This window comes from Anolis sagrei, chromosome 6 (genome assembly GCF_037176765.1).
Source record: "Anolis sagrei isolate rAnoSag1 chromosome 6, rAnoSag1.mat, whole genome shotgun sequence".
Lineage (NCBI taxonomy): Eukaryota > Metazoa > Chordata > Lepidosauria > Squamata > Dactyloidae > Anolis > Anolis sagrei.
Genome location: NC_090026.1, coordinates 8,137,854 through 8,197,466, shown reverse-complemented (window position 1 = coordinate 8,197,466; position 59,613 = coordinate 8,137,854). Strand labels below are relative to the sequence as shown.

General features: G+C 43.8%; 2 protein-coding genes across 2 annotated transcripts; one reads left to right on the top strand and one right to left on the bottom strand.

Annotated features, from left to right (window-relative positions):
- Positions 1–3,114: 3,114 nt before the first annotated feature.
- On the bottom strand, positions 3,115–13,101 carry PSME2 (proteasome activator subunit 2). The gene is made up of 11 exons (XM_067469740.1): positions 12,919–13,101; positions 12,454–12,486; positions 11,145–11,207; positions 10,748–10,834; positions 10,378–10,405; positions 9,840–9,937; positions 9,650–9,718; positions 7,850–7,917; positions 7,408–7,462; positions 5,925–6,011; positions 3,115–4,258 (listed from the first exon to the last, which is right to left on the bottom strand). The coding sequence occupies exons 1-11, from the start codon at positions 12,967–12,969 to the stop codon at positions 4,178–4,180; spliced, it is 720 nt and encodes a 239-aa protein (XP_067325841.1). The 5' UTR covers positions 12,970–13,101; the 3' UTR covers positions 3,115–4,177.
- A 3,147-nt stretch (positions 13,102–16,248) lies between these two features.
- On the top strand, positions 16,249–53,153 carry RNF31 (ring finger protein 31). Its single transcript, XM_060779979.2, has 22 exons — positions 16,249–16,351; positions 20,129–20,313; positions 20,996–21,142; positions 23,019–23,174; positions 23,317–23,376; positions 25,072–25,153; positions 26,646–26,835; positions 27,943–28,336; positions 30,646–30,912; positions 34,627–34,890; positions 35,628–35,810; positions 37,581–37,793; positions 39,416–39,589; positions 40,826–40,924; positions 41,082–41,171; positions 43,070–43,184; positions 43,706–43,824; positions 49,110–49,223; positions 49,377–49,434; positions 50,211–50,307; positions 52,576–52,750; positions 52,879–53,153. Exons 2-22 carry the CDS (start codon positions 20,131–20,133, stop codon positions 52,930–52,932), a joined length of 3,234 nt encoding a protein of 1,077 aa, XP_060635962.2. The 5' UTR covers positions 16,249–16,351; positions 20,129–20,130; the 3' UTR covers positions 52,933–53,153.
- The last annotated feature ends 6,460 nt before the right edge of the window (positions 53,154–59,613 follow it).

Genomic DNA, 59,613 nt, shown 5'->3' with positions numbered 1-59,613 from the left:
CGGACTCCAAGGGAAAGCTCATCTCCCCCAAAAGGCCAAGCTAGGAAGTGACACTAAGGCTGCATTTCATCTACACTGAAGCATTAATGTAGTTTGACATTACTTTAACTATTTATTACTAATATTGTTTTTGATTAGCACATAGAAGATGGCTTTGAAAGGCAGCAGATCACAGGAGCTGTCTTCATAGACTTGTCAGCAGCCTATGACACTGTGAGCCACCGCCTCCTCCGGAGAAAAATGTATAGTATCACAAAGGACTACCACCTCACCCGCCTCGTAGGAAACCTGCTACAAAACAGGAGCTTTTTTGTTGAGTTCCAGGGCCAGAGAAGCAGATGGCGGAAACAGAAGAACGGCCTGCCTCAGGGGAGCGTGCTTGCTCCATCCATGTTCAACATCTACACAAATGACCAGCCACTGCCAGAAGGGACGGAGAGCTTCATCTATGCTGATGATCGTGCCATCACCGCTCAAGCAGGGAGCTTTGAGATGGTTGAACAGAAGCTCTCCGAAGCTCTAGGTGCCCTTACTGCCTATCACAGGGAAAACCAACTGATCCCTAATCCATCTAAAACACAGACATGTGCTTTCACCTTAAGAACAGACAAGCATCCCGAGATCTGAGGATTACCTGCGAAGGGGTCCCACTGGAGCATTGCAGCGCACCCAAATAACTGGGAGTCACTCTGGACCATTCTCTGACCTACAAGAAGCACTGCCTGAACATCAAACAAAAAGTGGGTGCTAGAAACAATATCATACGAAAGCTGACTGGCACAACCTGGGGATCACAACCAGATACAGTGAAGACATTTACCCTTGCGTTATGCTACTCTGCTGCTGAGTATGCATGCCCAGTGTGGAACACATCTCACTCAGTAGATGTGGCTCTTAATGAGACATGCTGCATTATCACAGGGTGTCTGTGCCCTACACCACTGGAGAAATTACACTGTCTAGCTGGTATTGCACCATCTGACATCCGCCGGGAAGTAGCAGCCAATAGTGAAAGGACCAAGGCAGTGACATCTCCAGCCCATCCCTTGTTTGGGTATCAGCCAGCACATCAACGACATAGTTTTCTTAGATCTACAGACACTACTGGAACACCTCAGCAAGCGAGAGTCCAAAAGTGGCAGGCCCAAACCCAGCACCTCAATCAATGGCTGATACCAAATGAGAGACTCCCTCCTGTGCACACAGAAAACTAGACAACTTGGAAGGCGCGGAACAGACTGCGCTCTGGCACCACGAGATGCAGAGCCAACTTTAAGAAATGGGGCTACAAAGTGGAATCCACGACATGCGAGTGCGGAGAAGAACAAACCACTGACCACCTGCTGCAATGCAACCTGAGCCCTGCCACATGCACAATGGAGGACTTCCTTGCGGCAACACCCGAGGCACTCCAAGTGGCCAGATACTGGTCAAAGGACATTTAATCAATTACCAGGCTTGCAAACTTTGTGTTTTCTCTGTTAGAAATGTAATACAATTTTCTGGTTGCCCCTGACACGATAAATAAATAAATTTGTCTTTTTGGCAGTGATGGTGACACCATTCATTTAATAGGGTTTTTCTTAAGAATTCAGTTCATTTGAAATGTAGCCTTCAGCACAGCAGCATTCACTGGTGGTCTCCCATCCAAGAAATGACCAGCCACTGCCAAAAGGGACAGAGTTTCATCTATGCTGACGATTGTGCCATCACCGCTCAAGTAGGGATTTTTGAAATGGTTGAACAGATGCTCTCTGAAACTCTAGGTGTTCTTACTGAATAATACAGGGAAAACCAGTTGATTTCTAATCCATCTAAAATGCAGGTGCGTGCTTTTCAACTTAAGAACTCGCAGGAATACCTCAGTAAGCAAGAGTCCAAAAGTGACAGGCTAAAACCCAGAACCTCAAGCCATGGCTCATATTGAATGAGAAACTCTCTCCTGGACACACAGAAGACTGGGTCACTTGCTGAACAGGCTGTTCTCTGGCACCACGAGATACAGAGCAATCTTAAGAAATGGGGTCACAAAATTCGACATGCGAGTGTGGAGAACAGCAAACCGCAGACCACCTACTACAATGCAGTCTGAGCCCTGCCACATGCACAATGGAGGACCTTCTTATAGCAACACCAGAGGCACTCAAAGAGCATTCTGAACCCCACCAACAATGGAATTGAACCGGTCCTGAAACACAGAACTCCCATGACCAACAGAAAATACTACAAGGGTTTGGTGGGCAATGATCTTGAATTTTGGAGTTGTAGTTCACCTACTTCCAGAGAGCACTGTAGACTCAAACAATGACGTATCTGGACCAAAGTTGGCACAAATACTCAATATGCTGAAATGTGAACCCTGGTGGAGTTTGGGGAAAATAGACCTTGACATTTGGGAGTTGTAGTTGCTGGGATTTATAGTTCACCTACAATCAAAGAGCATTCTGAACCCCACCAATGATAGAATTGGGCCGAACTTCCCACACAGAACCCCTATGATCAATGGAAAATACTGTGTTTTCTGATGGCCTTTGGTGACCCCTCTGACACCCCATTGGGACCCCCTCCAGAGGTCCCGACCCCCAGGTTGAGAAATGCTGATCTACAGAAATACTCGCAGGAACACTTCAGCAAGCAAGAGTCCAATAGTGGCAGGCTAAAATTCAAAGCCACAATCAGTGGTTGATGCCGGATGAGAAACTCTCCTCTAGGCACACAGAAGACTGGGAGACTTGGAAGGCGTTGAACAGGCTGCGCTCTGGCACCACGAGATGCAGAAATGGGGCCACAAAGTGGAGTCCACAACATGCAAGTGCGGAGAAAAGCAAACCACAAGCCACTGACTTCAATGCGGCCTGAGCCCTGCCACGTGCACAATGGAGGACCTTCTTACAGTGGCACTAGAGGCACTCCAAGTGGCCAGCTTCTGCTCAAAGGACATTGAGTATAATGCCAAGTTTTTAACTTTGTGTTTTTTTTTCATACATTATAACTGTATTCTCAATTTACTTCTGACACGATAAATAATCCAAGTACTGACCACAGCCAGCCCTGCTTAGCTTTCATGATCAGTATGAAATGAAATCCCAGGATGCAGAAAACGAGCAACACAAAGCATTTTAAAAATATATTATTATTGAATCGGCTGACTAATTCAAACAGCAGTGAGTCTACCATCAAGTGCAGAAATTCAGGACATGCACTGAATGTTAATCTGGTTCCAGATCTTTGCTACTGAGATCTTGGTCAGACTGACCTTTACATCAAACAGTGGCTTGGAACGCGATTACAATGAAAGAAATCTTCAAGGGCAGGTTTCACATTATGTAGAGATACCATCAAAGAGAAATTTCCAAAAAAAGCATAGCGAGTGAAAACTTTCCCATAGGAAAAGAAGACATAGTATTGCTCCCAGCTCTAAGTACAGTTGCATAGAATACTTGCCAGAAGGGATGCATCTATACTACAGAATTGATAGCGTGGTACCATTTTAAGTGCTATGGCTCAATGCAGGTGTAATTTACTTTGGTAGAGAATACTAGACCTTGTAAAACTATAAATCCTTTAATTCCATAGCACTGGACTTGGCAGGTGCATTGGTGTCATGTTGTGTTAATTTTACAGCATAGATGCACGCAAGGAGAACGGAAAAGCATAAGCAAAACGAAGGATGTGCATACACACTCCAGAATTAATGCAATATGGGACTGCTTTAAGTGCCGTGGAATGGAATGGAATGCTGGAAGTTGTAGTTTTCCAAGGCCTTGGGCGTTCTCTGCCCAAGACTGATAGTGCCTCACTATACTACAACTCCCAGGATTCCATAACATTAAGCTACAGCAATTAGGGCAATGTCAAGCTACAGCACAGATCAGGCATGGGCCAACTTGGGCCCTCCAGGTGTTTTGGACTTCAACTCCCACAATTCCTAACAGCCGGTAGGCTGTTAGGAATTGTGGGAGTTGAAGTCCAAAACACCTGGAGGGCCCAAGTTGGCCCATGCCTGGTATAGATGCATCAAAACCCAAAGCATGATTCATTTAGGAATCCCCCCCCCCTCAATCCAGGTATAAATACCATGTATTTAATTTAATTCATCACTGATCCTTTCCTTTCTACATCAATATTTAATTTGTTTTTAATTTGATAGTCGTTTCTCTGTCAAAGAAGCCTATCCTCAATACATGGATGGCTTTTCTTCGCCCTTAGGGTTGGTCAGCTTCTCCAGGTTTTTGGTCAAGATGTGGTACAGCTCGGCCTGTGTGCAGAAAAATTAGAATTAATAATAATAATAATAACAAAGCATGGGTTGTCGATGTTGCAATCCCAGGCAATAGCAGGATTGAAGAGAAACAACTGGAAAAGCTGACACGATATGAGGATTTAAAGATCGAACTTCAAAGACTCTGGCAGAAACTAGTAAAGGTGGTCCCAGTGGTGATTGGCACACTGGGTGCAGTGCCTAAAGACCTTGGGGTGCAGTGCCTAAAGACTAAAGACCATCTGCCAGCTTCAAAAGGCCACCTTACTGGGATCTGCATGCATTATTCGCCGATACATCACACAGTCCTAGACACTTGGAAAGTGTCCGACATGTGATCCAATACAACAGTCAGCAGAGTGTCTGCTGTGGACTCATCTTGTTGTGTTTCGAATAATAATAATAATAATAATAATAATAATAATAATAATAGACACTTGGGAAGTGTCCGACGTGTGATCCAATACAACAGCCAGAAGACTGTCTGCCGTGGACTCATCTTGTTGTGTTTCAAATAATAATAATAATAATAATAATAATAATAATAATGATAGACACTTGGGAAATGTCCGATGTGTGATCCAATACAACAGCCAGCAGAGTGTCTGCTGTGGACTCATCTTGTTGTGTTTCGAATAATAATAATAATAATAATAATAATAATAATCTTTTTTTATACCCTGCCACCATCTCCCCAAAGGGGACTTGGAGCGGCTTACATGAGGCCAAGCCCAGTGATACATTACAGCAACATAAAATATAAACAACAAAATAACATCACAATCAAATAAATAAACTAATCAAGTAAAATAAACACTACAAAATAACATAATGGAAAGTAAAACACAGTGGGCAGGCTAAATGCACGACATAAAATTATAAAACACTAGATGAGATAGCAATGAAAATAATAATTTATTTTTTTTTTTGTCGTGTCAGGTGCGACTTGAGAAACTGCAAGTCACTTCTGGTGTGAGAGAATTAGCCGGCTGCAAGGATGTTGCCCAGGGGACGCCCAGATGATTTGATGTTTTCATCATCCTTGTGGGAGGTTTCTCTCATGTCCCTGCATGAGGAGCTGGAGCTGCTAGAGGGAGCTCATCCGCCTCTCCCTGGATTAGAACCTGCGACCTGTCAGTCTTCAGTCCTGCCGGCACAGGGGTTTAACCCACTGCGCCACCGGGAGCTCCATAATAATAATAATAATAATAATAATAATAATAATAATAATAACAATAATGCATGACAGGCTGTTGGGCTGGATAGCCTTTGTGAATGCAAGCACACAGTAGAAATAATGCAGTTTGATACCACTTCAACTGATATGGTCAATGCTATACAACCATGGGAGTTGTAGTTTGGGGAGGCACTAGCTCTCTTTGGCAAAGAAGGCTAAAGACCTTGTAAAACTACAACTCCCAGGACTCCATAGCATTGAGCCATGATAAATAAAATGATTTCAAACTGCATTATTTTGACTGTGTAGATCAGGCATGGGCATACTCCGGCTTTCCAGATGTTTTGGACTACATCTCCCACAATTCCTAACAGCCTATCGGCTGTTAGGAATTGTGGGAGTTGTAGTCCAAAACACCTGGAAAGCCAGAGTATGCCCATGCCTGGTGTAGATGAACCCTACAACTCCAAACCACTGCTTACTCACATAAAATCCACGGATATCGAGCACCACTGTCTGGATTTCCCGGTAGATCGCTTCATCCCGTTCGTGAACAAGACAGCGATAATCCATCTGGGGGAAAAATAAAGCAGGTAAGTCAGTTAAGAGTGCACCTACACTGTAGAATAAACACAGTTTTACTTTAGTTCCCATGACTCAGTGCTATGTGTTAGAGCATGTAAAAATCAGTTGACGAGTGTGTTAACTGCAAAGCACGAAGCTGATTGGTTGGGCTACGCCTGGGATGCTAGCCGAACCAGGGAGTTTTGGCAACAGTCACATTTTTAGGTTTTCTGTGCAGGAGCGTGCCAAGACAAGTTAGTATATTTTCTGCTTATGAGCTGCTGGAAGAAGACCTTTCACATGGACCATTTGAAACTTTCTCAAAGGACATATTTGTTTATTTATTTACGACATTTATATGCTGCCTTTCTCACCCCGAAGAGGACTCAGAGTGGCTTACAAGATATATATACATACAATATATTATATTATTAGCATAGTACAATATCAGTATTATATATTACTATATAGCACTATACATTATATTGTAATATTATTAGTAATATTACATGTAATATATAATAATAATATATTAGTAGTAGTATTATATTATAAAATTATATGTATATAATATATATATTTCATTATATTATTAGCATAGCACAATATCAGTATTATATATTATTATATAGCACTATGCCATTATATTGTAATATTATTAGCAATATTACATGTATTCTATTATAAAATTATAATATAATATATATATTTCATTATATTATTAGCATAGCACAGGAGACAAGACAGAACTGTCCCATTAGTATGTTATATGTTAGTAAATGCAACTGTCCACATGATTGTATATATGTTCAGTTCTTGTGGGTTTTTTCGGGCTATATGGCCATGCTCTAGAGGCATTTCTCCTGACGTTTCGCCTGCATCTATGGCAAGCATCCTCAGAGGTGAGGTCTGAGGATAGATGCAGATGACGTTTTGCCATAGATGCAGGCGAAACGTCAGGAGAAATGCCTCTAGAACATGGCCATATAGCCCGAAAAAACCCACAAGAACTGAGTGATTCCAGCCATGAAAGCCTTCGACAATACATTGTATATATGTTGCTTTGTATGACAAAGAGTAAATAACTTATTATTTACTAATCATCTGTGTGGCATATCTTTTCTCTAGCAAGACAGTGTGTAAAAAAATGAACTACGCATGATTTTGATTCCACCACACTATGGACTTGTGGGAATTGTAGTTTCTTGAGGTTTTTCTGCCCAAGAATGATGGAGCATTCCAAACAACACACGGAGCCACAGTTGTCAATGCGATGACACACTGCGTTAATTCTAATTCTCAAAGCACTCCTGGCAAAGGTTCAGGTCTTGGGACTTTTCAAAGCCCATAAATCCCATTTCCAAAAGTCAGGACCAAGTAGAATCTCCATTTCTCCCTTACTGACCACATGAGTGTCCTTGGAGGCCTTGGCCACTGCGTCTCCACGTTCCAGATAATACCTAGAAGAAGAAAAAGTGTACCAATGGTTATGTGGTTGCTTCATATAATATCCTTACTTACTCATGTACAACGGTCTACATTGGGCATGGGAAAACTTCGGCCCTCCAGGGGTTTTGGACTTCAACTCCCACAATTCCTAACAGCCTTGGGCCCTTTCCTCAAGGCAGTGATTTCACCCTGGAAAAATGTGCTATGAAGGCAGACCATAGGATGCTCTGTAGGGATTATGCTTTGCAGCATCAAGGGTACATAGAATCATAGCATCAGAGAACATATGAGCTTTCTAGTCCAACCCCCTTCCATGCAGGAAAAGCACAACCAAAGCACCTTTGAAAGATGGCCACCCAGCCTCTGTTGACATGAGGTTTCTATAACCCTGTACTTACTTGGAAATGGCAGTCTGGAAGGCTTCTGCTTTGGTCTTCAGGGCTGTGATCCGTTCAAGCACCTTCTCCTGTTGGGAAACAGACAAATAAACAATGTTGCATGTAAATCTGTATGTATGTGTGTGTGTATGCATAGATGTGTATATGTCTCCAAGTATAAATGTGTGTATGTGGGTGTGCATATAGTAGACTTTCGGTTAAGTGGAACTCTAGCAACTAGAACTCTCAAACAACCAGCCAAATATGTTGAAGAAATAATACTATATAGAAAAGTTAACATACAATTTCTATAATATAGTAAATCAGTTTTTATAATGCAGTAAAACTTTGTGAAGTTAGGTTTGTCTTTATTGGCTTTAATGTACGTACTTTGAGTGACTGTATTTCAATATTAATATAGAGTAAATACAGAGTTAATGGTATGGTATCTTATAGGTTACTAGCCATCCCCTGTTGGCCATGAGGGTTCTGTATGGGAAGTTTGGCCGAATTGTATCATTGGTGGGCTTCAAAATGCTCTTTGATTGAAAGTGAACTATAAATCCCAGAAACTACAATTCCCAAATGTCAAGGTCTATTTTCCCCAAACTTCACCAGTGTTCACATTTGGGCCTATTGAGTATTCGTGCCAAGTTTGGTCCAGATACATCATTGATGGAGTTCACAGTGCTCTCTGGATGTAGGTGAACTACAGCTCTAAAACTCAAGGTCAATGCCCAACAAACCCTTCCAGTATTTTATGTTGGTCATAAGAGTTATGTGTGCCAAGTCCGGTTCAGTTGCATTGCTGGTGAAGTTCAGAATGCTCTTTGAATTGAAATGAACCATAAACTGCCGTAACTACAACTCCCAAATGACAAAATCAATCTCCCCCACAGCCCCACCAGTATTCAAATTTGGGCGTATTGGGTATTTGTGCCAAATTTGGTCAAGTGAATGAAAATACACCCTACATATCAGATATTTACATTACAATTCATAATAGTAGCAAAATTACAATTGCAACAAAAATAATGTTGTGGTTGGGGGTCACCACAACATGAGGAACTGCATTAAGGGGTCACAGTCTTAGGAAGGTTGAGAACCACTGTTCTATGGCATGCATATGTGTCTATGTGTTGTGTGTATGTGTATATACATATATACAAGTGTGCATAAATCTGTGTATCCATATAGGTGCGCATGTGTGTATAAATTTGTATGTGCATGAGTATATGCTTGTGTGTATATATGTGTGTGTATGCATATCTTTGTTTGTATAGGGGTGAGTATACACACACTCACACACATCAGTATATGTTATGTTATGTTTTATATTATATTATATTATTATATATTATATAATATTATATTATTATTATATATTATATTATATTATATTATATTATATTATATTATATTATATTATATTATATTATATTATATTATATTGTTGTATAGTATGTGGAGCCCCCGGTGGCGCAGTGGGTTAAACCCCTATGCCGGCAGGACTGAAGACCGACAGGTCGCAGGTTCGAATCCGGAGAGAGGCGGATGAGCTCCCTCTATCAGCTCCAGCTCCTGATGCGGGGACATGAGAGAAGCCTCCCACAAGGATGATAAAAACATCAAAATCATCCGGGCGTCCCCTGGGCAACATCCTTGCAGACAGCCAATTCTCTCACACCAGAAGCGACTTGCAGTTTCTCAAGTCACTCCTGACACGACAAAAAAAAATTATAGTATAGTATAGTATATTATGGATGCAAGGGGTCCATGCTCAATTGGGTCCAGGGACATACAGATCTCCATGGATCTTACCTGAACCGCCACCCCAAAATCATTGCCGTCTTCAATTTTGGGAATCATGAACTGAATCCAGGTGGTGACCTGATGGAACGAGAAGGGGAAACCGAGGCACAAATTTAGGACAGCAGCACATCTAGCACCATACAAATGTTTAGTACGTATTCCATCTTGTAAACAGAGCATTTGCTTGGTTCCAACTCACCAAGGCGCATTTCTCCTTGAACTCCCGCACTTCGGGTTTGACGCGATCCAAAAGCGACAGGATGGCTTCGTTGCCTTTCAGGTAGCCGCATTTGGGAGCTGAGAAGGAAACCAAATAATCAAGGGCAAGCCATAAAAGACTATCATTATTATCCCACCTAAAGGTAAAGGTAAAGGTAGTCCCCTGACATTAAGTCCAGTCATGTCTGACTCTGGGGTGTGGTGCTCATCTCCATTTCTAAGCCAAAGAGCCAGCGTTGTCCATAGACACCTCCAAGGTCATGTGGCCGGCATGACTGCATGGAGCGCCGTTACCTTCCCGCCGGAGCGGTACCTATTGATCTACTCACATTTGCATGTTTTCGAACTGCTAGGTTGGCAGAAGCTAGGGCTGACAGTGGAAGCTCACGCCGCTCCCCGGAATCGAACCTGCGACCTTTCGATCAACAAGCTCAGCAGCTCAGTGCTTTAATCCTATACCTACAGATCCCACCTACAGACCCCAATTCCCTGACTTTCCAATAGTGTTGTTTGCTCACCTTCTTTCTCTTCCTTCTCTGTTTCCATCTGGAGGGGGAACAAAAACAGACTCGACAACATCAAGCGTTGAACTTATAGGAAACACTAGAATTTCTTAATTGGTAGGGAAAAAATATTAAAAATAATAGAATCTTGGAAGGGATACCCTCAAAGGTCATCTAGTCCAACCCCATTTTAATAAATTCTGCGTTGGGGATGTATCAAACTTTGGCCCTCCAGGTGTTTTGGACTCCAACTCCCACAATTCCTAATAGCCTACCGGCTGTTAGGAATTGTGGGAGTTGAAGTCCAAAACACCTGGAGGGCTACAGTTGGCCCATACCTGGGATAGACCCAAAATTGGGCACTGGCTTTACTTGAATACCTCACCTCGTCATCTTTGGGAGGAGGATCTGGAATGGGAATATCCAGCGGAGCATGGAGAGAGGTCAGATCTTTGACATTCAGCGCATCTTCCTGGGGAAAAAAAGAGACAAAAATAAATATATTACAAGGAAAAAAGCAGAGATCATAAACTCAAGGTGCAACTACACTGCAGAGTTAATGCAGTTGGATACCACTTTAACTGCTATGGATCCTGGGAGTTGTAGTTTGGTGAGGCACCAGAACTCTGGCAGAGAGGGCTGAAGGCCTTGTGAAAACTACAACTCCCACAACCCCATAGCATTAAGCCATGGAAGTTAAAATGTGTCAAGCATCATTAATTCTATTATTTAGATGCACCAGGAATACTCAAAAAGGTGGGATGTGGGGGTCCGTCGCTTACCTTCAAGAACTGGTCCAACTGTGATATTTTCGCAGGTAAAAAACGGCAAAGGAATTCTTCACCCTAATCAGGAAATGCAAGAATAAAATTATCTTGAGAATATGAAAGATTGGGAAATTTTGAAACAAGGGGTGCATCTGCGCTGTCAAATTAGTACAGTGAATTTTGGACTTCCAGAAGCATTCTCTCCTGACGTTTCACCCACATCTATGGCAGGCATCCTCAGAGGTTGGGAGGTCTGTTGGAAACTAAGCAAGTGAGGTTTGTATATCTGTGGAATAATGTCCAGGGTGGGAGAAAGAACTCTTGTCTGTTGGAGACAAGTGAATGTTGCAATTGACCACCTTGATTACCACTGAATATCCTTGCAGCCTCAAAGCCTGGCTGCTTCCTGCCCAGGAGGAAAATGCGAGAATAAAGTTAGCTTGAGAATATGAAAGATTGAGAAATTTGAAAACAAGGGGTGCATCTACACTGTCAAATTAATGCAGTGAATTTTGGACTTCCAGAAGCATTCTCTCCTGACGTTTCACCCACATCTATGGCAGGCATCCTCAGAGATTGGGAGGTCTGTTGGAAACTAGGCAAGTGGGGTTCATTTACCTGTGGAATAGTGCCCAGGGTAGGAGAAAGAACTCTTGTCTGTTGGAGACAAGTGAATGTTGCAATTGACCACCTGTTCCTGGGGTTATTTGGGGCACTGATTCGGAAAATTATATTGAATTATTTTTTATGAGGCGAAGACTGCTATATTACTCTAAAATCATAACAGTAAATAAGGAACAACATTCAAAAATAGAGGAACTCCAGACAAGAAAGAGTCAGGGACAACTAACCATCTCCCAACAAAGGATTCCCCCAGGCAGTAAGAAATTATACTTCGAAAACTGGTAAGACCATTAAATGCTAAACAAGGTGGCCAATTGAAACATTCACACCTAGCTCCAGCAGACAAGAGTTCTTTCTCCCACCCTGGACACTATACCACAGATATATCAACCCCACTTTCCAACAGACCTCACAACCTCTGAGGATGCTCACGCTGGATTTGGAGCAGTACCTATTGATCTACTCGCATTTGCATGTTTTCAAACTGCTAGCTTGGCAGAAGCTGGGGCTAACAGCGAGAGCTCAAAATGGATTCAGAGTGGTACCTATTGATCTACTCACATTTGCATGTTTTCAAACTGCTAAGTTGGCAGAAGCTAGGGCTAACAGCAGGAGCTCACCCCGGATTCGAACCGCCGACTTTTCGGTCAGCAGCTCAGCGGTTTAACCCGCTGCGCCACCAGGAGTAATAGTCACTTACCTCTTTTAAAAGCGATTTCCGGAAAAGGTCCATCTGGAAAGAGATCAAAACAAAAAAATATGAATTGTTTCAGAATACAGATTGAATTGAATTATATGGATCTATAAGCATGGGCAAACTTGGGCCCTCTGGGTGTTTTGGACTCCAACTCCCACAATTCCTAACAGCCTACCGGCTGTTAGGAATTGTGGGAGTTGGAGTCCAAAACACCCAGAGGGCCCAAGTTTGCCCATGCTTATAGATCCATATAAACCAATTCAATCTGTATTCTGAAACTAAATGATGGAGATGATGGGACTTGTAGTCCACCTGAATGCTAACTTCCCTTATCTTTGTTTACCATGGAAATCCCCCTCCCTTCCAAAGTAAAAGTAAAAGTCATTGACCTTCTTTCTCTGCTTTCTCTCCCCAAATCCCTTTCTGGGCTTTGCTCTTGCCCCCCATGGATTCCCCTGGGATGCCCACCTTTCCTTGGGTCTCCTTGCTGATCTGGAGGGAGGTGCAGGACCTGGGCATGATGGCTTGGTTTGGAGGCTTCCAGGGAGAGGTTCAAGGCAAAGACCAAGCAGGCTCCTTCCCCAAACGCTGAGCCACCTTTTGACGCGTCTTTCGCTTTCGCATTCACACGTTTCCGCCCACCACGCGAGGGCTGCCCCGCCCTCCAGGCAGGGGTGCCTCTGACCATGCGCAGAGTGCCTTTTGGACTGCAGGCAGAGCTCCTTTTCCATTCTTCTCCATTTAAGTTTGCATTGCAATGCCTCTGAGCATGCACAGAGTGCCTTTTGGACTACAGGCAGATCTCCTTTTCCATTCTTCCCCATTGTAATAACTCTGACCATGTGCAGAGTGCCTTTTCGACTACAAGCAGAGCTCCTTTTCCATTCTTCCCCATTTAAGTTTTAATTGCCGTGTCTCTGAGCATGCACAGAGTTCCTTTCCAGTCTTCTCCATTTAAGTTTTCATTGCAATGTCTCTGATCATGCACAGAGTTCCTTTTCCATTCTTCCCCATCTAAGTTTGCATTGCAACGCCTCTGAGCATGCACAGAGTTCCTTTTGGACTACAGGCAGGTCTCCTTTTCCATTTTCCTTTCAGGTCTTCTCCATTTAAGTTTGCATTGCCATGCCTCTGAGCACGCACAGAGTTCCTTTTGGAGTACAGGCAGAGCTCCTTTTCCATTCTTTCCAATCTAAGTTTGCATTGCAATGGCTCTGAGCATGCACAGAGTTCCTTTTGGACTAAAGGCAGATTTCCCTTTCCAGGCTTCTCCATTTAAGTTTGCATTACAATGCCTCTGAGCATGCACAGAGTTCCTTTTGGACTACAAGCAGATCTTTTCCACTCTTCCCCATTGTAATAACTCTGAGCATGTAGAGAGTGCCTTCTGGACTACAGGCAGTTTTCCCTTTCTAGTCTTCTCCATTTAAGTTTGCATTACAATGCCTCTGAGCATGCACAGAGTTCCTTTTGGACTAAAGGCAGTTTTCCCTTTCCAGTCTTCTCCATTTAAGTTTGCATTACAATGCCTCTGAGCATGCACAGAGTTCCTTTTGGACTAAAGGCAGATCTCCTTTTCCATTCTTCTCCATTTAAGTTTGCATTGCAATGCCTCTGAGCATGCACAGAGTTCCTTTTGGACTGCAGGCAGATCCTTCTTTTTTGATCTTATCCATTTAGATTTGCATTGCCATGCCTCTGAGCATGCACAGAATTCCTTTTCCATTCTTCCCCATCTATGTTTGCATTGCAATGCCTCTGAGCATGCACAGAGTTCCTTTTCCATTCTTCCCCATTTAAATTTGTATTGCAATGCCTCTGCGCATGCATAGAGTTCCTTTTGGACTACAGGCAGATCTCCTTTTCAATTCTTCTCCATTTAAGTTTCCATTGCAATGCCTCTGAGCATGCACAGAGTTCCTTTTCCATTCTTCCCAATTTAAATTTGCATTGCAATGCCTCTGAGCATGCACAGAGTGCCTTTTAGAGTACAGGCAGAGCTCCTTTTCAGTTCTTCTCCATTTAAGTTTGCATTGCAATGCCTCTGAGCATGCACAGAGTGCCTTTTGGGGTACAGGCAGAGCTCCTTTTCCATTCTTTCCAATCTAAGTTTGCATTGCAATGCCTCTGATCATACACAGAGTGTCTTTTGGAGTACATGTCAATCTTCTTTTCCATTCTTCCCCATTTAAGTTTGCATTGCAGTGCCTCTGAGCATGCACAGTGAGCCTTTTGGGGTACAGGCAGAGCCTCTGAGCATGTACAGAGCATGTACAGAGTACAAATAGGTTTCCTTTTCCATACTTTGGACTATAGGCAGATCTCCTTTTCCAGTCTTCTGCATTTAAGTTTACACTGTAATGTCTTTGAGCATGCACAGAGTGCCTTTTGGAGTACAGGCAAAGCTCCCTTTCCATTCTTCCTCATTCAAGTTTGCATTGCAATGCCTCAGAGCATGCATAGAGTGCCTTTGGGAGTCCAGGCAGAGCTCCTTTTCCAGTCTTCCCCATTGTAATGCCTCTGACCATGTGCAGAGTGCTTTTAGGAATATAGGCAGAGCTCCCTTTCCAGTCCCCGGTTAGGTTTGCATTGTAATGCCTCTGACCATGCACAGAGTTCCTTTTGGACTAAAGGCAGATTTCCCTTTCCAGTTTTCTCCATTTAAGTTTGCATTGCCATGCCTCTGAGCATGCACAAAGTGCCTTTTGGACTACAGGCAGGTCCCCTTTTCCATTCTTCCCCATTTAAGTTTGCATTGCAATGCCTCTGACCATATGCAGAGTGCATTTTGGAGTACAGACCAATCGACTTATCCATTCTCCCCCATTTAGGTTTGCATTGTAGTGCCTCTGACCATGCGCAGAGTGTATTTTAGAATACAAGCAGGGTAGGTTTGCATTGTAATGTCACTGAGTGTATTTTGGAATAGAGGCAGACCTCCTTTTCCATTGTTTCCCGCTTAGGTTTGCATTGCAATGCCTCTGACCATGTGCAGAGTGCTTTTAGGAATATAGGCAGATGTCCTTTTCCAGTCTTCCCCATCTAAGTTTGCATTGCAATGCCTCTGACCATGTGCAGAGTGCTTTCAGGAAGATAGGCAGATCTTTTCCAGTCTTCCCCATCCAAGTTTGCATTGCAATGCCTCTGACCAAGTGCAGAGTGCTTTATGAGCTTAGCAGTTCTTATATCCACCTCCCCCCCCCCAAGGTATAGTTTGCATTGTAATGCCTCTGATCACGTGCAGAGTGCTTTTAGGAATATAGGCAGATCTCCTTTTCCAGTCTTTACTATTTAAGTTTGCATTGCAATGCCTCTGACCAAGTGCAGAGTGCTTTTAGGAATATAGGCAGATCTTCTTTTCCAGTCTTTACTATTAAGTTTGCATTGCAATGCCTCTGACCAAGTGCAGAGTGCTTTTAGGAATATAGGCAGATCTCCTTTTCCAGTCTTTACTATTAAGTTTGCATTGCAATGCCTCTGACCAAGTGCAGAGTGCTTTTAGGAATATAGGCAGATCTCCTTTTCCAGTCTTTCTTATTTAAGTTTGCATTGCAATGCCTCTGACCAAGTGCAGAGTGCTTTATGAGCTTAGCAGTTCTTATATCCACCTCCCCCAATGAAGATGATGACAACAAAAAGCAAGACACTTTCCCAATACTGGAATCCCCAAGCATTCTGAGCATGCGCAGAGACATCCTGGTCGAAAGGATTTCCCGTCTGGCTTGGCTCAGTAGTGGAGCTGCAGTTCTTCCTCCCGCCAGACGGTGCCGCTGTCGGCGTCCTCCTGCCAGCTTAGCCTTGCCCTTCCCTTTCGTTTTCCGTTCCTTTTGGCTCTTCCGCTTCAGTCCTCAGCTGTTGGGCTCTTTGGAGGAGGAAGGGGCTCCACTTCCGGCTCTAATTGGTAAGCAGGACCCCTTGTTGAGGGGTTTCTCCTTCCCATTCCTATATACAAGTTAAATGTATATTTAAAGGAATAGATAGTTAAAAGTTAAGTATGTATTCAAAGGAAATAGTAATTTTAAGGCAGGCCTGGGCCAACTTGGGCCCTCCAGGTGTTTTGGACTACAACTCCCACAATTCCTAACAGCCTCAGGCCCCTTCCATAGGAAGGGGCCTGAGGCTGTTAGGAATTGTGGGAGTTGTAGTCCAAAACACCTGGAGGGCCCAAGTTGGCCCAGGCCTGCTTTGAACTGTATATTAAAGGGACTATAATAAATAAAAGTTAAATATATATTTAATAGAATATATAATCTGTAAAGGCCAAAGTTAAAAGTCTAATATATGTATTTAAAGATCTATACAATACAATAAAGTTATATATTTTTAAAAACTATATAATACATAAAAGTTAAATGTCTATTTAAAGGAATATATCATGTTAAATGTTATCTATATAAATAAAAATGGAATGTTCGTTTGTGGGATTAACAGAACTCAAAACCCACTGGACGAATTGGCACCAAATTTGGACACAATACACCTAACAACCCAATTTACGTCCTTCACTAAAAAAAATTTGATTTTGTCATTTGGGAGTTGTAGTTGCTGGGATTTATAGTTCACCTCTGGTTGCTTCTGGATACGAAAGCTGACTGGCACAACCTGGGGATCACAACCAGACACAGTGAAGACATCTGTCCTTGCGCTGTGCTACTCTGCTGCTGAGTATGCATGCCCAGTGTGGAACACATCTCACCACGCTAAAACAGTGGATGTGGCTCTTAATGAAACATGCCGCATTATCACAGGGTGTCTGCGCCCCACACCAATGGAGAAATTACACTGCTTAGCCGTTATTGCACCACCTGACATCCGCCGGGAAGTAGCAGCCAATAGTGAAAGGACCAAGGCAGAGACATCTCCAGCTCATCCCCTGTTTGGGTATCAGCCAGCACGTCAACGACTTCAATCAAGACATAGTTTTCTTAGATCTACAGAGACACTCGCTGGAACACCCCAGCAAGTGAGAGTCCAAAAGTGGCAGGCCCAAACCCAGCACCTCAATCCATGGGTGATACCAGATGAGAGACTCCCCCGTGGGCACACAGAAGACTGGGCGACTTGTAAGGCGCTGAACAGACTGCGCTCTGGCACCACGAGATGCAGAGCCAACCTTCAGAAATGAGGCTACAAAGTGGAATCTACGACATGCGAGTGGGGAGAAGAGCAAACCACTGACCACCTGCTGCAATGCAACCTGAGCCCTGCCACATGCACAATGGAGGACCTTCTTGCGGCAACACCAGAGGCACTCCAAGTGGCCAGATACTGGTCAAAGGACATTTAATCAACTACCAAATTTGCAAAATCTGTGGGTTTTTTTCTTTTTCTTTTTAATCTGTGTGTTTGCTTTGCTCTGTTAGAATTGTAATACAATGGTATGGTTGCTGATGACACCATAAATAAATAAATAAATAAATAGTTCACCTACAATCAAAGAGCATTCTGGACCCCACAAACGACAGAATTGGGGCAAATTTCCCACACAGAACCCTGATGACTGACAGAAAATATTTAAGGTCATCCAGTCCGACTATCTTCACTAGGGCAAGAAAATGTAATCAAAGCCCTCCTGACAAAGAGTCATCCAGTCAAAAATATAGATAGATATATATGATTCTATGTATTGACGAAGATCCACCCAGAGGAAAAGTGTGCTTGCTATACATCAAGGGAACCACTGACCGCATAGGGAAGCTGATGAGGAAATACAACATACAAACTATCTACAGAAACACCAAGAAAATCCAACAAATGTTACGTTCAGCAAAGGACAAGAGGGATCCTCTCACCTCTGCAGGAGTCTACCGTATCCCATGCAGCTGTGGACAAGTCTACATAGGGACCACCAAACGCAGCAGCATTGCCCAGATACGCATCAAGGAACATGAAAGGCACTGCAAGGTAATTCAACCAGAGAAGTCAAGCCATAGCAGAGCACCTGAGGAACCAACCTGGACACAGCATATTATTTGAGAACACAGAAATGCTGGACCACTCTCACAACCACCATGTCAGACTACACAGAGAAGCCATCGAAATCCACAAGCATGTGGACAATTTCAACAGAAAGGAGGAAACCATGAAAATGAACAAAATCTGGCTACCAGTATTAAAAACTCTAAAATTACAACAGCTCAACAACAGAGAGGAAACAAACAAGGACATCTAATCACCTCTCAACAAAAGTTTGCTCTAGGCACTGTCAAAGCAAGACACTGTCAAGCCATTATATGCTAATCAAGGTGGTCAGTTGAAACATTCACACCTAGCTCCAGCAGACAAGAGTCTTTTGTCCCACCCTGGTCATTCCACAGATATAGAAACCCATTTTTCTAGTTCCAACAGACCTCACTACCTCTGAGGATGCTTGCCATAGATGCCGGCAAAACATCAAGAGAGAATGCCTCTAGACCATGGCCATATAGCCCGAAAAAACCTACAACAACCCGTATATGATTCTGTATAAGGACCAAGTAGCAACAGTAAGAACTGACCATGGAACAACATATTGGTTCAAGATTGGAAAAGGTGTACGACAGGGTTGTATCCTCTTCCCCAACCTATTCAACTTGTATGCAGAACACATCAAGCGGGGCTTGACAAATGCAAGGCTGGGGTGAAAATTGCTGGAAGAAACATTAACAACCTGAGATATGCAGATGATACCACTTTGATGGCCGAAAGCGAGGAGGAGCTGAGGAGCCTTCTAATCTAGGTGAAAGAAGAAAGCGCAAAAGCTGGGTTGCAGTTAAACATCAAAACAACCAAGATTATGGCAACAAGAATGATTTACAACTGGGAAATAGAGGGAGAAAACGTGGAGGCAGTGACAGACTTTGTATTTCTAGGTGCAAAGATTACTGCAGAAGCAGACTGCAGCCAGGAAATCGGGAGACAGGCAGGCCTTCAAATGCTAATGAAGGTGATCAGCTGAAACATTCACACCTAACTGCAGCAGGGAAGAGCTCCTTGCCCCACCCCAGCCATTCCACAGATATATAAACCCATTGTCCTAATTCCAACAGACCTCACTACCTCTGAGGATGCTTGCCATAGATGCAGGCGAAACGTCAGGAGAAATGCCTCTAGAACATGGCTCTATAGCCCGAAAAAACCCACAAGAACCTAATCAGGAGACACTTACTTCTTGGGAGGAGAGCAATGTCCAATCTCAATAAAATAGTGAAGAGTAGAGACATCACATTGACAACAAAGATTCGCATAGTCAAAGCAATGGTATTCCCCGTAGTCACCTACAGATGTGAGAGCTGGACCATAAGGAAGGCTAAGCAAAGGAAGATCGACGCTTTTGAACTGTGGTGTTGGAGGAAAGTGCTGAGAGTGCCTTGGACTGCAAGAAGATCCAACCAGTCCATACTTCAAGAAATAAAGCCTGGCTGCTCATTGGAGGGAAGAATAGTAGAGGCCAAGATGAAGTCCTTTGGCCACATCATGAGAAGAAAGGAAAGCTTAGAGAAGTCAATTATCCTGGGGAAAATGGAAGGAAAAAGGAAGAGGGGCCAACCAAGGGCAAGATAACAAACTATAACAAACCATAATGAGATAAAATAGGAGCAGGATAGATATTTTATAAGAGACATTCCCACTTCTCTTTGCTTTTCAATGCATTTTTTACTACGTTCTTCCACCTTCCCTCCACCTATTTTGTTGGCAGCCATGGAGGAAGTGGAGCGGAAGTTCACTGCCCTCCGGGATGAATTGGTGGCCGCTCTGATAAAGAGCCCTGCGGAGCAGAATCCAGAGTCTGTCCAGCGCTTGGTGGAAGTGGCATTGCCCGCGACTCGAAAGTACCAGGAGATAGACCCCAGGGGACTTATACAAGCCAATGCTCAGGGACAGGTAAGGAAGGGGACATTCTGGAAACCAGGTATGAGAATAGAGGTTGAAATGAGTGGACGGCTTGGAAGCCATGGAGATGAGAGTAGTGTAGTGATGTCTCTACTTTCTGGAATAGTTTAGGGACTTTAAGTATGCTAATAAGCAAAAGCTTTGCCTGTGCGATGTCTGCCTGTAAACCAGCCGCTATCCAGTCAAGGAGTATGTTGTGAGTTGCAAAAAAGCAGGATATAAATAAATAGAATAAATATATGGAGGAGGAGGAAAAAGAGGGAGGAGGAGGAAGAACAACAACATGGAGTAACCACAACAAAAACAACATAGGTGGGGCAGGGAAGCTATATTTGTAAGGTTCAAGGTATAATGACTAAGTATTAAGAAATGTTGGCATGAGGGTACTGAGACGACTGGTGAGATGGGTTATAATTCACTTTGCATTCATTGTAGGGGATTATATAAGACATGGCTGAGTAGTGTAGAATCCTGAGAATGTGAACTTCCATTTTGAGACACCGAGAAGTAAGCTTCTAGTCCTTAGGAACTAGTTGGTAATATTTCTTCCATGTGAAGTCTCAGAGACTAATTGTGTGAGAGTGTTGTAGAGTTGATTTCCATAAAGGTTGTGTTTGTGTAAGTGTGCAAAATCTGATAAGGTGTTAAGTCCGATTCCCCAACTCCTTCTCAGCCCGGAAAGGATTTTCACAAAATCTCCACTGCCTTGAACATCTTGGAGAAATATGGCCGCAATCTCTTGAACCCCCACAAGCCCCGGTTCTGGCGGACCGTTAAGTTCAACAATCCCGTCTTCCGTGACACGGTGGATACCATCCAGGTGAGAAAGATATTCGCATCTCACTGATTCAAACCACATAATTACACTTTTGTCTTTTCCCTCATCCTTTCTGTTTCACTTTTGTTTTCTCTTCCTTTTTGTTATGTAACCCTAAAACACCATCTAAGGACATCTAAGAGGGAAAGGCTTCCCCCTTGACATTAAGTCTCGTTGTGTCCAACTCTGGGGGTTGGTGCTCAGCTCCATTTCTAAGCCAAAGAGCCGGCATTGTCCAGAGACACCTCCAAGTTCATGTGGCCAGCATTAGTGCATGGAGTGCCGTTACCTTCCCGCCAGAGAGGTGCCTATTCATAGAACCATAGAGTTGGAAGAGACCTCATGGGCCATCCAGTCCAACCCTTGCCAAGAAGCAGGAACATTGCATTCTGATCCCTCCTCCCATCACCAGCTGCCGCTCTGGACCAGAGTGAAGAGAGGGGGGGGGGGGGGCAGAAGACACTTTCACCTTGTCTCCTGTGCTATGTTAATAATATAATATAATGTAATATAATATATTGTATAAAGGTAAAGATTTTCCCCTGACATTAAGTCCAGTCATGTCCTACTCTGGGGTGTGGTGCTCATCTCCATTTCTAAGCCGAAGAGCCAGCATTGTCTGTAGACACCTCCAAGGTCATGTGGCCGGCATGACTGCCTGGAGCGGCCTTACCTTCCCGCCCAAGCAATACCTATTGATGTTTTCGAACTGCTAGGTTGGCAGAAGCTGGGGCTGACAGCGGAAGCTCACGCCACTCCCCCGATTCAAACCAGCAACCTTTCAGTTGACAAGCTTAGCAGCTCATCGCTTTAACCCACTGTGCCACTGGGGGCTCCAATATATTGTATATACATATAATATTTATAATATTATAATGTAATGCAATATAATAATAATATGATATTATAATTATACATTTATATTACTAATAATATTAGAATATAATGGTATAATAGAATATAGTGATATTTAATACTGATATTGCACTATGCTAATAATATAATATATTGTATGTATATATATCTTGTAAGCCTCTCTGAGCCCCCTTCGAGGTGAGAAGGGAGGCATATAAATGTCGTAAATAAATAAATAATAAATTTATATCCTGTCCTATCTCAACCTCCGCAGAGGGACTCAGGGTGGCTGACAACAAAAGCATAAGTATATATCTTAGGTAAAAACAGTATAAAATATTGTAAAAACATCATAAAAACAGTAAAACATTAGAACAATCTCCAGAATTAAATCGTCTTCCTACACAGTCAAACTACAAGAGAGGAGATTCCATCTGAACATTAGGAAGAACTTCCTGACTGTGAGAGCCGTTTAGCAGTGGAACTCTCTGCCCCGGAGTGTGGTGGAGGCTCCTTCTTTGGAAGCTTTTAAGCAGAGGCTGGATGGCCATCTGTCAGGGGTGATTTGAATGCAATATTCCTGCTTCTTGGCAGAATAGGGTTGGACTGGATGGCCCATGAGGTCTCTTCCAACTCTTTGATTCTATGATTCTATGATTCTACAGTCCATTCGAGTCCACCACAGTCCATTAAACCATAGCTCTACCATTATGTTGGTGTAGTCCACAAAGGCCTGATCCCACAGCCAGGATTTCACCTTTTTCTGGAAGATCAGGAGGAAGGAGCGGATCTGATTTCACTTTGGAAGGAATTCCATAGCTGAGAGGCCAACACAGAGAAGGCCCTGTCTCTTGTCCCCACCAACCGCGATTGCGATTATGGAGGACAGTGAGCAGGGTCTCCCTGGACGATCTTAAGGTCCTAGGTGGTTTGTAGCGGGAGATACGTTTGGACAGGTAAACTGGGTCTGGAGTGGAGACAAGCTGTGTTGCATTTGCTTTATTGTCTTCCGTGTTTCTGTCAGGGTGGCCGGGATGTCCTTCGTCTCTATGGCTACTCCGAAGAACAGACTGATGGGCTATGCTTCCCTGAACATCTACAGGAACCAGACATCCCTCGCGTTGCCTCCATCACCGTGGATGTGATGTTGTTGCGGGCTGAACTGAATCTCCTTCTTTCGGTACAACAGGGCTGAGATCCCCAAAAGTATCTGATCAAAGTGGGGAGGAATAAGAAGGGGAAGAGCGGGGGGGGGGGGGGGGGGGGAGTATGGAAGCCCTGGTGTGAGTTGAAGAAGATTTATGGTTCTTTCTCCCTTTCAGGACAACCACCCTAATCCTCTGGTGTTGCATGAGTTAATGCAGGGAGGTGACAAATTAAGGGTAAGTCTGGACTGCAAAGCAGAGCCTAACTGCCTAAAGTACTTTCTCAGAGCTCAGCTTTCTGAGCTTCAAAACAAAACTCAGCTTTGTGTATTTGGACTGCAAGCCAGGATCCAGTTCCACGCACCTTTCTAGTCCACAAAGTACAGTAACACTTTCTTGGGTGTTTAGATTTTCAATCTGTGACCCTCTTAAAAAAAATTCAAGGGCAGTTATAGACAGAGCATGTTAATATTATGTATTTATTTTTACCATTTCAATTTTAAATTGCCTAATGGTAAAAATAAGGTTACCGTATATACTCGAGTATAAGCCGACCCGAATATAAGCCAAGGCACCTAATTTTACCACAAAAAACTGGGAAAATGGATTGACTCGAATATAAGCCGAAGGTGGGAACTGCAGCAGCTACTGGTAAATTTCAAAATAAAAATAGATACCAAAAAAATTATATTAATTTAGGCATCAGTAAGGTTAAATGTTTTTGAATATTTACATAAAACTATAATTCAAGATAACACTGTCCAACTCTGATTAAACCATTATTCTAACCTTCTTCAATGTAAATATGCTTACATGTCCTCCAATAATAATAAATAGAGTAAAATAATGAAATGTAATAATAACAGTAATAAGAGTAAAACAATAAATGTAATAATAATAATACAGTAAAATAATACATGTAACAATAACAATAATAAATAGAGTAAAATAATAAATGTAATAATAATAAAAATAATATCAACAACAAAGTAAAATAATAAATAACATTGACTCAAGTTGGGGGAGACTTTTTCAGCCTAAAAAAAGGACTTAAAAACTAGGCTTATACTCGACTATATACAGTATATGGGTGGTGAAATCCTGGCTACAACAAACATAATCATAGTAAAACAAGATAAAAGAAGTAGAATGGTAAACCATTCTATTAATCTGGGTTTGCTGTGGGTTTTCCGGTTGTATGGCCATTTCCAGAAGCATTTTTTCCTGACGTTTCGCCCACATCTATGGCAGGCATCTTCAGAGGTTGTGAGGTCTGTTGGAAACTAGGCAAGTGGGGTTTATATCCCTGTGAAATAATGTCCAGGGTGGGACAAAGAACTCTTGTCTGTTGGAGGCAAGTGTGAATGTTGCAATTGGCCATCTTGATTAGCATTCAATGGCCTTGCAGTCATTCAGCACTCTGAAAATGGGGCAATTCCAGACAGGAAACAATCAGGGCCACCTAACACCTCCCAACAAAAGGATTCCCCAGGCAGGAAGCAGCCAGGCTTTGAAGCTGCAAAGCCATTGAATGCTAATCAAGATGGCCAATTGCAACATTCACACTTGCCTCCAACAGACAATAGTTCTTTCTCCCACCCTGGACATTATTCCACAGGTATATAAACTCCACTTGCCTAGTTTCTAACAGACCTCACAACCTCTGAGGATGCCTGCCACAGATGTGGGTGAAACGTCAGGAGAGAATGCTTCTGGAACATGGCCAGACAGCCCAGAAAACTCAAAGCAACTCAGTGGCTCCTTCGGCAACACACAAATTAAATGTTTCAGCATATGAAATCAACTTAAAAGCAGAAGGATACCATTGGAAAGGTGTAAAAGTGTCCTATGCCTTTCATGTGGTTTCCTTGAAGGCGTGGAGGCATGAATAAAATTCTTCCCCTCATATGGAGTGTCTCTTTTCCTTTCTAGGCCAGCCTCATGACAGACGCTTTCCCTGTGTCTGTGCAAGAACAAACGCCCCAGCATCCAGTCCCAGTGTTATCACACACAGGTAATGTGACCTCCAGAGGCTGGCGGCTAAAAAGGCCCATAGCTTTTTTCTAAGGAAAAAAAACCTATTGAACATTTTTCACTTGACAGAATTTATTGTCTGGCACATAGTATGGGATCCTGGGAATTTACATCCCTAAGATAGGCATTGAAAAAGAACTTTTTCCAGTTTGTGATTCAGGAATTTATTTATTTATTTATTTATTTACTTTGCTTATATACCGCTGTTCTCATCCCGGGGGCGACTCACAGCGGTGTACAACATAGAAGGAACAAAATTCAAAAATTCAAGACATAATCTAAAATCCACATCCAGCATTAAACAAAAACATCATCATCAAAGACATCATCATCAAAAACATCACCACTACAAAAGCCATTCCGCGTCGTCTCATCATCCAAACCACAATCCAGTATCATTTCCATTGTTCCAATCCTATCATCATTACCAATCATTGCACTTCTTGTTCGAACGCCTTCTTGAACAACCACGTCTTTAATTTCCTGCGGAATATCATCAGGGAAGGAGCCATTCTGATGTCCACGGGAAGGGTGTTCCACAGCCGAGGAGCCACCACCGAGAAGGCCCTATCTCTCGTCCCTGCCAGCCGTGCCTGTGAAGCAGGCGGGATCGAGAGCAGGGCCTCCCCGGAAGATCTCAAGGTCCTGGTGGGCTCGTAGGTCGAGATGCGGTCGGACAGGTATCTTGGGCCAGAACCGTTTAGGGCTTTATAGGCCTTTATAGGCCAACGCTAGCACCTTGTATCGAGCCCAGTAGCAAATCGGCAGCCAGTGGAGCTGGTACAGCAAGGGGGTTGTATGCTCCCTGCGTCCCGCTCCTGTTAGTATCATGGTTGCCCCACGTTGGACCAATGGAAGCTTCCAGGCTGTCTTCAAGGGCAACCCCACGTAGAGAGCGTTGCAGTAGTCTAAACGGGATGTAACCAGAGCGTGGACTACTGTGGCCAAGTCAGACTTCCCAAGGTACGGGCGCAGCTGGCGCACAAGCCTAAGCTGTGCAAATGCTCCCCTGGTCACCGCCGAGACCTGGGGTTCCAGGCTCAGTGATGAGTCCAGGATCACACCCAAGCTGTGAACCTGCGCCTTCAAGGGGAGTGCGACCCCATCCAGCACAGGCTGTAACCCTATACCCTGTTCGGCCTTCCAACTGACCAGGAGTACTTCTGCATTTGGGAGTCTCTATGTTGACTTGTCCACAGCTGCATGGTATACGATAAACTCCTGCAGAGGTGAGAGGGACCCTCTTGTCCTTTACTGAATGTAGCATTTGTTGGATTTTATTGGTGGGTCTGTAGATAGCTTGTAGTTTGTGTTTTTTTTTTTACTTGGGTGATGGTTGGAGTTTTTATGTAGGTATCTATCCGTGTATGTAGGTTTTCTGTAAACTGCACATCCCAATTGTTGATTGGGTTTGTGGATAACTAGGGCATCTAGAAATTCACCCTTGCTTCCTCTTTCGGTCTCCCCTGCAGGGTACTTGCCCCCGGATGCCTGCCTGCTCTGTGGGCTGGAGCCCCCCTCCCTGCATTGCTCAGCCTGCGCCCAGTCCTTGTGCCCAGACTGCGACCTTCTCTTCCACAAACACCCTTCGCGGACCCATCACCGCCGGACACCTCTGAACGACCAAGCCTGGCGCAGCCCTCCGCCGGCACCACCTCCCAGGTATCCTAGAACATCGGTTACCAAACCGTCTTGCTGAACCCTATAGTTCCACAAAAGCATCATAGGAGTTCCTCAGAAAATCTTAAAAATCAAATTCAAAATTTATTTTAAAAACAAAACCTCTCAAGGCCAACTGTTTATTTGATTTGCAATATCCATAATAGCTATTTTGTACTACAACTGTCGATATTTACTTAAGTCTAATTGCGCCGTTGAATCTAATGCGCACCTCAATTTTCAAAACCATGAAACTAAAAAAAGTATTTGCTGAAGAATGTAACGCACAGCACCCTTTGTGATGTATCCGTTACAGTTACTGCCTGTTTAGATTACGGTTCTGGCCCAGTTTACCTGTCCAAATTTATCTCCTCCTGTGAACCATCCCAAAGATCATCTGGGGAGGCCCTGTTCTCGGTCCCGCCTGCCCCACAGGTGTGATTGACAGGGATGAGAGACAGGGCCTTTTCAGTGGTGGACTCCCAGGAACATCAGATCAGCCCCCTCCCTCCTGATCCTCCGTAAGAAAGTAAAAACCTGGCTTTGTGACCAAACATTTGGAGAACATGAGATTTAGAAATATATGGAATTGATGTGCATTGACTAACTGGAATGGCCAGTTTAAAGGATCATGTGATTAACTTAATGATATGTTTTTAAACTGTTTTAATGTATTTTATAACTCTATTTATATATTTGTAATTGTACATATCCCATAGCTTTCTATGGTTGCCTACTTGTAAGATGCCTTGATGCCCTCCTGGGTAGAGAAAGGAGGGGTAGAAATTCCACAAACAAACAAACAAATAAATACCTTTTTTGAAAAGAATTGTATTGAAACACCAATTTGGCAATGGAAAAGAAACCTTGAGGTGTATCTATGCCAGGCATGAGCAAATTTCGGCCCTCACAATTCCTATCAGCCTCAGGCCCTTTCCTTTTCCTTTGCTTGACAACAGAAAAGAACCATGGTGGCTGGGAGGGGGATTCTGGGAGCTGTGGTCCAAAAAGTAAATCTTTTTAGCACCAGATTTCTAGTTCAGATATGAATGGTTGACTTCCTATGAAGTGTGAACGTCTTCTAAATCTGTGTTTCTGGTTTCTTTTAAGCGTGTCTGTCCTAACTCCTGATGCTGCATCCTTGCGGCCACCGACCGATTCCCTCTCGACCTCCTGGCTCACCGTCCCCACTCAACGGCCTCCCTGGCGCTGTGCAGCTTGCCACATGAACAACGATGCACGTGCCATCCTGTGCGTGGCTTGTGACCGTCCCCGCGGATGCAAGACACCAGTGAGCCTCAACACGGAGGAAGAGCACAAGAGCTTGGGGCCTCTGGCCCGGGGCCGATGGTCATGTCAGTCCTGTACCTTTGAGAATGAGGCCGCCACGGTGCTGTGCGCTGTGTGCGAGAGGCCACGATTAGCTGGGAAGCCTGGCACTGGGGATGCAAAACCCCTGATAGCATGGGGAGAGGAGACAGGGCAGCAGCAGCAGCAGAAAGAGGTAAATACCTTTATTTCATCACACAATAGTCGCCACTGTGTAATAGTTGCACCGCATTTTTGGAGTGGTAAAATTGGCATTGGTATAGAGCAGGGGGTCTTCAAACTTTTTAAACAGAGGGCCAGGTCACAGTCCCTCAAACTGTTGGAGGGCCGGATTGTAATTTGAAAAAAACATGAATGAATTCCTATGCACATTGGATATATCTTATTTGTAGTGCAAAAAAACACTTAGAAACAATACAACAATTAAAATGAAGGACAATTTTAACAAATATAAACATATTATTATTTCAGTGAGAAGTGTGGGCCAGCTTTTGGCTGATGAGATAGGATTGTTGTTGTTGTTGTTGTTGTGTGCTTTCAAGTCATGTCAGACCCTGAGCGAGGGCTGGGTAAATGACCTTGGAGGGCCGTATCTGGTGTACAGGCCTTAGTTTGAGGACCCTTGGTATAGAGGCTGCAGTAGCGCAGCTGTTTAAACCGCTAGCAGGAAATCTGTTGATTGGAGGGTTGGCAGTTCAAAGCCATGAGTAGGGATGAGCTCCCTACTGTCAAGCCCTAACTTCTGCCAACCTAACAGCCAACCATAGAATTTGGAGAGGCCCTATTGCAGCACTCAAGCTGTTTGAAGCCAAGTCATTAGCCCAACTCTTGTATGGTGCTCAGCTGGGCCCCTTCCCCAGTTTTGCCCCATTAGAGCTGGTTCAGTCAAAGTTTCTGAGATTGGCCTTGCAGGTCCCTAAATGTGTTTCTAATGCCACCCTGCGACTAGAGATGAGTTTTATGAGAGTGGAGGCCAGGGTGTGGGTGGCCATACTCAACCTCTGGCTCAGACTATCCCGTGCACTCTTTGGTCTTGCCCCACTAATCATGAAGGATGACTTCCAATCCACAGACACAGAGCGACAACTAGATCTGGCCTTGGTTCCAACCTTCCTTATCAATGAAGACAGCAGATATCTTGCCCCCCCTATGGCATATTTAACCAACTTAGTGGTTCCTCTTCATCGAAGGGCTTTCACCCTGGCTCGATGCCACGCTTTCCCATCAGCTGTACTCGAAGGCCGCTACCGGAAGATCCCTTTCCCAGAGAGACTCTGCCCCTGTGACTCAGGTCATGTAGAAACAGTAGAACGTGTGCTCCTCCACTGCCCGTTCTACAGGGATATCCGTGCCAGGCTTATCTTACCTCTGTTATACAAGTACCCAGGCCATTCAGGACAATTTTATACCTCCTTGCTACTTGCAAATATTAATTCAGCGACAACCTACAATGTTGCAAAGTTCTGTGCAGAAGCATACACAATCCGTCAGGGAATGACTAGTCCCAAAAGTTAACTGTGTGTCCAGTAATCTTCTTTGAATCTACAATTTGGTGATGGATCTGGGCATTGTATGTTTTTACCCTGTTTCCCCTTCCCTTCTGCTCCCTCACCCATACTGTGCTTCAGCAGTTATATTTATATTTTTAATGTACCAAACATACCAAGTTTGTATGAAAATGTGACTATTTCCTGTGCTGGTCAATGACCAAAATAAATGATTTGATTTGAGAGGCCCTATTTCCCTCTGACTGAAAATTCAAAATTTGCCTTGCTAAACAGGGGGGAAAAATCCCTAAGACAGAGCCATGGCAGTTAAAGAGGAATAATAGTGCTATAATTCCATGGTTTGGAGGGAAATGGTTGCAGACATTCAGATATTTCTGAAATCATAAAATCGAGTACCTTCAGGAGACATGGTGTCCCTGTGCTTAACTTAGTTGTTATTTGCCTTTGAGTTGACATTTATTTATTTACGACATTTATATGCCGCCCTTCTCACCGCAAAGGGGACTCGGAGCGGCTTACAAGTAAAAAATAAATACAATGTATTATTATTATCATAGCACAATATTAATATTATATATTACATTGTACTATAACATTATACTGTAATAGTCTTAGTAATATTATATTTAATATAAAATAAATAGTTACAATATATCCTTTTATTGTTAGTAGTAGTATATTGTATTACATTATAATATTATGAATATGACATATGACAACCCTAAGAATGAAAGACCCCCAAGTCACCCAGTCTTCAACTCAGGACAACCATGACTTCTTTGGTTGACTCTATCCATATGGAATGTGGCCATTCTCTTTTTCTATGGTTTTCTACCTTCCCAAGCATTATTGCCTTTTTTGGTGAGTGCTCAAAGGACAGCAGCCTCAGTTTGGCCATCTTGGCTTCTAGGAGAGTTAGAAGCTTTATTTGGACTGTGTTCATGACATTTATTCCCTATTTATCCCATCTCCACAGCTCCCTGGCTGGCAGTGTGAACACTGCACTTTCTGGAACAAGGGCCGTGGCCGGGTGTGCGAGATGTGCAACCGCACCAGTCAGAGGGCTGGGTCTGAGCACTCATTGCTGGCACCCAAGCTGGAGGAGGAAGGCAAGCAGAAGAAGGGGACAGCGGTGGAAGCCAAGACGCCATGGAAGGCCCCACCCATCTCCTTGGAAGAGGCAGAGCATCGGAGGCAGGAAAAGCTGCGTGAGGATGGGCAGAAGATGATTGCCATGATCAGGGTGAGTTGGGTTTCCCCATAAATTTGGTCTATGCTCCGTCCCTCCTTTCCTTTTCTGTCCTTTACACATGAAGTTGCAATATGTTTTGGCTTTTTCTGTCTTCAAAATAATCCCATTGTTGCATTTCAAGGCTGGGAATCACCTCTGTGCTTAACACACACCCCGGTCCAAGGTAAAATAGCAAAGAATATATATTGAAGAATATATGAAAAACAATTCAGCTAAATAGTGAAAAAAACACAAACAAAATCCAAATATCAGGATAAATCCACAAAAATCAAAGTACACGAGTAGCATCAAAAACCAGAAATAGAAAAGCAGGAAAAGTCCAAAACATGAGATTCAGAAGCAGCCCTCCAAACTTGGAAACATGGAACATGAACAAAAAGGAAACATGGAACATGGAACTAGAATTTCCTTGATTTGACAGAAGTTCAAACACCAACGTTGCCTTGACTGGCGAAACAGTCTGCTGGTCTATAGACAGAAAATCATGCCTTCTCCCCTGGGAAAGGACTCCTTGGCTAATAGATGTCTTGAAAAGCTCTGTGTTGACAGAACGTAAATCTCCTATCTAACTGCTCATTAGTTTGTCCACCTGGACTTTCATTTTATCCAACTTACCTGTCTGAGCACATCTCCCTTTATGAACCTGCTAGGATTTTAAGATCGTCTGGTCAGGCCCTGCTCTTGATCCCTCCTGCATCACAAATACGTTTGTTGGGGACGAGAGACAGGGCCTTCTCAATGGTGGCCCCTTGGCTATGGAACGCCCTTCCTGGGGACATTAGATCAGCCCCTCCCTCTTAACATTTCGGAAAAGAGTCAAGACCTCGCTGTTCGAGCAAGGGTTTGAAAATGCAATGGAAAAGACATAGGAACTTGGAACGACTGAACAACGAGATAATGTTTTTAATTGGGAGACGCAAATGGGTTTATGTTTTTATTACTCTTGTTTGGTTTTATAATATGTATTATTGTTTTAAATGTTTTATGGACATTGAATTGTTGCCTCTGTAAACTGCCCTGAGTTGCCTGAGGGCTGAGAAGGGTGGTATACAAATATAGTAAGTAAGTAAGTAAATAAATAAATCCTCTGAACTCCGTTCTGTTTCTGACTTTACTTCCCTAGCTATCTGCCTTGCTAGAATGTGGCCTTCAGATAGAGACCACTCATTTTCAGGGTTTAAAATCTTGACTGTCTCCTGCTGCTCCTGCTTACTTGCAGACCTAGAATCCCTAATGAAATCAGGCTGACTAACAGGCTCAGAATCCCCAGAGAGATCAGGTGCAGGCACAATCAAAATTACAACACCTATAAAGGACTCCCAAGGTGGATAATTTTTATACCAACAAACACCTGGATTTTGCAATGTGGGAATGCGGAGGGGAAAGCATGCCATTTGGCCGTGTTGTGAAATATAATACTTTGACCCATTCACCTATGTATTGATATTGTTTAGTTAAGGACACTGGGGTGTTCTGAGGTTAAAAAGAGAGAGAGAGAATGAGAGAAGGTGAACAAATATTGGCTGAGATTGGAAGTTGTCAAAGTCAAATTTGGGTTTAGAGCCCAAAAAAAAGGTAACTTTTCCAAGTATCAGCTGAGACATTCCAAAGAACGGTGCTGTCAGGGCATTGTTCTGTCTTCCTCCATATTGTCTCTCTTTCAGTATGGAAGTTGAATGATTGCTGGGGATGAGAGGAACACAGGAGAAGTAGTATCTTCTTTTTCTGTAGCCTTACTTGTCCCTGCCAGTTATCAACTACTGGTCTTCTGAAGCTGCACATGAATCAATTATATGATGCCGCAGCCCAAAAACCAAATGCAATTCTATGCTGAATCAGTAGGATTATAGTGTCTCAAATTGAGGGAAGTTAGTCCCACTTTATTCTGTTTTGGTCAGACTTTACCTGGAATAATCTTGTGTCCAGTTCTGGGCACCCCCAGTCCAAGAAGGATATTGACAAGCTGGAATGTGTCCAGAGAAAGGCAACCAAATGTATACATTTCTGCCTTGGAGTCTGGTGGATTTCCCTTCTCTGGAGGTTTATAACCTGCCAGTAGTGCTTTATTGTGTTTTCCTACATAGCAAGGAGTTGGACTAGATTGTCATGTTATGTCAAATCCTAGTTAAACAAACAACAGAAGTTTCAAACATATTAACACATGGGCAGCCCAAAGCTAAAGTGCTTGCAAGCTTAAAGTTTTAGCACACACTAACTGTTGGGAGTGAGATAAATTCCAAGTTCAGAGTCCAAATCACATTGAAAGAGTTCAAATATGCAGCAACAAACAGCAGGCAGAATTCCAATTCAAAGTCAATAAAGATGATAATCCGAAGATCGCACAGTCCAAAGTTGAAGTCAGAATCCAAAGCACAGATACAGTCTACAATCAACAAGGCCAATAATCCAAAGCTTCCAGAGTTACACCACAAAGCAAAGACGTTGCCACCTGCAACAAGACTGAAACACTGAGAACCTTTTATCCTATGTTTTTGGGTATTGCTGTGTAGAGCCCATTCCTCTGCTAAAGGCAGACCTGTGGGTTGCAGCACGCTTGTTGTAACTCAGGATAGATTCACCTTGCTCAAGACACCACCACACACCAAGGCTGTAGGTTTTGTAGTTTATTGAAGAAAAAGCAAAATCAAAAACATAGAAGTAAAGTTGCAAAAGTTCAATAGCTCAAACAGAGTCTTAAATGTAAAGGCAAAGTTCCCAAGATCCAGAGGCAAATAACATGAAGTATAATCCCTTTAGCATTGGTTAAACAAGAATCCATGGCAGCATGACAAAGTCCCCAAAAAATCAAGAGTAAAACCGAAGTCCCAAAGAGTTAGAAGCTTTCCCCAAAAGCCAAGGTGATTTCAGAGAAGTTAACAGGGTATAAGCAACATTGCATTGACAACAGACAAACTTCAATCAGATCATTAAATATGTTTCCCCAACATGAAAGCATTACGTTGACCTGGAATTTCACGTTTCTTGGCAAGGCGTGCACTTCGGCGAACCCTTAACTGCAAACGGTCCTCCCTAATCAAATCTCCATCTTCAAGGCTGGATCCCTCATTATCCTAGGACTGGTCACCCTGGGAACCGAGAGGCCCTGAAATCCCAGATGGGGCTGAGTCTTCCACCTGCATCTGTGGAGTTTCACTATCTTTATCTAAAAAAACATTCCTTTCCCTGGGGAACAGAAATGCCGTCTTCTTCAGAATCAACACTGTCTGCCTCAATAAGAAGAACAGGTTCAGAAATCTGTAACCCATCATCCTCCTCGTCCTGAGGAAACTCAGGCTCAGAAAACTCAGGCTCAAAGTGAACCACAACAACGCTCTCATCTGTATTGTAAAAGGGATGGAGCCCTTGACTCTTCCTCAGTCTTGGTCTGATTTCTGCTTTCTGTGCCTACTGGGAAGTGGTAGCTACTACTGAAGGCTCCTCTTCTGCGATAATTAAGCTAGGCTGGGAGGGCTGCTGGGAGCTGCTGGTCTCCAACACTGGCCCTTCCGACAACTCCTCCTCCTCCTCACTATTGCAGCAGACCTGGACATGGGTGGTCATTGTGATATCTCCCAAATCTATGATTCTGAAATCTGTTTGTTAACCTCCCTCCAAGTCCCTTGATTATAGTTTGGCCTGCTCTCACTTGCCCCTTCAACTTTAACCTAGTCCTCCCCATTTCCTTCTTCCTGCATTTCTCCACAGGAAGCTGAGGCCGTGGGTGTAGCCCCCGAACTGGTGGCAGCCGCCTTACGCTACTCGGGTGCAGAACGACCCCTGGCTTGGCTGAATTCGGAGCTCCCTTCTGTCCTGGAAGGTGTAGCTGAGTTGGCCACCCAGCGAGGGGAGCAGGAGCCCGGAGGGGGCCTGGGAGCCCTGACCCGGCAAGAAGTCCAAACTGCGTGGGTGGAGAGCCAGGGGGATGTGGACGAAGCCGTCAGCCGGTGTCTGAGCGCACGGCGGAGCAAGGTGAGCCAAACTACGGTACTCTGGAAATAGAAATTGTGGGGAAATATTTTATAGCACAAAGATGGGGAAACCTGTAGTTCCTGGGCCAATTCCTCAAACCACAACATGGTTGCATTTTGAGATTAATGCTCCAACAGTCTCCCAAATCTAGAGATTGTGAGTATTGCATTAAAAATGGCTTGTTGTAGGTTTTTCAGGCTGTATAGCCATATTCTAGAAGTATTCTCTCCTGATGTTTTGCCTGTATCTATGGTAGGCATCCTCAGAGGTTGTGACGCCTGTTGCCATAGAAGCAGGTGAAATGTCAGGAGAAAATGCTTCTAGAACATGGCCATACAGCCCGAAAAACCTACAATAACCCAGTGATTCCGGCCATGAAAGCCTTCGACAATGCACTAAAAATATTTTCCAGCTGTCCCTAACTTTTGGTCTTGCATCTGTTTAGTGATCTGAAAGAAGGCCAGTGATTGAAGATAGGAGTCCACAGTCTTGAAATAGATTCCTGTCTCTGATCAATGAACTTATTTCCAGTCACTAATCAGATATAAGAGCAGAAGAAGCTTCCAGTTAGAGAGAGCTTTAATGCAAATCTCTTGATCCTCCAATGTGACTCTGTGGTCAACTTCCATGAGAGGCTTACCATGAAAGACAAAGCTTTTGATTATGGGAACTGAAGGTAGTTTAGGTGGCAGATTAGGTCACATCTAGCCTTCACACTATGCTTCTTTTGTGGACAGATCCGGGAGCTGAAAGCCCTGGGCTTTGGGGAGCGTGGCCCTGTGTTGCAGGCCCTCTACCAGAACAATGGTGACTTGTGGCAGGCATTGGTGCAGCTGCAGCGCCAGCTATTGGAGCCTTTCCATCAACGGTTATGGGAGGACGAAGACCCCCCAATAGACTTCCACCACCCAGACCGACAGGTGAGAGAGCAAGAAAGCTTTCAAAAGGATCTGCCCTTCTTATCACTTCCTGGCTTTCTTATTTATCAGTCATGTTTTTCATGTCAGGGTATTTGATTCTTGTTGGGTAATTTCAAAAAAGGAAAAATAATTAAAAAAATATAAATCAGCAACAGCAGCAGTTTAGCAGATCAGAAACTTCTTGAGCATAGCAGTAGAGCAAATGGGTTTCAGCAATACAGGATCAGAGTCAAGCTTTACAAAAGACTTCATTGAAAGAACTACATTTCTGTATAGAAAAGTTAGGGCCTAACTATCTAACTATCTCTCTGGAGACACCTTGTCTGTTGCCATGCTCACAGGAGGAGAACAAACTGGAAGACAAAGGGACTTGTCCTATGGCTAGATCAGGCATGGGCAAACTCTGTTGGGCATGTGGGTTTATTAACAAAAGACCCTATTCATAAATGTACAGCAGAGTACATAAATGTACATAAATGTACTTATTAGCAACACTGTGACCCAGCACCAGTTGCCCAAAGTGATAAAAAGAACAAAAACACACAGGCCAATGTTTTCTCTTCCTTAGGAGAGTTTTCTTTATAGCAAAATAATATGGTTGCCCTATGTACAAGAACAAGGTTTCCATAACACAAATAAAGTTCAACCTTCACACTAGAGCTTCAAACATGAGGCCTTCTCATACCGAGACTTACCTCACACAGAGGTTTCTCTCACAGACTATGGCCCACCTCACACTGTGGGGCCTTCTCACAGACTTAGACCTTTCTCCCACTGAGCTTTACCTCAGACTGATGGCTACTAAGCTAAGCTTCCTTCTTTGCTTCCATGCTGGGCTTCTTTCTTACACAGATAAACAGCCTCGCCCTCACTGAGGCCTCCTCTCACACTGAAGTTACACAGGAGCTTCACACACAGCAGCCTTCACACTGGAGCTTTACACATGATTACCTTCAACCTGGGGCTTCTCTCGCCGAAGCTTCTCACACCAGGCCTTCTCATACTGAGGCCTACCTCACACTGAGGCCTTTTCACACACTGACACCTCTCTTACATTGAGGCAAACTATTACTGAGGCCTACCTAACACATTGAGGCCCTTCTCCCGCAGAAACTTCTCAGACTGCGGGCACTAAGCTACAGGCAAGCACCTGCTTATATTCTGAGTCATTGCATCCATTTAACCTTTTCAATGCTACTGGCTGTTAGGAATGGTGGGAGTTGAAGTCCAGACCACCTGGAGGGCCAAGGTTTGCCCATGTGTGTGCTAGATACTTTGAGTAAACTGAGACATGTCCCTGAGAGGTGTCAGTCTAACAAACTGGAGACAGCAGGAGAGAAAGAGGGAGGGAGAGGCACACAAAGAGGGCAGTGGCAGAAGGGCTTTCCTTACCAGCTCACTCATCTGCCTTTCCCCTTGTTGAGGACTATAAACTTGTGCAGGCTGTGGTTGAGTCCCAACAGTTCTCCCTTTTTTCCTCATCTCTTTGAGGAGGGCTTCAGCAAAAGATAGAATAATTTCATGGCCCATAGTCAGTCCTGTGAGTTTCACTAGTCAGTGGAGGACTAGAGCTTGGACCTCCTGCTCCAGCTGCTGCTAAACCAGTGGTTCTCAACCTGGGGTCCCCAGATGTTTTTGGCCTTCAACTCCCAGAAATCCTGACAGCTAGTAAACTGGTTGGGATTTCTGGGAGTTGTAGGCCAAAAACATCTGGGGACCGCAGGTTGAGAACCACTGTGCTAAGCATTGCAGCCTCCTCTCTCCTTTCAGGCCCTCCTCCGACGCCTCCTGGCCACTTTCTCTCTACCTAGCTGGGGCCGGGCGGAGCTGGTGGTTTCGTTGATGCTGGAGCAGCCGGCCGACGGAGGTTGGGAGCTGGCGGACGTTGTGGATGCGGTCAAGGCCTCCCCCAACCGGGACTTCATCAAGCGCTTGCTTACCTGTGAGTGTGCGGTCTGCAGCCTCGCCCTTCCTCGCAATAAGGTGAGTACCCAATGCCAGCCCTTGGCCCCAAGTGGGGTTTCAGAACACATTAGAATTAGCCAAACGGCTTTCAAAGGCCTCAAAGTGCTTTTTGCATTGGTTTGTTCAAAAGTCAGCAGGAGGTGCTGTTGCTTCTTTCCATTCTTTGACCCATAAGCTCAATTCAGCTGGTGTTTTTCTGAATTCTCTTGTCTTATCACCATTACAAGCATGTTTGGGGAAGACGTGGGAGAAGAGCCTTCTTCTTCTTCTTATTATTATTATTAATAAACTTAATTTCTGAGGAGATTCAACAATTTAAAAATCTTGGGGAGGTCTAATTTGGAGGGGGGTGGGCAAACCCTCCAAACTTGCTGCCTCCTTTTTAGGATTCATGTGGATAAGTTACTCCAATCTTTTATTTTGTTTGTTTGTTTACTTCATTGATACCTTCCCTTTCTCACCCCACAGGGGACTCAGACAGCTCAACCCAAAATTCAATGCAGCATATGACCTTAACGATGAAAACATACCCCATCTAACTATAGAACAGCTAAAACACATGAGCAAATAAAACACATAGAACAGCTAAAACAGATTAAAACATATCAAGTGCTTGATTCCATTGATTCATAATTCTTGTCCAGATTGTGTCGAAATCCATAATGACTTATTCTCCAAATGCCTGCGTGCAGAGTCAAGTCTTTAGTTTTTTTTTCTGAAAGCCAGAAGGGATGGAGCCTGCCTGATGTCACTTGGGAGGAAGTTCCATAGCTGAGGGGCGGCCACTGAGAAGGCCCTGTCTCTCATCCCCACCAATCACACTTGAGGAGGAGGCGGGACCAAGAGCAAGGCCTCCCCAGCAGATCTTAAAGCTTTTGTTGGCTCATAAGGGGAGATGCATTCAGACAGGTAAATTGGACCAGAACTGTTTAGGGCTTTATAGGCCAAAGCCAGCACTTTGAATTGTACTCGGTAGCAAACCAGCAGCCAGTAGAGCTGATGCAAGAGAGTTTTATGCTCCCTGTACACCACTCCAGTAAGGAATCTGGCTACCACCCGTTGGGCTACTTAAAACTTCCAGACTGTCTTCAAAGGCAACCCCAGATAGAGCATGTTGCAGTAGTCTATGCAAGATGTAACAAGAGCATGGACTACCATGGCCAAGTCTGACTTCCCAAGATACGGGCACAATTGGCACACAATTTTTAATTGTGTGACTGCTCCCCTGGCCACTGTCAAAACCTGAGGTTCCAGGCTCAGCGATGAGTCCAGGATCACTCCCAAGCTGCAAATCTGTCTTCAGGTAGTGTGTAACCCCATCTAACACAGGTCGTAACCCTATGCCCTGTTTGGTCTTGCAACTGACCAGGAGGACCTCTGTCTTGTCTGGATTCAATTTCAATTTGTTTGTCCTCCTTCAGACCGTCACTGCCGCCAAGCACCAGTTCAGGACCTGAACAATTTCTTTAGCAGTAGGTGGAAAGGAATAATAGAGTTGAGTGTCGTCTGCATAGAGATGGCAACTTTTCTACACTCTGCAGCTCCTTGGTGGCATTTGGCTGACCATCGGCGACATCTGGACATTGGATGCAGTTGGGAAACTTTGACCTGATTCATCCTGTCCCTTCTTCTGTTCCCAGATGCAGTCTCTGACGTCGTGCGAGTGCACCATCTGCCCAGAATGCTTTGCTCTTCACTTCACCATCGCCGTGAAAGAAAGGCACATCACTGACCTGGTGTGTCCGGCTTGCTCCCAGCCAGAGATCAGCGATGAGAAGGAACTTCTCAACTACTTCTCCACTCTTGATATCCAGGTGCCTACCTGCCTCTGTCTCTGTGTGATACACAGCCCCCAAATCCCAAATTCTTACTTTTATACACGTTTACATGTATAAAAGTGTACATATGTTTACATGTACATTATAAAATCACCTCCTGGGTTCTCCGTATACTGAGCTTGCGATCAGAATGAATATTTGTGCCATTCCACAATGCCTTTGCTCATCTGTGACAGATGGGAGCCGCAGTGGCGCAATGGGTTAACCCTTGTGCTGGCTGAACTACGGACCTGATAGTCGGCGGTTTGAACCCAGGGAGCGGGTTGAGCTCCCATCTGTCAGCTCCAGCTTCTCATGCAGGAGCTGACATGAGACAAACCTCTCAAAGGATGGTAACACATCCAGTCATCCCCTGGGCAACGTCCTTGCAGACGGCCAGTTCTCTCGACAGAAGTGACTTGCAGTTTCTCAAGTCACTTCTGACTGCAAAATCTCCCCTGAAATTTGCTTCTCTTGTTTTAAGTATGCTTTTTTGTTGTCATTTGGAGCCAGATCGAGTAACTGAGAAGGGTCCAGGGGACAATTTTCTGTTTTTTGGGATCTCTTGTGGGCCCACGGACTGCTAAAATACTCAAACAGATAAAACCCCTTGCCATGAAGGGTTTTTTGACAATTCAACAATACGAGGGAGACTTTTGTCCCTTCCACAAAGCCATAAAACTCAGAATATTAAGGAAGATTTTGGTCGTGTCAGGAGTGACTCCTGGTGTGAGAGAATTGGCCATCTGCAAGAACGTTGCCCAGGGGACGCCCAGATGATTTTGATGTTTTATCATCCTTGTAGGAGGCTTCTCTCATGTCCCCGCATGAGGAGCTGGAGCTGATAGAGGGAGCTCATCTGCCTCTCCTGTGCCACCGGGGGCTCCTATTAAGAAAATAATCCACAATATCTGCTTTGAACTTGGTTATCTGAATCCACACTGCCATATATTCCAGTTCAATGTGGATTTTATACAGAGGCATGGGCCTCTATGATGTATTTTAATCCAGCACTGGAAATTTGCCATATTTTGCCAGAAAGGGGGCCCAAAAAATCAAGTGTCAAGGGCCTTGAGGGCTGCATCCTTCCTCTTGTTTTAAGGAATGCAAGGACTGCTCTCTTTTCAGCCTTCTTTCTGAGTTCCTACAAAGATTTTGAACTGTTCCAACCTCTCTTCGCATATTCCCTTTCCTTTAACTGCTTCTCTCTCCTCCCACCTTGTCTTCCCTCAGCTACGTAGCTGCCTAGACCGGGAAACTTACGAACTTTTCCATAAGAAGCTGACGGAGCGTGTGCTCATGCGGGATCCAAAGTTTCAGTGGTGCACGCATGTAAGTAAGCTACTTTTGAGGCTCTTATTTCCCAAGAAAAGAGTATAAGGAGTGAAGGAGATGGGAAAGGTACTGTTTTACCTTCACGTTGACTTTAAATTATGATGACAACCCTTCCCTCTTTATCTTGTTCTCTTTCTCTTCCCTCCCTCTCCAGTGTTCCTTCGGCTTCATCTATGAATCAGAACAGCTGGAGGCCAAGTGCCCACAATGCTGCAAGAGTTTCTGCGTCCTCTGCAAGCGACAGGTTCGTCCAAACCTCCTGGGAGTGTTCAGAACAGGCCTGGGCAAACTTCAGAGAAAGAAACAGGGATTGTTGCCTGAGGGTACAGCTATTCCAGACATGGGCAAACTTTGGCCCTCCAGGTGTTTTGGACTTCAACTCCCACAATCACTAACAGCCGATAGGGCCGAAGTTTGCCCATGCCTGGCTTAGGAAATCTGGGGTTCCACATAATGGTGCCTCAGCAAAGAGAGTGAAAAGGGAGTGCTCATCTCTCATAAAAAGAACTTTGAGCCCAAAAAGTAGCAAATTAGGCCCCTGCCACCAGGCACATGGGTTTTGAAGTCTATCATGACCAAATATTAACAGCTGCACAGAGTAGAGAAAGGGATCTAGGAGTCTTAATAGACCACAAGCTGAACATGAGTGTGGTGCAGCTTTTCAAAAAACCAATGTGATTATAGGCTACATCAATAAGAACATTCCATATAATAATATAATAATAATAACTTTGGCCCTCTGATGGTGCAGCAGGTTAAACCGCTGAGCTGCTGAATGACCGGAAGGTTGGCAGTTCAAATCTGGGGAGCGGAGTGAGCTTCTGCTGTCAGCCCCACCTTCTGCCAACCTAGCAGCTCAAAAACATGCAAATTTTATTTATCGTGTCATCAGCAACCAGACATTTGTATTACATTTTTAACAAAAACAAACAAAGAGACAAAACACAGAATTTGCAAGCTTGGTATTTGATTAGATGTCCTTTGACCAGTAGCTGGCCACTTGGAGTGCCTCTGGTGTTGCCGCAAGGAGATCCTCCATTGTGCATGTGGCAGGGCTCAGGTTGCATTGCAGCAGGTGGTCTGTAGTTTGCTCTTCTCCACACTTGCATGTCGTGGACTCCACTTTGTAGCCCCATTTCTTAAGGTTGGCTCTGCATCTCGTGGTGCCAGAGCGCAGTCTGTTCAGCGCCTTCCAAGTCGCACAGTCTTCTGTGTGCCCAGGGGGGGAGTCTCTCATTTGGTATCAGCCATTGATTGAGGTTCTGGGTTTGAGCCTCCCACTTTTGGACTCTTGCTTGCTGGGGTGTTCCAGCAAGTGTCTCTGTAGATCTTAGAAAACTATTTCTTGATTTAAGTCGTTGACATGCTGGCTGATACCCAAACAAGGGATGAGCTGGAGATGTCACTGCTTTGGTCCTTTCTCTATTGGCTGCTACTTCCCGCGGATGTCAAGTGGTGCGATACCGGCTAGACAGTGTAATTTCTCCAGTGGTGTAGGGCGCAGACACCCCGTGATAATGCGGCATGTCTCATTAAGAGCCACATCCACTTGTTTTCTGCTTCCCTGGAGACTAGGATGTGGAATGATGGCTTCAAACTACAAGAAAGGAGATTCCATCTGAACATGAGGAAGAACTTCCTGACTGTGAGAGCTGTTCAGCAGTGGAACTCTCTGCCCCAGAGTGTGGTAGAGACTCCTTCTTTGGAAGCTTTTAAACAGAGGCTGGATGGCCATCTGTCGGGGGTGCTTTGAATGCAATTTTCCTGCTTCTTGGCAGGAGTGTGGACTGGATGGCCCACGAGGTCTCTTCCAACTCTAGGATTCTGTGACAGTGGAATATGCTGCCTTGAAGCCCAATTGAGTATCCTTTACTAGAAGTTTTTAAGTATTGGCTAGATGTCCATCTGCCTGGAGGGCTTTGATTGTATATCCCTGCATTGCAGAGGATTGGACTGGATGGTCCTTGGGGTCTCTTGCAACTCTATACTTCTAATGCATTTGTATTGACTGATACCTTTGGCAGCTGGAGGCTGGGGAAAGAGATGAATGCCGAGAAGAGAATGGGAGAATAATGGGAATTGTTTGCAAAGAAGACATATTGATCCTCCTTGGCTCTTTGTCTCCTCTTTCCTTGGCTGCAGTGGGAGCCGCAGCATCAGGGACTGACGTGCGAAGGCTTCCTGGAATGGAAGCGAACCAACGATCCGGAGTACCAGGCGCAGGGCTTGGCCGTCTACCTGCAGGAGAATGGGATTGGTGAGGATCCCCACCATCATCCCCTGTGCCTCTCCCCCCAACAAATACGAAAATATCAGAAAAAAACAAACCCCAAAACCCTCAGAAGTGTCTAAAAGTTTGCTTCCATTTTTGAGAAATGTGTATCTTTTGTTAAATAATTGAGAAAGATGATAGCAAATTATTTAACAAGTCTTGTTTCAGGAAGAAGCCCCAGTACGACCCCCAATATCCCTTATGGGTACCCAAAACAATGGAGAATAGCAAATGCTATACTTTGACTACTTAGGCTGTAGAATAGGCATGGACAAACTTTGGCCCTCCAGGTGTTTTGGACTTCAACTCCCACAATTCCTAACAGCCTACCGGCTGTTAGGAATTGTGGGAGTTGAAGTCCAAAACACCTGGAGGGCCAAAGTTTGCCTGTGCTTGTGTAGAATCACACTGGAGAATGTAAGAGGCCCAGAAACATGTTCTGGGGTTCAGTGGCCCTTTCCTTTCAATCCTGCAGCTTCTTAACCTTTCTCTTCTCTTCCTTTCAGCGTGTCCCAAGTGCAAGTTCTCCTACGCTTTGGCCCGAGGAGGCTGCATGCATTTCCAGTGTTCCCAGTGCAGGCATCATTTCTGCAGCGGCTGCTACGGGCCTTTCTACGCCGCATCCGTAAGTCAAAATTATGTGTTGCTGTAGGTTGAGTTACTCTGCTATGGCTGACTTCTCTGGTTGAGTTACTCTGCAATGCCTTTCATGTTCCTTGATTCATGTTCTGGGCAATGCTGCATTTGGTGGTCCCTATATAGACTTGTCCACCGCTGCATGGTATATGGTAGACTCATGTAGAGGTGAGAGGATCCCTCTTGTACTTTCCTAACGTGTGTATAGTACAGTATTTCCCTAAATGCATTACCAATAACTCATTTACTTGTACCGAGTTCCTTTGGGAAGATTACAAGGATGCAATAATGCAATATTTCGAATATATTGTTGTTGTCATGACTAGAAATTATTTCCCTTTTACGAGTATTTCAAGGGGTTGCCTGCACATCCCCACCCCCCAAATTTTACATTATTTCCATATTCATTTTAAGTTTTTCCCTCCAGAAAATACCAAGAATTATGTTGAAGTAACAAAGAGTGCAGTAAAACAAAGTTACTTATATCAAGATTTCATCAAGTAATGGCAATGTGTAATGAGTTACTTCCCAAACACTGTCCATCAACAGGAATGCATTACTTTTCACAGATAACTTTGCAAACTTTACCAAAAAAAAAAGTGTTATTTTAGCTTCCTAAAATTGGATAAAATTTCTGACTCAGAATTATCGCTTGACTCTCTTGATTTGCAATGTTTTCTTTGTTTGGGTTGTTGTAGGTTTTTCCGGGCTTTATGGCCATGTTCTAGAGGCATTTTCTCCTTATTTTTCGCCTGCATCTATGGCAAGCATCCTCACTACCTCTGAGGATGCTTGCCATAGATGCAGGCGAAACGTCAGGAGAAAATGCCTCTAGAACATGGCCATATAGCCTGGAAAAACCTACAACAACCCAGTGATTCCGGCCATGAAAGCCTTCTTCAATACATTTTCTTTGTTTGTTTTCTAAATTGTCTGAATCCTTCACAACAACCCTGTAAATTGGGTCACTCTTCATTCTGATTGGATGGAAGAAGAAAATGGAGCGTGCCTTGCCTGAAACGACAATCCATTATAAACATAGGCCTAATCCAGCTCAATTTGCTTAGCATCTACTCTTCCATTTACTGAGTCACATTCCAATTGTTTCTCAGTATTTAAACAAATTGGTGCCACCTGCAATGTACACTTTGCATTGGCACACCATCTGGTTACACCCACATTAGTTACTAAGAGCTGAATTTCCCACCTTTTAGAAAGAACTATGACAAGTTTCTAGTCCTCAGGGATGACAAAGAACGCAGTGTGTGGGAAAAAGTTTGGAAACAATTGAGGATCAGAGCAATTGGATTGCTGTGAGTTTTCCGGCCTGTATGGCCATGTTCCAGAAGCATTCAAACCTGACGTTTCACCCACATCTATGGCAGGCATCCTCAGAGGGTGTAAGGTCTGTTGGAAACTCAGCAAGGGAGGTTGATATTTCCGTGGAAGATCCAGGGTGGGAGAAAGAACTCTTGTCTGTTGGAGGCTAGTGTGAATGTTTTATGTGGGCAGAACATCAGGAGAGAATGATGCAGGAACATGATCATACAGCCCGGAAAGCTCACAATGACAAATAATAATAATAATAATAATAATAATAATAATAATAATAATGTAAACAGTTGAGGATAAGAGCAATTGGGTTGTTGTGAGTTTTCTGTTCTGTATGACCATGTTCCAGAAGCATTCACATCTGACGTTTCACCCACATCTATGGCAAGCATCCTCAGAGGGTGTGAGGTCTGTTGGAAACTCAGCAAGGGAGGTTGATGTTTCCGTGGAAGGTCCAGGGTGGAAGAAAGAACTCTTGTCTGTTGGAGGGAAGTGAATTGGGTTGTTGTGAGTTTTCTGGGCTGTATGATGTATGACAGCCCGGAAAACTCACAATGACCAATAATAATAACATATTATTATTATTATTATTATTATTATTATTATATAATTATATAATAATTATAATAATTATATTATTATTATTATTATTATTACTATGTAAACAGTTGAGGATCAGAGCAATTGGGTTGTTGTGAGTTTTCTGGGCTGTATGGCCATGTTCCAGGAGCATTCCCTCCTGACATTTCGCTCACATCTATGGCAAGTATCCCCAGACATTGTGAGGTTTGTTGGAAACTAGGCAAATAAAGTTTATATACCGGTGTGATGTCCAGGGTGGGAGAAAGAATTCTTGTCTGCTAGAGGCAAGTGTGAATGTTGCAACTGGCCACCTTGATTAGCATTGAATAGCCTTGGTGCAAGACCTCACAATCTCTGAGGATGCCTGCCACAGATGTGGGCAAAACGTCAGGAGAGAATGCTTCTGAAACATGGCCATACAGCCCATAAAACTCACAGCCACCCAGTGATTCTGGCCATGGAAGCCTTCGACATCAGATCAAAGCAATTGTTGGAATCTAAATAACTCCACAAATTGGAGGCTTTTGCCAGGCTAATGGGACAAGAGTTAAAAGGGTCATATCTGGAAACATTTTGGATTGCATTAGATATCTAATGGGAATTTGGAGATTTATTTATTTCATTATTATTATTATTTGGGATATTGAAGATAGAGACAGAGATGTTTTTGTATGAGTCCTCACTAAGGTATAAAGTCACTGACCGGAATAAAATCCTGAGATAAATTCCTGCCCTTTGAGAGGATGGCATGATTTCCGGAAAATTACATCATTGTCAGAAGAGGATTAGACAAAGCCTTGAGTGTAATGGATTTGGGAGGAGAAGGATAGATGAATTGTCGGCTGTGCCTGGAGAGGAAAAAAGAAACAGATACTAAACAGAAGACTTCCGTCCACTGCATTCTTCCCATCTCAAAAGATGATCAGAATAGGGTCCATTTGTGATAACTGGATGCATGTTTTTTGGGGGAAACACACTGATTTACACAACAACGTTAGCCATCCTTGCAGAGGGTGATAAAGGCCAATATTTGGTTTTGGTTGCCAATATTAGCTAGAACTCCGCAACAAATATATTTCTGTGGCCGGGTCTTCAGTCCCAAAGACCTAGTGTCGTTGTCAATTACTTATTATCAACTTTCACATTTTTTATTGGGGTAAAGGACAAGTGTGTTGGCATGGTTGTAGACAGAGGCGTGTTTAATCATATGGAGGGCCAGGCTTTAGCACAGTGGGTTAATCACCAGCAGTAATACATCTTACTATACAATACCTTGCACCGGGATTGTGGTGCAGCTGGCTGAGTGTCAGCTGCATTAAGATCACTCTGACCAAAAGGTCATGAGTTTGAAGCCAGCCTGGGTTGGAGTGGGTTTCCAACCAGTTGTGTGTAGCCTATTGTCGACCTTTGCAACCCGAAAGATAGTTGCATCTGTCAAGTAGGAAAATAAGGTACCACCTTAAAGTGTGGGGAGGCTAAATTAACTGATTTATGAGGCCATACTCCAGCAAAGCATTCCAGCGGGGAAGCATGCAGGGAATGCGGAAGTGCTTCATCAGCGTCGCAGATGGACGATGAAAGCGACAGCTCCCCTGGCGGCCAGAAAAAGTTAAATAGCCTCTGTGTATGTCTGTATATGTTTGTATGTCAAAAATTGGCATTGAATGTTTGCCATATATGTGTACACTGTAATCCGCCCTGAGTCCCTTGCGGGGTGAGAAGGGCGTAATATAAAAGCTGTAAATAAATAAATAAATAAATAAATTACTAATCGAAAGATTGGCACTTCGAAGTCTGAGTCGGGGTGAGCACCTGACCTTCAGCCCAGCTTACTGTCCACCTAAGCAGTTCGAAAACAGAGTAGAAAAATTAGGCACTGCTTAAACGGGGAGGTATTTTAGAGCACCATAAAAGAAATACCAGAAAAAAACATTAAACTATTTTTTTCAAAGTTATTAATAATTTTGAAGATGGAATAAAGAGCATGATGGTCAAATTGTGGATGAGATCAAATTGGGAGAGAGGTCAGGGTCAACATATATTGATATAATATAATATATTGTATATACATATAATATTTATAACATTATAATGTAATGCAATATAATACTACTACTACTAATAATATGATATTATAATTATATATTTATACTAGCCGTCTCCTGCCACGTGTTGCTGTGGCCCAGTCTGGTGATCTGGAAAATAAAGTAATAATTTCTAATATATGTAATTCCTTTATGCTTGTGGGTAAACAGTATTCCTTGTTGTTTCTTTGTCAGTGTTGATGTGGAGATTGTCTGGTTTGCTTACTCTGGAATATGCCACATATAATTGTCCTTCTTTAGGGGTCCCTTTCAAATCGATGATACTATATCTGTGTGTGTGTGTGTGTCTATGGCTGGATGGCTCTTTGTAAGGAGGGCTTTGTTTACATTTTCTTGCCCTGGTGAAGGGAGTTAGGTATGGAGGTTCTGTGTGGGAAGTTTGCCTCAATTCTGTCATTGGTGGGGTTCAGCATGCTCTTTGATTGTAGGTGGACCATAAATCCCAGAAACTACAACTCCCAAATGTCAGTGTCTATTTCCCCCAAAATCCACCAGTATTCACATTTGGGCAAATTGAGGATTTGGTCCAGATCTATCATAGTTTGAGTCCAAAGTACTCTCTGGATGTGGGTGTACTACAACTCCAAAAACTCAAGGTCAATGCCCATCAAATCCTTCTAGTATTTTCTGTTGGTTATGGGAGTTCTGTGTCCCAAGATTGGTTCAATTCCATCATTGGTGGAGTTCAGAATGCTCTTTGATTGTAGGTGTACTATAAATCCCAGCAACTACAACTCCCAAATGACAAAATCAATTTTTTTAAGTCATAGTCGCTCCTTGGGTTAGTAGGTGTCTTGTGTCCATTTGGCGGCAATTCGTCCAGTGGTTTTTGAGTTCTGTTAATCCCACAAATGAACATTACATTTTTATTTATATAGAAGATTACATGTAATATTAAGAATAATATTGCAATATAATGGTATGGTACAATATAGTAATATTTAATACTGATATTGTACTATGCTAATAATAAAATATATTGTATGTATATATATCTTGTAAGCTGCTCTGAGTCCCGAGATGAGACGAGCGGCATACAAATGTCGTAAATAAATAAACAAACAAACAAATAAACATCTAAAATGAGTTTAAACACCTTAGAGAGCTGAGCAAGGATAACAAAGTGAACTTCTAACTGGGAAAAAACATAATAATGGCAGGATGGGCTTGTACTGGATGGCCCTTAGAGTCTCCTCCAACTCTACAAACAGTTTTCTAGCCTCTCATCACCGCTGTCTCCATTTCCGCCCCCCAGAAATGCCCAATACCCGACTGCCCCATTCGTCGGTCTCTCCATGGCCACCATCCCCGCGACTGCCTCTTCTACCTGCGCGACTGGGACGTGCCTCGCCTTCAGGGCCTCTTACAGGTTGGTTTGTGTACTGAGGCGTGGTGGGAAGGGTGCAAGAAGGCCACAACTGAAAAGCAATGGCCAAAGATTGCTAAATCCTTTATTTGGGAGGGAGGGATTTCCTCTGGGGTGACAGTCTGCACTTCGTTCACAACTTTTGTCCCTTTCCAGGATAACAACATTGGGTTCAACACAGACCCTCCAGCTGGGACCCGTGCCACTCCTGCAGGTGAGACCCAAAGGATTCTGGGAAATCTTGGAGAGCCAAGAATTAGAGCCAAGAACTCATGTCCCTCTACACTACAGAACAGGCATGGGCAAACTTTGGCCCTCCTCCAGGTGTTTTGAACTTCAACTCTCACAATTCCTAACAGCCGGTAGGCTGTTAGGAATTGTAGGAGTTGAAGTCCAAAACACCTGGAGGAGGGCCAAAGTTTGCCCATGCCTGCTATAGAATAAAATCAGTTCACCACACATGTTGGGGAAACATATTTAATGATCTGATTGAAGTCTGTCCGTTGTCAGTGCAATGTTGCTTATATCCTGTTAACTTCTCTGAAATTACCTCGGCTTTTGGGGAAAGCTTCCAGCTCTTTGGGACTTCGGTTTTGCTCTTGATTTTTTGGGGACTATGTCATGCTGCCATGGATTCTTGATTACCCAATGCTAAAGGATTATACTTCATGTTATTTGCCTTTGGATATTGGGAACTTTGCCTTTACATTTAAGACTCTGTTTGGGCTATTGAACCTTTGCAACTTTACTTCCATGTTTTGATTTTGCTTTTTCTTCAGTAAACTACAAAACCTACAGCCTTGGTGTGTGGTGGTGTCTTGAGCAAGGTGAATCTATCCTGAGATGTGACACTACCGTAGATTCATAAGTGGATGTGTATTGCGTTGTAGTATGTTATGTGTGTGCTTTAATGTGGTTCGGATGCTTTATTATTATATTAAACAGCATACAAATAATATCAAATGATGCTTGTCCCTCTCCTCCATTCAGATGGATGCCGTGTGATGGAGCAGAAAGAAACCATGGAAGGGCTCGTAGATGAGCCTTGCGGCAGAGAGACGCCCGCTGGATATGCCGGCCTTTGTCAGTAAGTTCATAATCTTGTTTACTTCCAATAAGCTGTATATCTTTCACAGCAGGGGTCCTGAATCTTACGATCCCATCATTCTGTATCTTGCTTTTCTTCCAAAGAGCTCAAACTGGTATATGTGCCATATCTGCTCCTCCAAATCATCCACAAAACAACCCTGCGAGGTGGGTCAGATTGAGGGGGAGACTGACTGGTGAATTTCATGAGGTCATTTTGGAGATACTATTTAGTCATGCAGTTTTAGGGACATATATTTTAGGGGGATAAATGTAGACCACACTCAGCTGCTCGCCCATGGTTTAAAGATCCGGGGACCTTGGAGCAACGGAGGAGGAATAATAATAATAATAATAATAATAATAATAATAAATAATCTTTAGTGCTGGTTTTGACCTACAAAACCCTATACAGTTCCGGCCCAGCGTATCTGTCCGAACGCATCTCCCTTTACGTCCCATCTCGGAGTCTGAGATCCTCTGGGGAGGCCCTGCTCTCGGCCCCGCCTCTGTCACAAGTGAGATTGGCGGGGACGAGGAGCAGGGCCTTCTCAGTGGTGGCCCCTCACCTATGGAATTCACTCCCCGGGGAAATTAGATCAGCAACATCCCTCCTTTCCTTCAGAAAGAAATTAAAAACATGGATGTGGGACCAGGCGTTTGGGCAATCTGGCAGATGAATAAAGGACTGTGACGACGGATAGGAATTGGACAAGGTGGAACGAAATATGGACTCTGAGTTGGCGAACGCTGTGTCTGAGATTGGCTATTGATTGTGAGATATATTGTTGTTTTAATTGTTTTAATTGTTGACCATTTAATTCAGGCATGGGGAACCTTCGGCCCTCCAGGTGTGGTGGACTTCAACTCCCACAATTCCTTGAGGCTCGGCATTTGCCCCAAAGGCTTACCTTGGCCCAAGGAATTGTGGGAGTTGAAGTCCACCACACCTGGAGGGCCGAAGGTTCCTGACCCCTGATTTAATTGCTGGTTTTATATGTTATTGTATTTGTGTAGGCACCAAGATGTGCCTTTTGTAAGCCGCCCTGAGTCCCCCCTCGGGGGTTGAGAAGGGCGGGGTAGAAGTATACAAAATAAATAAATAAATAATACATTTCTACCCCGCCACCATCTCCCCAATGAGGGCTTACATGGAGCCAAGCCCGGACAACATAATACAGCAATAAAATCAAAACATGTACATCGGACAACAACATTATCAAAATGACATTTAAAATAATAATAAAATAATAATAGTAACAATAAAATAAAATTCCAATAGACACAATCACGATAGAGATGACAATGGGCGGGCCACATATTCTAAATAAATAAAAAGAAAAACAATTAACAGTCTATGATGAGATAAAATAGGAGCAGGAAGTTTAAATGGAACTCATAAAACACACAGAGTTGTGGGGCAGAACATCCTGTTTGGAATCGTAGAATCCTATAGTTGGAAGAGACCTCATGTGCTATCCAGTCCAACCCCATTCTGCCAAAAACCAGGAAAATAGCATTCAAAGCACCCCTGGCAGATGGCCATCCAGCCTTTGTTTGAGAACCTCCAAAGAAGGAGCCTCTGCCACACTCCAAGGCAGAGAGTTCCACTGCTGAACAGCTCTCACAGTTAGAAAGTCCTGCCTCATGTTCAGGTGGAATCTCCTTTCCTGTAGTTTGAAGCCATTGCTCCATTGCATCCTAGTCTCTGGTGCAGAAGAAAACAAGTTTGCTCCCTATGATTTCCCTTCACATATTTATACATGACCCTCATCACGTCTCCTCTCAGCCTTCTCTTCTGCAGGCTAAACATGCCCAGCTCTTTAAGCCGCTCCTCATAGGGCTTGTTCTCCAGACCCTTGATCATAATATGCTGTTTCCATGTTGGTTCACCAAGTTCTCCTAAACTAACATTTTGTTAGTTTAGGAAACTTTATAACATTGCACAATTTGTTGTTGTTGTTGTTGTTGTGTCAGGAGCTACTTGAGAAACTGCAAGTTGCTTCTGGTGTGAGAGAATTGGCCATCTGCAAGGACGTTGCCTAAGGGGCACCCGGATGTTTTGATGTTTTTACCAACATCAAAACATCCCCGCATGAGGAGCTGGAGCTGATAGAGGGAGCTCATCTGCATTCTCCCTGGATTTGAACTCGTGACCTGTCGGTTTTCAGTCCTGCTGGCACAAGGTTTTAATCCACTGTGCCACCAGGGACTCCAATTGCGCAAAATGTGGCACAGCGATTGATGTGTGTCCCCTCCCTCCTCCCAGGGCACACTACAAGGAGTACCTGGTCAGCCTCATCAACAGCCATTCCCTGGATCCGGCAGCCATGTACACGGTCCAAGAAGCGGAGAACGTGTGCCGCCGCCACTTACCTGCTGCTCAGGTGCTGCCGCGGGACCCGGGCGAGGACGAGGAGACCTATCGAGGGCGCCTGGTCAAGGTGAATTCCATCAGAGGGGTGGAGGAAAAGGGCATCTTTCCATCCAAAGTAGGAAAGAGAGCGGGCCGTTCCTTCTCCATGACTAACCTTTCCTCTTCTTTCTGTCTTATTCCTCCAAATCCATATAGACTCTAAGGGATGGGGTCCCGCTGGGTCCCAAAATCCCTCGCCGAAGGAAGTAACCTCAGCCGCAGAGAGAAGCAAAGCCAAGCCTTGGAGCGAAGATCCATCCAAGAAGAGCGGAATTAACCGATTCAGCAATTCTGAACATTTCAGAATTGGACGCTTCTATCCAAAACGCAACCTTGAGAGCTTCCGAGCCTAAACGTTGGGTCTTCCGGGTCATGTCTTCCCTATGCCATAATCTTTAACCTTCTCTGAATAAACTATTTGGTGATTGAAAGGGGAAGTGCCAGGCCTTTGGTGGCTCCCTCTTGTCTCACTTTCTCCTTCCTTCCTTCCTTCCTTCCTTCCTTCCTTCCTTCCTTCCTTCCTTCCTTCCTTCCGTCCTTGTTGGAGAGGATCTAACTTGTTCCTGATTCCTGATAAGTGGGATAATTAATAAAAAGTTAAATGTATTGTTGAAGGCTTTCATGGCCGGAATCACTGGGTTGTTGTAGGTTTTTCCGGGTTATATGGTTATGTTCTGGAGGCAAAATTACAACAGCAAAACAACAGAGGGGAAACAAACAGGCACATAAAATCACTCTCAACAAAAGATTCTCCCCAGGCATTTCCAAGCCATTGAATGCTAATCAAGGTGATCAGCTGAAACATTCACAGCTAGCCCCAGCAGACAAAAGTCCTTTGTCCCAACCTGGTCATTCCACAGATATATAACCCATTTTTTCTACTTCCAACAGACCTCACTACCTCTGAGGATGCTTGCCATAGATGCAGGTGAAACGTCAGAAGAAAAATTGCCTCCTGAACATGGCCATATAGCCCGGAAAAACCTACAACAACCTAATAAAAAGTTATTTCCCTCTCATTCATTAAACTTGAAATAGTCAGAGAAGAATCACTGTGTCAAAGAAGAATCAAAGTGTGGAATTTGCCATCGTGATCCCTTTAAGAATTTAGAAATAATGATCATTGTTTATTATTATTATCATTATTATTATCATTATTTTACTGACACAAAACCACAGTATGTCACAGTAAACGAAATCTCGATGCTGGATTTCGTATCACAAAATCACAAATCGAACACTTCCCAAGCGTCTAGGACTGTGTGATGTATTTTCAAATGATGCGCGCAGATCCAAGTCAGGTGGCCTTTTGCAGTTGACAGATCGGGATTTCGTCAATGTTTATTGTTTCCAAATGCCGGCTGAGATCTTTTGGCACGGCACCCAGTGTTACCAGACCACCTGGACTGGTTTATGCCCGAGCCTTTGCATTTATTATTATTACTACTACTACTATTTGATACATAACAAGATTAGTACACAGCAAACAAGATCACTATGCTGGCTTGTGTATTTGATCACACATTGGACACTTCCCAAAGTGGATCGGCGAATAGTGCGTGCAGATCCCAGTAGAGTGGCCTTTTGCAGCTGACAAATGGTCATTTTGTCAGTGCCGATTGTTTTTAAGTGCAGGCCAAGGTCTTTAGGCACTGCACCCAGTGTGCTGATCACCACTGGGACCCACCTTGACTGGCTTGTGCCAAAGTTTATTGTTGTTGTTGTTATTTGGACGCTGCTTTTCCTCCCCAAAAGAAACCCAAAGTGGCTCAACACCTTCAAAGCTATACAGTTACAAACTTGTGCTATACACACACACACCTATATATAATACTTATGGTATTATAAATCCCATGATCCCCAGTTAGCTTGGGTGTTGTGGTATACAAACCTTCCTGTGAAAGGGACTATCACTTTCACAACAGGGATGACGATGATAATAATAATAACAATAGTAATCATTCAGTTCCACTAGTTCAGACATAGCCAAACTTGGGTCCTCGGGGTGTTTTGGACTCCAACTCCCACCATTCCTAACAGCCTCAGGCCCCTTCCTTTTCCCCCTCAGCCGCTTAAGCGGCTGAGGGGGAAAAGGAAAGGGCCTGAGGCTGTTAGGAATGGTGGGAGTTGGAGTCCAAAACACCCCGAGGACCCAAGTTTGCCCATGCCTGCACTACTTCTAATCTCGGTCTTCCATACCCCTCTATCTTTGAACAGCCAGAGTAAAACTTTATTTTTCTATTTGGAAAATTCTTACGTGCCTTGAAAGTTTGCATTTCCAGGGATATCTTTGTTTATATTTCTGTGTATCCTTCCTCCTGGCAGCCAGAATTGCACTATTTCAGAAATATTAATAAATCAAGATATGAAGACTGTGTGTTTTTGAGCAAAATTTGCCACAACTGGAGTACAAAGGGGGGAAAGTGGGAGGAAGAAATGGAAACTGGGACATTTCAAAAGCATCTCAAAACACTGGGACGGCAGAGGATTAATCCTGATTATCCTGACCAAATTAGAACAAGATTCTGTTCTGGGTTGCTGTGAGTTTTCTAGGCTGTCTGGCCATGTTTCAGAAGCATTCTCTCCTGATGTTTTGCCCACATCTATGACAGGCATCCTCAGAGGTTGTGAGGTTGGAAAAAAACAGTGTTATCAGACACTTAAAATCCGGTTTCTGTCTCCTACGGAATTGTGGGGTTCATAGTTCAGTGAAGAGCCTTTAACAGCCTCACTAAACTACAAACTCCAAAATTCTGCAGGAGACAGAAATTGGATTTTAAATGATTCTTTTCTCTAGTGTGGTGAAGTAAGTGAGGTTTATATATCTGTGTAATGTCCAGGGTGGGAGAAAGAACTCTTGTCTGCTTGAGGCATGTGTGACTGTTGCAATTAGCCACCTTGATTAGCATTTAATGGCATTGCAATTTCAAAGCCTGGCTGGTTGCTACCTGGGGGAGTCCTTTGTTGGGAGGTGTTCGCTGGCAACATAGTAAGTGAGGTTTATATATCTGTGTAATGTCCAGGGTGGGAGAAAGAACTCTTATCTGCTTGAGACATGTATGAATGTTGCAATTTGCCAACTTGATTAGCATTTAATGGCATTGAAGTTTCAAGGCCTGGGGGAATCCTTTATTGGGAGGTGTTCGCTGGCAACACAGTAAGTGAGGTTTATGTATCTGCATAATGTCCAGGGTGGGAGAAAGAACTCTTATCTGCTTGAGACATGTATGAATGTTGGAATTTGCCACCTTGATTAGCATTTAATGGCCTTGCAGTTTCAAGGCCTGGCTCGTTGCTGCCTGGGAGAATCCTTTCTTTGGAGGTGTTCACTGGCAACACAGTAAGTGAGGCTTATGTATTTGCGTAATGTCCAGGGTGGGAGAAATAAGTCTTGTCTGCTTGAGACATGTGTGAATGTTGCAATTTGCCACCTTGATTAGCATTGAATGGCCTTGCAGTTTAAAAGCCTGGCTGATTGCTGCCTGGGGGAATCCTTTGTTGTGAGGAGTTTGCTGGCAACATAGTAAGTGAGGTATATATATCTGTGTAATGTCCATGGTTGGAGAAAGAACTCTTATCTGATTGAGACGTGTGAATGTTGGAATTTGCCACCTTGATTAGCATTTAATGGCCTTGCAGTTTCAAGGCCTGGCCGGTTGCTGCCTGGGAGAATCCTTTCTTGGGAGGTGTTCGCTGTCAACACAGTAAGTGAAGTTTATGTATCTGTGTAATGTCCAGGGTGGGAGAAAGAACTCTTGTCTGCTTGAGACATGTATGAATGTTGGGATTTGCCACCTTGATTAGCATTTAATGGCCTTGCAAGTTTCAAGGCCTGGCTGGTTGCTGCCTGGGAGAATCCTTTGTTGGGAGGTGTTTGTTGGCAACACAGTAAGTGAGGTTTATGTATCTGTGTAATGTCCAGGGTGGGAGAAATAACTCTTGTCTGGTTGAGGCACATGTGAATATTGCAATTTGCCATCTTGATTAGCATTTAATAACCTTGCAGTTTCAAGGCCCAGCTCATTGCTGCCTGGGGGATTCCTTTGTTGGGAGGTGTTCGCTGGCAACATTCACACATGCCTCAAGCAGACAAGAGTTCTTTCTCCCACACTGGACATTATTCCACAGATATATAAACTTTACTTAGTTTCCAACAGACCTCACAACCTCTGAGGATGCCTGCCATAGATGTGGGCAAAATGTCAGGAGAGAATGCTTCCGGAACATGGCCATAAAACCGAAAACTGCACAGCAACCCAGTGATTCCGGCCATGAAAGTTTTCAACAACATAAGATCCTGTTCATTTCCCTATGCTAATTTGGATAATTTTAATGCACTTTGCAAGGTGCAAAGTGGGAAAGAGTAGCAGGAGGAAGTGAGGAAAATGAGGGCAATGTTGGAAAATGGATTGCCGTAATTGGGACAGTTGGAAACAAATCTTTGGTCAGCCTGAAAACACATCCTTTAGCAACAAATTAGTCTGTGGTTAGAGAGGAAACTCAGTCTAGCAGGTGTCGGTATCTGGGGCCTTTGCATTTTGAATCATGTTTCCGTTTCTTCTCGGTTATGTTGAAGCCACAAAAAAGTGGTGGTGGAGGTTAGTAAAACCTCTTTAGAAAGGTCTGTGCAAACAACTAAAATACATTTTTGAAAAAATAAGAATGTTTATTGTGATGGGCTGTGGTGCAGTTAGTTAGTAGCCACCAGCTGCATTAAATCACTACTGACTGAGGTTATGTGTTCTGTCGCGCTTTGCCCAGCGGGAAGCCAGGGGGCCCAAAGAGAAGTTCTCAGAGGTTTTCCACCACAAATAGTCTTTAGATGGCTTGTGAAGTATAACAAAAGTATTTTATTAATGAACAATCAAACAGAAACTTCTCTTGTCTTCAGAAAGTTAAACAAATGAATCCAGGCTTTTATGCAACTGGTAGCTTCCTAACCTTGCCCACGAAGGACAGGCAACTGTCTTCAATAACTTCTTCTTTACTTTAAAGGAAAGTCCCCTTTTTAACTTCTCCCAGGCTGACTGTAATCTAACCCTTACTGATGTGGGCTCTGCTACCAGGTCGAACTGCTTCTCGAACACCGAGTGGACCTACCAGTAAAGGCTTAGATGTTCTCCAGCTGGAGTTCTTTGGTCTTTAGGGCTGTTTCCCTGGAAAGTCTTTGGAGACTCTTAAGATTGTTCTCCCCCGGAAATTCTTAGGGATTGAAGCTTTTGTACAGGGGAAGCTTGCGCACGTCCTGTACATTAGCTTTCCTTGCTGATACTGACTAAAAAATGGCTCCCTTCCCTTCCCAATTGCCCTGAGCAAGGGGCGGGACCAAAACTTAACGATGATGGACAGGTGACTTGCCCTATCACTGCAACCAAAAGAAGCCACCTATCTGCAGAATCCCAGGAACCTTGGACTGCAAGCAAACATTTAATACAAAGCAAATAAAATTGGAGCTCCTGGTACAGCCGTACCAGCACATTATGAGTTCAAAGCCAGCCTGGGTTGGAGTAAGCTCCCGACTATTAGTAGTCTAGCTTGCTTGTGACCTATGCAGCCCGAAAGACAGTTGCATCAGTCGAGTAGAAAATTTAGTTACCGCTGGGGAATCTAACTAATTTACAACACCTTCCAGCAGCATGCGCAAGAATTGAGGCGGTACTCCACCAAGGACTTGGTGTCACAAGTGGACGGTGAAGTGGCAGCTCCCCTTGTGGCCAGAATCGAGCATACCCTCATGAAGCTGGAAAGCTGGAATGTTAAATTGCCTCTGTGTCTGTCTATGTCAGTGGTTCTCAACCTTCCTATTGCCATGACCCCTTAATAGAGTTCCTCATGTTGTGGTGACCCCCAACCATAAAATCATTTTCATTGCTACTTCACTGTCATTTTGCTACTGATATCAATTGTAATGTAAATATCTGATGTATTTTCGTTTACTGGACCAAATTTGGTACAAATACTCAAGACACCCAAGTTTGAATACTTGTGGGGTTGGGGGGGTGGGCAGGCGGGGAGGATTGATTTTGTCATTTGGGAGTTGTAGCTGCTGGGATTTATAGTTCACCTACAGTCAGAGCATTCTGAACTCCATGGCATTGAACCAAACTTGGCACACAGAATAATAATAATAATAATAATAATAATAATAATAATAATAAATCTTTATTTGTACTCCACCACCACCTCCCTGATGGGGACTCGGTGTGGCTTACATGAGGCCAAGCCCAAAACAACAATTACATAAAATAAAACCGAAACCCAACTCCCATGACCAACAGAAAACACTAGATGGGTTTGGTGGACACTGACCTTGAGTTTGGGAGTTCTAGTTCACCTCCATCCAGAGAGTACTGTGGACGCAGACAATGACGGATCTGGACCAAACTTGGCACAGATACTTAATATGCCCAAATGTGGACACTGGTGGAGTTTGGGGAAGATAAACATTGACACTTGTGAGTTGTAGTTACTGGGATGTATAGTTCACCTACAATCGAAGAGTATTGTCAACCCCACCAAGGACATAATTGGGCCAAACTTCCCACACAGAAACCCCATGACCAACAGAAAATACGGTGTTTTCTGATGGTCTTTGGCACCCCTCTGACACCCCTTGCAACCCTCCTCCACAGGGGTCCTGACCCTCAGGTTGAGAAACACCGCCCTATAGGTTTCGTGCCAATTTACAACTCAGAACTGAGAGTGGTCTTGATTTGACCGGTGCCGAAGTGGAGTGAGGATTGGTAATGAACCCAGCGGAATCCAGAGCAGTCCTCAAGTTCCTTGACTTGAAAGGCTGCACGCCAAAGGAGATGTTCGATGAGATGAACGAGGTTGATGGTGAGGATATAATGGAGCCAAGAACTGGCATCGCTCCTGATACGATAAATA

Excerpts from the sequence above, each read along its gene's own strand:
- PSME2 (XM_067469740.1), bottom strand. The coding sequence starts at position 12,969 with ATGCCCAGGTCCTGCACCTCCCTCCAGATCAGCAAGGAGACCCAAGGA. Across the intron at positions 9,938-10,377 it reads AGAGAAGGAAGAGAAAGAAG|CTCCCAAATGCGGCTACCTG; the intron begins GTGAGCAAACAA and ends TTTCCTTCTCAG. Across the intron at positions 4,259-5,924 it reads TCGATATCCGTGGATTTTAT|GCCGAGCTGTACCACATCTT; the intron begins GTGAGTAAGCAG and ends TTCTGCACACAG.
- RNF31 (XM_060779979.2), top strand. The coding sequence starts at position 20,131 with ATGGAGGAAGTGGAGCGGAAGTTCACTGCCCTCCGGGATGAATTGGTG. Across the intron at positions 23,175-23,316 it reads AACTGAATCTCCTTCTTTCG|GACAACCACCCTAATCCTCT; the intron begins GTACAACAGGGC and ends TCTCCCTTTCAG. Across the intron at positions 41,172-43,069 it reads GCGTCCTCTGCAAGCGACAG|TGGGAGCCGCAGCATCAGGG; the intron begins GTTCGTCCAAAC and ends CCTTGGCTGCAG.